At 34.0% G+C, this 71,059-nt stretch overlaps 7 protein-coding genes across 8 annotated transcripts; 4 read left to right on the forward strand and 3 right to left on the reverse strand.

The window, feature by feature from the left end:
- Positions 1-5,331: 5,331 nt before the first annotated feature.
- LOC115964131 lies at positions 5,332-8,032 on the forward strand. Its single transcript, XM_031083467.1, has 2 exons — positions 5,332-5,943; positions 7,721-8,032. The coding sequence occupies exons 1-2, from the start codon at positions 5,476-5,478 to the stop codon at positions 7,835-7,837; spliced, it is 585 nt and encodes a 194-aa protein (XP_030939327.1). The 5' UTR covers positions 5,332-5,475; the 3' UTR covers positions 7,838-8,032.
- A 12,661-nt stretch (positions 8,033-20,693) lies between these two features.
- Positions 20,694-28,312, forward strand: LOC115963779 (histone deacetylase 5). 2 transcript variants are annotated; one of them, XM_031082943.1, is made up of 14 exons: positions 20,694-21,072; positions 21,185-21,386; positions 21,764-21,910; positions 22,029-22,141; positions 22,452-22,663; positions 23,811-23,875; positions 24,153-24,323; positions 24,531-24,614; positions 26,256-26,388; positions 26,473-26,594; positions 26,875-27,068; positions 27,204-27,333; positions 27,562-27,626; positions 27,708-28,312. In XM_031082943.1, the coding sequence occupies exons 1-14, from the start codon at positions 20,867-20,869 to the stop codon at positions 27,871-27,873; spliced, it is 2,010 nt and encodes a 669-aa protein (XP_030938803.1). In that variant the 5' UTR covers positions 20,694-20,866; the 3' UTR covers positions 27,874-28,312. The 2 variants fall into 2 exon arrangements, with proteins under 2 accessions (XP_030938803.1, XP_030938804.1); XM_031082944.1 differs by lacking the exons at positions 27,562-27,626; positions 27,708-28,312 and having other exon boundaries at positions 20,749-21,072; positions 26,875-27,087; positions 27,204-27,308.
- A 1,921-nt stretch (positions 28,313-30,233) lies between these two features.
- On the reverse strand, positions 30,234-32,737 carry LOC115964192 (DNAJ protein JJJ1 homolog). The gene is made up of 3 exons (XM_031083546.1): positions 30,886-32,737; positions 30,647-30,705; positions 30,234-30,516 (listed from the first exon to the last, which is right to left on the reverse strand). Exons 1-3 carry the CDS (start codon positions 32,680-32,682, stop codon positions 30,459-30,461), a joined length of 1,914 nt encoding a protein of 637 aa, XP_030939406.1. The 5' UTR covers positions 32,683-32,737; the 3' UTR covers positions 30,234-30,458.
- A 3,390-nt stretch (positions 32,738-36,127) lies between these two features.
- Positions 36,128-44,067, reverse strand: LOC115963103 (mitochondrial substrate carrier family protein E). The gene is made up of 9 exons (XM_031081994.1): positions 43,686-44,067; positions 42,570-42,685; positions 42,271-42,328; positions 41,840-41,989; positions 40,220-40,430; positions 39,156-39,201; positions 37,558-37,678; positions 37,333-37,405; positions 36,128-36,627 (listed from the first exon to the last, which is right to left on the reverse strand). The coding sequence occupies exons 1-9, from the start codon at positions 43,747-43,749 to the stop codon at positions 36,411-36,413; spliced, it is 1,056 nt and encodes a 351-aa protein (XP_030937854.1). The 5' UTR covers positions 43,750-44,067; the 3' UTR covers positions 36,128-36,410.
- Positions 44,068-51,714: 7,647 nt separating this feature from the next.
- Positions 51,715-52,607, reverse strand: LOC115965948 (stress-induced protein KIN2-like). Its single transcript, XM_031085268.1, has 3 exons — positions 52,492-52,607; positions 52,132-52,200; positions 51,715-52,005 (listed from the first exon to the last, which is right to left on the reverse strand). The coding sequence occupies exons 1-3, from the start codon at positions 52,546-52,548 to the stop codon at positions 51,931-51,933; spliced, it is 201 nt and encodes a 66-aa protein (XP_030941128.1). The 5' UTR covers positions 52,549-52,607; the 3' UTR covers positions 51,715-51,930.
- Positions 52,608-56,017: 3,410 nt separating this feature from the next.
- Positions 56,018-58,055, forward strand: LOC115964469 (extensin-2-like). The gene is made up of 3 exons (XM_031083774.1): positions 56,018-56,443; positions 56,729-57,176; positions 57,268-58,055. Exons 1-3 carry the CDS (start codon positions 56,018-56,020, stop codon positions 58,053-58,055), a joined length of 1,662 nt encoding a protein of 553 aa, XP_030939634.1.
- Positions 58,056-64,777: 6,722 nt separating this feature from the next.
- On the forward strand, positions 64,778-70,536 carry LOC115963942 (ATP synthase subunit gamma, mitochondrial-like). Its single transcript, XM_031083193.1, has 9 exons — positions 64,778-65,045; positions 66,051-66,094; positions 66,201-66,353; positions 67,586-67,699; positions 67,785-67,912; positions 68,752-68,874; positions 68,979-69,098; positions 69,818-69,939; positions 70,193-70,536. The coding sequence occupies exons 1-9, from the start codon at positions 64,948-64,950 to the stop codon at positions 70,260-70,262; spliced, it is 972 nt and encodes a 323-aa protein (XP_030939053.1). The 5' UTR covers positions 64,778-64,947; the 3' UTR covers positions 70,263-70,536.
- The last annotated feature ends 523 nt before the right edge of the window (positions 70,537-71,059 follow it).

The raw sequence follows: 71,059 nt of genomic DNA on the forward strand, positions 1-71,059 counted from the left end.
TGAAGTTCCTCCGATTTCGTTGGGTTGCACGGCTATCGAAATAGCTAGTGTTGAGGTCACCAGCCTTAAGCCACTCCACCCTCGATCTTTGGTGCCACATTGCATCCTTCTTGACCATTAACTCATACACTTCCCCTTTGAGAATCCGTAGTTGCTCATTCGTCCTGTCATTGATAAGGCTTCAGCTTGAGCTAGTAACTTCCTCTTCTTCTCTAGTAAGCTTCGGATATGGCCAAAGGAGGTTCTATTCCAAGTTTTCAATTTTGTGCAGCATGCTTCAACCTTTGTAACTAGCCTGTTGATAGGATTGCCCCAATGTTGTTCCTCCCAAGTATCCTTGATCACCCCCTCACACCTGTCATCTTTCATCCACATCACTTCAAATCGAAACGGCCTGCCTCTCTTGTAAAAGCGGACATTCTCATCATCAGAACATATCCACAATGGACAGTGATCAGATAGGGAACCCGCAATGTGATGAACCCGCATTGTGGGAAATTTTTGAAACCAAGATGCAGTAGCCACTCCCCTGTCTAATCTGATCCATGTAACAACCCCATCGAACTGATTGTTGCACCATGTAAACGGTGAACCAACAAATCCCAAATCCTTGAAACCATAGAAATCTAACGCTCCTCTAAACTCCACCACCTACCTCTCACGCCGCGGTGCCCCACCCATTTTTTCCCCTGCCTTGACTATTTCATTGAAATCACCTACACACAACCAAGGCAAATCCATTTGGAGATAGAGGTGCTTGAGTAGCACCCAAGAGTGTTCCCGGTTGGCTGTTACCGGGTCTCCGTAGAAACCGGTAATTCACCAGGCGTCATCCACTCCTGGGTCTACTACAGCATCAATATGTGATGGAGATGAGCTCTGTACTTTCAGATTGAGGCCTTCCTTCCAGTACAGTGCTAATCCTCCACCAGTGTTATTACAAGGGACAATAAAAAGATTTTTCAAGTCTAACTTACGACAAAGGTTTTTTAGAAACTTATCTTTTGCTCTGGTCTCCATCAAGAACACGAACTGTGGGGAGTGTTTCTGCACCAAATCTTTGAGCTCCAAGACTGCATGCGGCCTCCCCAAGCCACGGCAATTCCAGCTTAGTCCTTTCATGCTGTCCGTCGTGGCTGCTCATCAGCCATCGCCGTTGGGATTGAGACAAGGACATCATCAAGTGAGGCATTTTGACGTTTGAGAGGGCATGGGTCTGTGTTGTGCAACGCCTCTCTTTGCGCTTTAGATGGGTGAGCTTCTAGAACTTTACTTGAAGCTTTTGTTACTCATATATATCTAACCCACGTGCCTTGCTCTTTGGGTTTGATTCCACTTTTCTTTTCTTCCTTTGGGCTACCCATGGGTTCAGCTAAAGTAGTGGGCTTAATAAGATGGGCCGTATCATCAACCGGCTTAATGTTTTTGTTTGGGTAGAGCACGTGATGGATTGGCTCACTTAATAGGTCACGTGATTCCAAAACTGGTTGCTTGTTTCCTATTTCATGCGCCACCTCATTAAGCCCACACCTCGTGCTTTTTAGTGTTTCATCAGTAACGTTGTCTCCATACAACGTATCCTTGTCCAGCTCAAATTTCTTTAACTCCTGATCAATCTCATTTATCTTCTCCATGAAATACTCTCCTTTATTCCCGGTTTTAAACCTGATTGACTGCAGGTCCAAGCTAGCATCTGTTTCCTTATTAATTTCAGTAACACCCGTACTTATTCTTTCCTTAAATGCAGGATTTTGTAACTGAAACTCATTAACTCCGCCTCCCTGAATCTCAGTCTGTGCCGCCGTTGCCGGTGCTTTCGAGCTAGAGCTCTCTTGGTCAATTAAGAGATTTCTACCGTTTGTAATTATGTATATAATAATAATAATTGTGTGTGTGAGGTGGGGAGGGGGGTTTGCTCAAAATAAATTTGTTGGGTGAGTAATGGATATGGAATCATTGATTGGTTTTTTTTAACATAATTATTAAGTAGTTATTTAAATGAGTAATAAATGGATAAATGGACAATCATCCTTCCTGCCCATTTGTCACCTCAAGTAATATGTCAAGCACATTACTTGCAGAGTGTTCATGATGAAGTTAATTTTAGCAAGGCATTACAATGTGAATATTACACATTTACACCCTTGCTGGTTGCTGCAAATGACTAACGTAGTGTTTGGAACATCTACTGGAATGCATTGTCACAAATTTCTTGGCATGAAATGCATTATGGGAAAAATAAGTGTTTGGTTGAACATTTGAGAATTTATAAAAGTCATTTTGTCTAGAATACATTTTTCAAATTCTATTTTCTATAGCAGAATTTCAAATGCTAAATTAAAAATAATAATAATAATAAGTCTTTTTTTTTTTTATGTGAACAATTCTTATTCTTTGTTCCTTTCCTTGTTGTTTCTCTTCTCATAGTGGGTGAGAAACAAATCCAAAATCACAAAAAATTCCATACCACTGTCAAAACAAAACCAAAACCAAAACCCAAAAGAGAGAGAGAGAGAGAGAGAGAGTCAAAAGCAAATCAGTATCATCAAAATTACAAAAAATTTCCAACCCACAATGAGAATCAGTATTTGTAGTGAAAAATAACCAATAAACAAATAAGCATAAGATTTTCTAAAATGCATACACATCTTCAAAAAAATCCCTCATGGCTAAACCTAATATTCATGATTTTAATAGAGTGAGATGTGAGGCAAGTAAGACCCCATTTGTTTGTGGTGATTTTGAGAGGGATGAAAAAGAGGGATAAAATTTATATATATATATATATATATATATATTGTGTTTAGTTAAAGGAGAAAATGGGGAAGAAAACTAGTGGAACCTAGGATTTTTCTCCCTAGGCCACCAAAATGCAATCTCCCTAAAATAGGAAGAAAACTACAGAGAAAATGCAAGGGACAAAAAGTCCTACCGCTTTGGACAACATTTGCTTTTTTTTTTTTTTTGTTTGGGTTTTGTCATTTCTTTCACTTTTGTCTTCTTCTTCTATTACTTCTCAATAGGTCTCATTTGTTTTTTTTTTTCTTTCTTTTTTTCATCTGTTTTGGGTTTTTTTTTTTTTCATTTGTTTTACCTCCTCATTTGTTTTGTGTTATTGTGCTTTATAATTTTTTATAATGAGGTTATTATCCATACACAATTTTTTAATAAAAATAATAATATGTTACTCTTTTTATCTAATAAGGGAACAGAGTAAATTTATACATTCTACATTTTCTATCCTTTCATTTTTATTCTTAAGAAAATAAAAGAGTTTTCTATGCCTCTATTTTTCCACCCCCAACTAAAAACTATAAGAGAAAACTAAAACCTCTTATATCTCCCACTTTTCCATCCCTTCCTAATTTTGTCAAGTGTGAAATTAAAAGTGAAAAAAAAAAAAAAAAAAAACTTGAAAACAGTGAGGGAAAGAGTGGTGTGTGTGTGTGTGTGTGTGTAGAGGAGGGGGGGGAGGGGGGTGGGAATGGTAAATACCATAAGCCCCCACTCTTCTCTCCATTTTGGAGAGATTGAATTTTTGTGGGTCCCAAGAGAAAACTGTCAAGTGCCACCATTTTCTTCCCTCCCAACCAAATACACTAATTATCCATTTTCTCTACCCCATTTTTTATCCACCCGATTTTCACCCCAACCAACACATATCAAAGAGAGAGAGAGAGAGAGAGAGAGAGAGAGAGAGAGAGAGAGAGAGGTTTTATCATCGTGGTCTATGGATATAGAAGGGTCGGTGTTGATGGAGGTGATTGAATAGTAGGAAATAAGTGGGGGGTGAAATTTGAGAGGGAGAGAGAGAGAGACAGAGAGAGATGAAAAGTTTAAAGAAAAATTGGGAGAAAAAAAATTAAGTAAAAATTGTTAATATAGTATATTGAATTTTTTTTTGTTGGTACAAAACTATCTTGTTAAAAATAAATCAATGTCACTTTTTTTAATTGGAAATTGTCAAAATTATTTATATTAGACATTAATTCAAGGCATAAGGTAAGGGGTTTGAAATTTTCATTGGCAATATTTATTTTGTTACTATTATTCTTGTTATTAATGGTGATTGTATTTTTTATTTTTATTTTGTTATTGTATTTAAATAGATATTAATTATTGAAATCTTTATTTTTTGGAATTTTTCGTAGTGAATAAAAATTCTAATATTTCTCAATTTTTATGTGTACTGTTTATTTATTATTAAAAAAAAGAAAAAAAACCATTAACTTTCTGATATAATCATCCTAATAAAAATTAGTTAAATGTTCCAAACACAAAGCATTACCCCAGCAGTCGTTCCAAACACAAAACCAAATGCCTCAAGTCGTTTGTTTGTGATATCCAACAAATTATATATATAGATGTCATCATGTAAATTCACAAATATGGTACTGATTCAAAACTATGACAGTAGAGTGCATCATTTTGAACTTGGCGTTAAATGATACTAAACTCTCTTGGGTTTAGGAAAAAAATTAATATTATTTTATTTAAAACAAAGTTTGTCTTGTTCAACTATTCATGATTAGTGTTATTTTTTTTTTAAGTAGAAAATTTAGTTATAAAACTGATTGTAGTATAACATTATTCAATAAAATAAGCATTATTGCATATTTTAAAAATTTAACCATTGAATTGCATGTTATTTACGATCTTAATATACATGTCAAATTTTGTGTCAGTCGGATATATTTACTATATAATCTATAAGCTTATATATTACACATAATTTTAAACTACAAAAATTTGCAATTTAAATAATTTATTGATGACGTAACTATTAATTTTTAATTTTCTAGAAATTTTACAAGTATGAAAAAAAAAAAAAAAAAATGTAATCTAATGGTGAATTTGTCAAAATGCACCTCAAGTAAAAATATATTACGTAAAATTGTAACTTTAGATTACAACCAATTTTGTAACTAAACTTTATTTATTTATTTATTTATTTTTATTAGTAGGCAGGCCTTCAGTAGGTGCTTCCTTTCTATTTTTCTTCTTGCAATTTTTTTTTTTTTTTTTGGGGGAGAGATTTCTTCTTGCAATTAAATGCTTTATTTTATATTTTATTTGGTTGTAGCGTAAATAGAATGAATGTTCCTAAGATTCTCGTATGGTCACTTTTTGTTAGATTATTCACTGTTCTAAACTATTGTAGGTTTGGCACACGTGACGGGACATGACACCTACCAAAATGAGAAACTAAAGCAAATGGAGGGTAAAATCGAGAAATGCGGCTAGAAACAAGGGACAAACCAGGCACATCACATTTAAAACTGAAAATGTAACGGTAACTTTTCCAAAACATCCTGTTGTTCTTTCTTCCCCATCTTTGCTTTAAACACAAGTCCCAAACGGTCCAAATTCCACAAAGGAAACAGAAAGCAAAATACCCAAAAGAAAAAAGATCACAACAGTTTATGTAGAGTATCTTATAGAAGATTCAAAACAAGATCTCTCATAGATATAGCTATGTCCAAAGTAGAAGAAGAAGAAGATGAAGAAGAAGAGACAGAGAGGCTTGTTATTATGGGCACTACGGAAGTGGTGTACTACTTGCAACCATTGATGTCAAAAGAGCTTCTCTGCAAATTCCCTGACAAGTTATCGGCTTTCGACTTCGACTACACGCAGAGCTCAATATGGTCCCCTTTGGTCCCTCGGGCTTACAGTGCCATGGACTTGGATTCTGATTTTGATGATTTGGATTTCATGACAACACCCACAAAGAGAAAGCTCTCATTTGGTGGTGGTGCTATGGTGTTAAGCAACAAAACCAAGTTGAAGAAAGTCACTTCCAACATCAAGAAGAAGCTCAACATCAATCTTAATCTTAATGTTTTGAAGATGAAGCACATGCACAAGAACAAAACCAAGCCATCTGAGTTCTACCCAACTCCTCTAAAGCCCACTTTTACTTGTTTCCCACACACCACAAAGGTATTTCTATTCCTATTTCTTTCTAGAGAATTTCTTTTATTTTTTTTTCTTTATTTCTATATATTTTTTTTCTTGAAAAAATTTTAGGAAAATTTGGCTCTATTGTCACGGTTCAGATCAATGCTTAAAAAAGCAAAAAAGAACCTTGGTAATTACAGCAGCACCTTATTATCGCCATTGTTAAGAAAACCCCAAACCAAAACGCAAAAGAAGGATCAATTGATACAAAGAACCAAAAAGAAATAGCAGTATAAGAATAACTTGATCTTTAAATAATCTTTCTCAAAAAAAAAAATAGAATCATTTTACAAGATCCCTCCAAATAGAAAAAGAAAAAAGTAAAAAATTTCTCTTACACAGCCGTAGTGTCCACGCCGTAATAGCTCAAAAGTTTGCCTCCGCAAGTCTTTGCAGCCTCCAGTCGACGATCAGTGACCAAATCTCTCCAAACCAGAGAGCAATGGTGCTAGGATCTCTCTTTGTCTCAATGTTCTGGTTTTTTTTTTTTTTTCGAGAATTCTCAATTTGTTTGTTGAAGAGACTGAAGACTTGAACTCTACGTCTATTTGGTAAAGTAGATTCCCCACTTTTTAGCTTAGGAAATGAGGCCTGCCACTTTGCGTACCACACACCATCAAAGACCACACAAAAAAATCAGATTTTTATTAATATTTAATTTTTAGTTTTGTTGATATTTGGGTACGACGGCAGTTTTTTTTTTTTTTCTTTTTTTTTCTTTTTATGGCAATTGTTTATTGCAGGGATAGAACCTCCATTCCCGCACTGACGGTTACTTGGTGAACCAAGTCCCACTAGGGGTATAAGGCCCGGTGGTGTGTACCACGACAGTTTTGACTCACCTTTTTAATATTTTAGTAATAATTAACGTTAGATTTAAATTTGATATCGTGAACAAAGTTTTTAGTGAGAAAATTGATTGAAGTAATTAGATTACAACTTTACTTAATATATTTTTATTATTTAATATTTTTTTTTATTGAAAGTGAATTTTAATAAATTTACTATTGGATTACATATTTTTATTATATTCTTATACTTGCAAAATTTTTAGAAAATTAAAGATTAATAGCTATGTTATTAATAAATTATTTAAATTATAAGTTTTTGTAATTTAAAATTATGCATAAAATATAAGTTTATAAATCATACAGTAAATAATATCAAATTGACACAAAATTTAATATATGTATGAAGAGCATAAAAAACATGCAATTTAATAGTTAAATTTTTCAAATATGTAGTAATATTTATTTTATTGAGTAAGGTTATAACCTTAGATTACAATTAATTTTATTACTAAACTTTGTCCTTATTTCAATAGTAGTTTTGATAAATCAACTATGTTTATTTGAGGGAATAACTATTGGTTTATATTATAGCAGTGTCATGTGATGCATTTTGTATAAAATGTACAATATTGTATATATTTTGTTTATTATGTTTGCTTAGCATTTCAAATTTTTTATTTATCTTATAAAAGTTATGATATAAAAAATACATTTGAAAGATAGAATTCTATACTATTTATTTGGACTATTTTAGTTATTTTTCAATTTTATTTGGACTATAATTATAAAATTAATTATGAGGTTATCACGGTTTGACTTTAGTTCGATCTCGGTCAGACCTCAAAAACTTTGAACCTCTTTTTTACGGTTAATTAAACAGTTCGAGTTTCAAACCATCCTATCAAGTGCAATTTTCTGATTAAAAAAAAAAACATTTTTCTTATCATATTTTACACTGTTCATTACAGGCTTGGACTAAGGCTTTGAAAGCTGCCTCTAAACATTTCAAGAAAAAGAAGAAGAAAGATCCCACGGCCCATGTGAAGCTCTCCAACAATTTGAGAGATGGGAATATTTCAAGATGATTATTCAATTGGAAATTCTCTCTGTTATTCTTTTTGGTCAATTCATTCAAATCTGTATTACCCTTGCAGCAAGTACACCGTACATTACTATCATGTTATTCAAAAAGTGTAAAACTTTTATTAATTCTTGTAATGCATAATATTTCGAGGCCTTGTCATTCCAATTATGAAATCAATTGCTCAAGTTTATCTTTTTATGGTGGAGGATACGGTGGCAGTTTGGCACCAATATACGTGACAATGTCATAGATGCCTTTCACCACCGTGTAACTTGTTGAAGGAATTTAATTTAACTTGAGTTTTACTGGGTATAGAAGAAATTGAAATAGCAACGGCTAGTTGGGGGGTTGGGGTTGCGTGGGATGAAAGTCTTCCTCTGAGTCGGTGATAACAAACAGAGACTGAGAGTCTCTCTGTGTGTGAGTCGGAGAGTGATGTAGTAAATTTATTTATATATCCCACTTTGGCAAGAAAAAACTAAACGCAAAAATGCTTTCTCTTGAAGATTTTAGTACGCAAAAATACTCTCTTGAAGATTTCAGTAGTCATGGCTATGGCTATGCCTTTGGGTTTAGATGCAAGAACTCGTGTGGCTATGGGTTTAGATGCTAACCCTCGTATGGGTTCGAAGAAGACTCTCTCTTCTGCTTTTGGTTATCCTTCAAAGCAGCAAGCTGATGGTAACAAGAGGGAAGCGATCTCAACGTTGTCTTCTGAATCTGCTGCCAGTAATAGTGCCGAGAATAGTGAAAAGAAAGAGAGGATTGTGGTCAAGATTAATTTGGCTGCACGGAGGCAAAGGAAAGCGCAAGAGGAGGAGAGGGAGAAGAGGAAGTCATTGGATTTGAAACTTGAAGCATCAAAAAGAAAGCTACAGCTTGGATACCAACAAGTTCAAAAGGCCAAAAGAAAGATTCAATTGGTGGATCTGAGAGACATCCCTAAGCCTGAGCCAGAGATTAACCTTTCCAAGAAATCCAAGTGCCATTATCGTCATTGATGATCTACATGTTGATGATGATTCTTTTTGTATATTTTAGCCTTTTAGATTTAATATGATTTTTGAATTCTTTGTACTTAGTTCATGAAGTAATCAAGATGATAATTTTACAAGATGCTTTACCTTATAGTCCATGATTTATTATTATTATTATTATTATTATTATTATTATTATATCAAGATGAATAAGTAGCATATTGGTTAGCATTGAATTTGATTGTAGAGACTAGAGAGATTCTTGATGATTATTGGTAGAAATATTCATCAAAATTGCACTTGACCTTGAAGTTTTTTATTTTTTTGATGGGAATGAAATCATTGCTATAAGCAATTATCATGAAGTATAATTCTAAATTGACTAATCCTTTTAAATATATATATAATATAGCTATATTACGGAAAACCATAATTAGCCATGACACATTTCAAGGAGGTATAACTACGGCATGTCGTAGCAGCAAAAACTACAAACATTTGCAAAACTACAAGCCTTCTGTCATTTTAAAAAACAAGAGTAATCTGGCCAATAGCATTTGCAAAACTACAAGTCTTCTGTCATTTTAAAAAACAAGGACAATCTGGCCAATAAATCGTTGCACATTTTTTATCTAGTTATTCAATTAGTTATTTTATAATTTTTGTTTCAACAAATACTGTAGGGATAAAGGCCCAAAATCGTATATTGGGTCTTGGGCTCTGACCGAGAATGTTGATTGCTCCGAGGACGAATAAACAACAGCGAGAATGTCAAGTTCAGAGTCCTACAAATAACATGCAAGTAGAGAGGTCGAGAAAGGTGGTCTGAAAAGGATTGTCTCCTCAGATGAACGAAGCACAGATCAAATGCCTATTCTACCGCTCAAAGTGACTCTACAGGAAATGTACTGGAAGAATGGGAGTTAGGAAATATCTAAGGAAAAGCTGCTGTCACCGCATTAAATGCTCTGCAGCTAACTTTCTGACTGCATTTATATGGAGAAGACCTCTGAACAGTGCTACCTTGGATACTGCAACTCATAGAAGGCTTGAAGGGGTGTTTGATGGGACAAGCACTCGAGTAGCAGCTTAGATAATTGATCAAGTGTAGGATCATGATCATTCGAAGGGAACTATATAATGTAAGAGATCCTCCATGGATTGGGGATCGAAAAAGAAGAAGAAGAAAAACACTGTAGCAATCAAGAACTAACCCTGTAATCGAACTTGAAAGGAATATATAAGAACTGATCTCCTCGGATTGCACCGAGAACGATTTTCTCTAATTCAATTTAACTTGTTTCTCTGTTCTGGTTAATTGGGCCCACTTTATTCGCGATCCAACTCATTCTAACCCAGTCTTCTAACCCAGTCTCTAGAAATTCATTGTTTTGAGCTTTTTGGGCCTAGGTCCATCCATCATTTGGGCTAGGGACTCAATTCTGGTCCTTACAAATACTATAATACAACAAATTTCACAATTTTTCTCTATAAAAAAAAAGTTTCATAATTTTTTTTCACAATATGTTAAGGTTTCAAATAGTGATTATTACAACATCACTTTTACTTAGTTCATCATTGGATAATTCTAGGGACTCCAAATTTCACAATTTACTGACTTATGCACTTGTAAATAATGGAAAATTTATGCCCACTATTCATTATAATGACCCACTACATTTGTTGACCACTTGCAATCACATAAGTTTACAAGTTGTGAAATTGAGTATGAGAATGAGTGTGTATTTAGGGGGACTACCGTCATTAAAACTACTTTTATCGTTTAATAATCACAACTTGACACCTCAACCATTGTAAAAAAAATGGGAAATTTATTATATCTTTAGACATATCTTTTTGGTTTATTATTTAGCAATCATTCTTTTTTCCTTTTGGTGTAATACTTAGAAGGTGGATATACTGTATGCTATTGCATGTAAAATTGGCCAAGCATTGTGTTGAATTGTTGATATTAGAAAAACAAAATAATGGCTGTGTCATTTTTTTATTATCAAAACAATAATTACAAGGAAACTGAGATTTTAGTCTTTAATTATAAACAAAAAGCAAGGCGCCAATTTTTTTTTTTATAAGACAAGGCGCCAAGCTTTGCTTGGTAGGTAGGATATGGATTAAGGAATATACATTAAATTTAAATCAAATCTCTTCACCTATCTCCTCAAAGGGGGGGGGAGGGGGGGGGTGTGAGAATAAAATATATATATATTTGGAATAAAATTAATTTGTAATAATAAGATGATGTGAATATGTTATCTGTCAAAGTAAAGTGAAATGGGGTCTTCTTAAATTGGCTACATGGTAATGTCAATTCACCATTGTACTTTGTGCATTCTTATCTACCATCCCGAAATTGCAAATATTTGTTTTCTTAATTGCTTTGCGAGGCATGCCATTACCGTAGTTTCAATTTTGTCTACTTCTTGATGTATAAATAATAAATATCCCTCTTCTCAGGAAAAAAATAATAATAATTATCCCTCAAGAGTCTAGACTGAATATGGCAGTCTCACAATATTTAATTCAGGCGGATAAGATATTATTGAAGAAAAGTTTAAAAACAGATTTGATTTTGAAAATGTTAATTAAAATAAGTAATGAAATAGACAACAGATTAAATACAAATTTAATTGTCACAGATAATTATAAACTCATTTATCTTTTAGTCCCAGTATCCAAATAAACAAAAATAAATCAATATATATATATTCATCAACAGAATCATTTAAAGGAGTAATTCAAATATATATAAGAAATTTAAATAGATAATTTGATTAAGAGTATGGAGAACTTAAATCTATGTACAACAAGATTAAAAGATGAACAATATAGTTGAAGATTTTCAAGAGAATTTCTTTATACGTGCTTCAAGTTCTTTTGCATACAAGAATTTCTATAGAAAAAAAATATTTATTTATTTTTGTTAATAACAAAAAACATTTATTTAGTTGGCTTTCCATATTATCCTTATGTACGGCACCGAGATCCCAGGCCCATACAGGCCCTGGGCCTAGTCCCATACCGACCTTGGGCGCAGGCCCAGTAGAAAGGTCCAGTTATCCTGCGCCCTTCTTGAAGCTTCCTTAATGCACAGACAAATGTAGGACATTGAGTTCCAAGAAGTGATAGGTCAAACGTTCCCGGTCAAGTATATGAACCGTTCCCGGGAAAATATGGTATGCACAGGAAACTGAGTTGCCGAAAATAATCGGTCAAGACGAAAACAAGTTCCAAGATCATAAATGCAGCACCGCCCTCTCACCTAAACATCCACTTTAATCAAATAATATTGGACCTTCAGTAGCACTAACGGTGGCTGTAATCATAATCTCCCCACTAACCTTGGCTATAAATAGAAGAAAGTTGGGGGAATAAGGGGTTCAGAAAAATTGAGAGAAAACAGTCAAGTGAGAGAATATCAACTGAGCGTTACTTTGAGTCTCTTTGCCGAGAACGACCCATAGTAGGAAATTCTTAAACCCACTACAAATAAATTGTGAGCTCAAGTGATCTAAGGCCCAGAGGTCTCATACTTGGTTCTTACACCTTACATTTGAACTAGGATGCCTAATTTGCAAACTTCCATATATTTTGAATGCACTTTTAAAGTATGTCTAATTTGCAAACTTCCTATATTATTTTGAATGTACAATGTACAAAGTACAATGATGAATTAACATTACTATGTTTATTTATTGTGCAATTTACATAATATGTTCTCTACACTTGTCTAAAGTAAGATCACTCGAGTTCCACAAGAAATATCTAATTCAAGCCTGGCTAGCAACTCTTCTTCTCACATCAGACATTACATCATTGAATAAACATACATTCACAACTACTGAACTAACAAGCAGATAAAAACTAAAGCACCAAACTCTCTTACACAAACTGAACCACAACAGTTTCTCCAAAAAATAAAAAAATAAAAACTGAACCACAACAAACTAAGCAAACATCAAATTGTAACTCAGACCCAACTAATAAAGAGAAGAACATACTTGACTATTATATTAGAATAACACTCTATTTAAAAGGAAATTACAAAAGTACTTGGTAAATACCATACCTCAAATTTTGCAACTTGAGGATAAAAATGCCATATTCAAACGAAAAGTTTGAAGGCAGAACACAAAAAACTGTACCAATTGAGTCTATGTATACATGCTAAGTGGAAAAATGAGATGAAACAAAACTGTACCTAAAAAATCAAAAGCTTAACAAGGGCTACAGCTGTACGATATCGCCTGCCTTGAGTTCATTCTTCTTTGCCACGGTAAGCCACCCAGAGATGAAGATGTAGGAGATGCTGCTACCCAACTTCAACTTCTTCAATATAATGGTTGAATCTGGATGTGGGTGTGGGGTTGATCCTCTGCCTCTTGGGTTTGTATATGGGAGACTCTTCTTTAGATAGCACTGATGCAGAGTCATTAGGAATGGCAATGGGTGAGGCAAAAGAGCTTCCCAAATGAGGGGGTTCCTTTGGTGGAATGATTCTGAGTCGTGGGACAGTCTTAGGTGTAGCAGAAGCCTCTGGTTCTGGTTCTTCTTGTGGTAGAGAAGCTTTCTCTGGATCTGCAGTGGCAATGGATAAAGCAGAAGAGCTTCCCATATCCCCGGGTTTCTTTGGTGGAATGATCTTGACTCGTGGGACGGTCTTGGATGCCGCAGAAGCCTCTGGTTCTGGTTCTTCTTGTAGTAGAGAAGATTTCTCTGGATCTGCAGTGGCAATGGATGAAGCAGAAGAGCTTCCCATATCCCTAGGTTTCTTTGGTGGAATGATCTTGACTCGTGGGATGATCTTGCGTGCAGCAGAAGCCTCTGGTTTTGGTTCTTCTTGTAATAGAGAAACTCTCTCTGGATCTGCAGTGGCAGTGGCATGACAAAACCTCTTCCTTTTAATGTTCAAATTTGGCAATGGGGAATCGGAATGACGTTTAGAAGAACCAAGATTCGATCTTTTTTGGTGGACGCTCCAAGTGGGTCTGAAACGATATTGGAGCTTCTTCTCTTCCAAAGGAGTGTCATCGTTTTCTGTGACCAGTGGCAGTGGCAAAGGAGTTTGATCTGATGTGTTGGGGAGGCAGTGAAATAGAATGAGTTTCATCAAAACCCTTTGACTGAGCAAGTCCATTGCATCTTTTCCATTCTCAGGCATGAAATCTTTGAGCAGTGCATCCAATGACCCAACATCACAAAGTAATCTCTTAGGAGACGAATGAGAATAGGAACAAGTCTCCATCATTCTTACATCAAATAATTCTCTTCTCTGTGAGTTTCAGAGATTAAAAAAAAAACACAATAAAGAATGCAGAACAAAAAACAGAGACTAGAGAAAGAGAGTGAGAGAGGAACTCCAAATGAAATTAAATTCAATTCTTGTGGTGGGGTTAAGCACAGAGAGAGAGAGAGAGAGAGAGAGAGAGAGAGAGAGAGAGAGAAGGGTTTGTTGTTGTAGAGGAGAGTGGAAAGTAAATAAAGAAATAGAAATAGTAACGGCTAGTTGGGGGGTTGGGGTTGCTTGGGGTGAAAGTCTATTCTCATAGCCGGTGATAACAAAACAGAGAGTCTCCGTGTGTGAGTCGGAGAGTGAAGGATTTATTATAATTCAAAAACCCAAACTTAGGGTTGTGTTGGGTTTCTCCGACTCTGAGTCGGAGTGAACAAAACAGAGCATCTGGGTTTATTATCATTCTAATCCCAAACCCTTACCAACGGCTAGTTTGGTATTTGGGTTTGGGTTTTATTTTCCTTATTACCCATTTTACCCTCTCACCTTTGCGTTTATTACTCATACGAGAACCCTTTTTTTTCTTTTTTCTTTTTTCTTTTTTCCAATACAAATATTACTTTTATTTATTTTCAATTCAATTACAAGTACAACTAGTAATCTCTGTCACTGGTTGGGAACGGAAGTATTATTATACATCAGAGAGAGAGAGAGATTTGCTAAAAGTCTAAAACAGACTGTAGGATCTAGAGAGAGAGAGAGTGAGAGAGTTTGCAATGAAAATGGGATTTATTTGAGTTTGAGTTTTGAGTTAGAGAGAGAAACAGTGGATCACCAACCCTAACAGTTAGTGTTGGCAGGAATGGAGGAGATGGGGTTTCAAATTTTTGTTAGTTTTTGTTTTAAATTTATTGGGTTTCAATGGTTAATTGGATTGGGTTTTTCCTTTACTAGGTGTGCAGTCAGAGAGAGGTAAATAATGAATAAATTTTGGTCAATACAAGATGGGCTTTATTTTATTGATTGAATGAATTTTAAGGGTGGGTACAACAAACCCATGAGAGATGGAAATTGTGTTGTGGAATCTATTTGTGAGAGAGTCATGTCTGAATGGGTTTTGTCTTTTTTGTTGCTAATTGGTAATAGCAATGGCAATGGTGGTTTCATATGCCTATTTGGTACTGTATGTGGAGGACCCATTCAATCCAAGTCCAAGAGGACCACTGTGTGATTGTGACTATGAGGCTCCCCAGTATTTGATTTTTTTTTTTTTTAATTTATAATATTACTGATTGTGTTTTCTGTTATGATGTTGCATTTTTAGCTCTTCATGTTAAGTTTAGATATCTGGTTTCTTCTTTGGCTTTGAGGGATTGTTTATACCCAATCAGTTTGGTTGGCTTGCTTACAGATCTCACAGATGTCAAAATTCTATCCTAATTGGGGGGTTTCTGTGGGTTCTATTTGCTAGAGGTTTTGATTTATGCGAATGAGGAATTTGTGGGGGAAATCACTATAGAAGGATTCCAGAGGTATACTGCTGTAGGAAAGCAAGTGGAGCATTTGCTGAGGCTGCTCAGAGGGTCTAAGGTATAAAAGTTTTGTGACTCGTGACAATTTGTAATTGTTCCTTTAATAGTGAATTTTCTATGGCTTTGTTTGTGTCCTCGAAGTGGCTTTGTTTTCTACTTCATTATTCTTTAATGATTTAACTGATTTGGTTTATGCATAACTGTGGTAAAATATAATTTTTTTGTTGTGGGTTGGTTTAACCGATGTGTTTGACCTTTATATCTGATAATTCTGCAGTGTTAATCACGTAAGGGTCTAAATTTAGTTTTTCAAGTGGAAACGGTTATATTGTAATTCTGAATTAGCATAATCAAATGGTATAGCTTTCTCTAATTTTTATTAGCCATTCATAATATTAAATAAAAATATTCTTCCATGCTTCCCTCTCTTCAAAGCTCTTAATATTGTATCAATATTTTTGTTTAATGAATACATGAATTAATCACATTTTACATTTTAACAAGTTTTTCATATAGGTTTGAAATGTGAAAGAAGAATGGACTGTGAATAAAATTTGCAGGCCTCTGTTCTTTGTGAATTGCAAAATAAAATTGGGGATATTTAGATTTTTTGAAGGATCAAAAACTTCGAGCCAAACAATTGTTATTAACTGATATTCCAATCAGTTTGATCATATATCGATGTTCATTGATACGAACAGCTGTTGAAAGATCATTAGTCTGTCAATCCTGATCTCTTAGGTAGGGTTTTGTCATCTCCAATAAAATCTTCATTTTGAATCTACATATTTGGCAATCCACCTCATATCTCTAAACTTGAATCTACATATTTTCACAAAATCATGCCAACAGTGAGTGTTTTTTTGTTCATTAATGACACTTTATTTTTTTGCATGTTGCTTATACAAAATAGATATATATATATCTTTGTGATTGAATTTTATTTCTGTTTGTTGATTTTATTTGTTATCATCAGCATGATATCTAACATGATTTAATTTACAATAGTACAGTAGCTATTTCTGTGCTTATTATTGTGTTGAAAATCTTATAATTCTGTGATTGTATTCTAATTATTTGACCTAGTCAATATTAGAATGCATTGATGCAAAATGTAAAACCATTAGCTCATCTACATGTGCATGCATACTTCCTACAACAAAGCTGAGCTAGTCAAAAATACTTCAGGTTTTAATCGAGTGTGGTAGAAGTAGACAGGTGCGTAGTTGTTTTCAGTTTGTCATTTCATTTCTCTATTGACAATTTTTAGTGCTAATCATTTGCAGATACTTGGATTCTTCTTTGGGGGGATTGCATTCATTCAGTATGTCTTGTCTGCTTAAGGTGCTACTGTTGTTGCTCTTATATTGTTGGAACCAATTGTCGTCATCACTACAGCATTTGAATTTCAATTCTGTTGTTGTTCATCATCATCATCATCATCACACGCATATATGTGCACACAGACACAAACTCACCCCAAAATATGTAACGTCTTATTTTCTTATAGTAAGATTTAAACCTGAGACCCACCATAAACACAACTAACGCTGCCATCTCAGCCACCTAGTCATTAAACCCTGCATTTTTGTTCTTTCTCAAGTGAACCATGAAGATTTTAGCTTTTAACATTTCCTATTTATCATGTGCTTCCAATTTGACCAAAATTTCAAAGTTCAGTAGTTAACTTTGCTGCTACATCTCTTGAATTGTGACGTCGGCCTTTTCCTTTATTATACTGCTATCATTTGGGCTTCTTATGTCTTATTAGTTATAGGGAAAAGTTAACGGATGCCCTAAGGGCATTGATTTAGAGAATATTTTTAGAAATGTTTTATGAAAAAAAAAAAAAAAAAAACGCTGATTTTTTTTTTTTTGAAAATTTTTATATTTCTCATAAAAATTGTGTTAAAACTTTTCTACAATGATTCATTAATAAATGCCCAAAGCACTTGTTAACCGGACACTTAGTTAAATGTATTTAATTACAATATCATAAAAGATACACACAGTTATCTAGTGAACAATTAATATATAAACAAATGTGTCATTTTCTTTAATGTGCATTCCAATTGATAATTAAATATTAGCTAAATTACAAATTATTCCATTTAACACTGTCCAAAATTTAATTCGGTCATTTAACATTTTTTTTTAAGTCATTTTAGCCCTATAAGTTTTATTCATGTTCAGTGAAGTCCTTTTGTCACCATCTGCCCAAATTGCATCGTTGGATGCCCCAAATATGATGTAGTTTTGAATCTTTTGATATTGTAACTTTTTTAATTAATTAAACAAAATCTAGAAAATTAATATTAAAAAAAAAAAAACCTTTTTTGTAAAAGAAAAAAGGAAGGATTTTTCATATTGAGGAGTTTGATTTCCTTTCCCCCACCCCCCCCCCCCCCCCCAAAAAAATTGAGCTTTGTCAATATTAAAACAGGAATCAAATTCCAGAGGAAAAAATCTTTTAAAATATAAGTAAGAGTCTTACTAAAAAGAATGATGTATTTCAGACAGAAATCTTTGTTAATTGAATTTTTTTTATTGACCATAAATCTAAGCTTTGTCGACTCAAAACAAGAAAATCAAATTCTATAGAAAAAGATCTTTGGCAAAGTTATAGCTTTGCAGCTTCTCAAATCTCAACAACAATGAGGATTGAAGTCCATGCTTAAAGTTTCCAGAGTGAGCCTATGTTTCATCTTATTCACATTATTTATTGCAACTTCCATCAATTATAACAGCAGTTTCGCTCTCGCTAGAAGTATAAAGTAATCAAGGACTCTCTTAAGTTTCATCCAGTCGAACACAGGTTAACTCGAGGATTCTTACTAGGTCGTTGATTGGTCGAGTCAACCTGGTATGACATGAATTTAAAATTTAAAATTAAAAAAAACCTTCAACATACTTTATAACTCCTTTTTTTTTTTTTTTCAATACTAATAAAAGAAAAAGGAAAACACTAAAAAACAAAAAAGTCGAATAATATATAAATTCTTGAATTTACCTTTTGAATCCTTAAATTTGTAACAATGTATTAATTTTAATACTCTATAGTCTCTACTAGTCCAATAATTCCACAAAAGAAGGAAAAAAAAATTGTATACATGAAAAATGATATAGAGTTAAATACCTAAACTTTGTACATTTGAACTAGCATTTTTCTAAAAACATATTTATTTAATTATTGATACTTTAAAAAGTTGCACCTTAACAAATAAACTAACAAAATAAAGTTTATTGTAAAAAAATAAAAAAGAAGAATAAGGTTAATGGAATCAGATAAATATATAGATTTTAAGAATAAAACTAGACTAAAATAACCTTTAAAATTTAGGGATATTTTCATTTTGGCCCTATCTTCCATTTCCACTAGTAACCTGGTTGTTAAGAACCTTTTATATTTAACTATTTCATTAAAAACCAACTTTGTAATGATGTGGAATGCAAGAATTTCATTATTGTAGGGAGAAAAACATATTATGGACAGTTAGATAACTAATGAAAATGGAGAACATTAGGGCCAATATGAAAATAGAATCAAATGTGAAAAGACAAAATGAAAATAAACTCAAACTTTAAGGGCAAAAAATGAACTTTAGTCAATAAAAATAGGCAAAAACACATTTTTAGTCACTCTATTTTGGTCATATATTCAATTTGGTGCTCAAGTTTTTACAACTTTCATTATAGTCCTTATATTTTTAATCTGCTCTAATTTTGGTCATTGACATCGTATCACTTATGAAAAACACTATTTGTAAACTAGTAGTTCGGTCCATTAACTCTGTAGGTGTTTTTTGTTAGTGGGATGATGACAATGACCAAAATGATAACAAGTTTAAAAATATATTGACCAAAATGAAAGTTGTGAAAACTTGCAAAACAAATTGAAAATATAACAAAAAAGTAAGGACCAAAAAAATGTTTTTGCCTAAAACATAACATGTTAAGTAAGGAAAAATAACAATACAAATAAAATCTAGAATGAACTTACAAAAAGCTACTTAATATTTTTTATACAAATAAAATCTAGAATTTTACTACAAAAAAAACTACTTAATAAGAGTAGTAAATCTGACTTGAAAATATTTATATTTAAGAATTGGATATTAACTTGACAAGTAATGTTTAGTATTTTTATCTACAATATAGTAAACCTAATTTAACTTTATTATATAAACATACATTATGAAATTGAAAGTCAATAAAAGGTTTAAATTTTAAATTTTAAATTTTATAATGTACTCCATGAACGGCTGGTTTGATTTTTTTTTTTTTTTTAATTTTAGAATAAAGACTTGGATTTCAATGTTGTAAAGTGACCAAATTGGCCAGAACAATATGAGATATATTTGATGACACATCTTCCATCCAAATAGTTAAAGAAGAGGAGAGGATAGAACATCTAGCTAAGGAATGAGCTATTGCATTTCCTTGAACATGGGAAAAATTAATATATTGAACCATGAAACTAATTGTTTAGCATAAAAAATCAATTGACCCTATGAGGCCAACGATGGATCATCGCTGCTGAGAGCTTTGATGATAACAAAAAAATCACCCTCCAAAATAATTCGATTGAACCCTAACTCAATAGGAAGCTCAATAGCTCGTCGTGCAACTAGAGCTTCAACTTGAGCTAACACTAGTCCTTTGGAATTACAAACAACAGCCCCTAGGTAAAGGTCAAAAGATGGTCGAACCAAAAATAGGTAGATACTCCTATCTATTAAGCAAACTTAAAAAAAAATAAAAAATAAAAAATAAAGAATAAAGGATGGGTATGAATTTGTGTCTAATTTTAATATGTCCAGCAAACACAACAAATTTTTAAATGTTTTAGTTCTTAACTTTTATTATGCGTGTTAATTTGATCCTTAATATTTTAAATATGTTAATTTTTCATTAATCTTTTGGTGTAATATCAAAATAGTTAATAGATAAAAAATACTAATATGACCGCAGCTAAAATAAAATATTATTTTTATGTCACATAAAATAAAGGTAAAGGTTAAGAATATATAATTTACCCTTATTATGATTGAAATTCTTCTGTTTTATTTACAAAGTTGTGGGAAAAAGTAAAGAAAGCCATAGGCCCAATAAGGCCGAAACCCATAACATTACCTTTACCTTCCCTCCAAAAAGAGTCCAAAAAAAAAAAGAGACAGAGAAATCGAAACCATTTCCCCTAAAAAATCTTTTTCTCTTCGTTTAATTCTCTCTCTCTCAGAGAGTGAGAAATTGAATTTTTAGGGCACAACATGGAGATCATGAACTCCGAAACCGAAAAACCGAGCAGTGATGATAGTAGTAGTACTAGCAACGGTCAAAGTCAAAGAAGGGTAGGAATTCTCTACGACGAGCGTATGTGTAAGCACTCTACACCCGACGGCGATCACCACCCCGAAAACCCTAATCGGATTCGCGCTATCTGGAACAAGCTTCAAATTGCTCGCATTCCCCAAAGGTTTTTTTTTTTATTTCTTTTTTTCAATTTTTTTCAATTTTGAAATTGAGCTTGAGCTTTGAGCTTTGAGATTGTGGTTGAGATTTGCTCTGTTTTTCTTATCTATTTTCAGGTGTGTGGTTTTGAACGCGAAAGAAGCAGAGGACAGGTTCATTTTGAATGTTCACTCCAAAAAACACGTTGATCTGATCAAGAATATAAGCTCAAAACAGTTTGATTCACGAAGAAACAAGATCGCTGCGAAATTCAATTCAATTTATTTCAATGAAGGTTCATCTGAATCCGCTTACCTCGCTGCCGGCTCTGTTGTTGATGTAATATCTCAGTCCAATTCTATTTCTACTGCAAATATTAGCAACTCAATTTTAGTGTCAGAAGTTCGGTGGAAAATGTTTTCCATTTTCTGGTGTTTGGTACGCTGGAAAATGTAAGTCAGCTGAAAATAAGCTCAGTATAGCAGAAAATGTTTTTTTTTTTTTGGAAAGTCAAATACTTCACAAACAAATTCCACACCAGAAATGTTTCGAGCTCATTTTTCAAGGTCCCAATCACACACAGGAAAATGTTTTCTGGAAAATGAGTAATTTTCTAGAAATTAACATTTTCGGTTGAAATCAACAGAGCTTGGGAATAATATTTTTGTTTCAATTATTATTTATAAATGAAGGCTGTTAATGATTTTGTTAAATAGGTCGCGGAGAGAGTTGCGAAAGGAGAGTTGAATTCTGCTTTTGCTATCGTTAGGCCTCCGGGACATCATGCTGAACACAATGAAGCAATGGGATTTTGTCTGCACAACAATGTGGCTATCGCGACGAGTTTTCTTTTGAATGAAAGAGTGAGGACCAAGTTTGAAGCATATCAGCAATTGATTGATTCTGCTGTGTTTTGATGTATGTGTATAGAGAAATGTGGTTTTTTTTTCCCTGTTTAAGTATCTTTTTTATACGTGACAGCCGGAGTTGGGAATCAAGAAGATTTTGATCGTTGATTGGGATGTACATCATGGTAATGGTACTCAAAAGATGTTCTGGAAGGATTCCCGTGTTCTATTCTTCTCCGTTCACAGGTTCATAGGAAATTTTCGAGTTAATAAGTCTTAGTTGATCATTTGAAATTTTCAACATGGTAGTATATTTAAAAGTTTGAACATTGGATTCCTTGAATATATATATATATATATATATATATCGGTCAAATTTGTATGGTATTCATTAAATTGTTTTCTTGGAAAAATTAATTTTGATATGAAGTGGATTATTGTTCTTGTGAGTGACTTGTCAAGTACTATAACAAGTTCTAGCCCATATAAGTTAGTTGATATTCTGTTACTACTGTTTGTTCCTAGTCATGGTGACTATTTAGAGTTGTCCTTACAGGCACGAGTTTGGCACTTTCTATCCTGCTAACGATGATGGTTTCTATACTATGATTGGAGAAGGACCTGGTGCAGGATATAATATAAATGTCCCTTGGGAGAACGGTCGTTGTGGAGATGCAGACTATCTTGCAGTTTGGGACCATATATTAATTCCTGTTGCCAAGGAATTTGATCCCGACATAATTATAATATCTGCAGGATTTGATGCAGGTTTGGTAGTTTTAACTGTGATTCCTCTCATTACTCCTACTCATCATTGATTACCTAATAAACAGGCATTTAGAAGCAATTTATCTTCTATAAAGAAAATATTAGATATAACTATATAAAGAAATCAGTTCTGTTCCATGAAGCCTTTCAATGGCCATCTAATCAGAGTTAGTTTCAAACTAAATGAAAAACTTTCATACCTTTTTTTTTTTTTTTTGGGGGGGGGGGGGGGGTTCAAAGTCAAATCAAAGTGATGTAGATTTAACAAAAAAATTGTACATCATGATGGTTAATGTTAGTCCATGTAAAAAAACAATGCAATTTTGAGATAACTCTATGTAATCAGAAAGTATATTGACCGCTTCATGTCAGTAGGAAAAATTATCAAGGTAGTAATTACCTCACTAGGATCTCATCAATTTTTGTACTGTGAGAAAGGGATGTAGAACTGACAATTGTGTCCATAATTATTATTCTCATAACTGAGAACGCAAGTTGCCATTGCTTAAGTTATAATATGTACCTCAAGTCAGTAAGAGGCAAGAAGATGCCTCGCGTAGAACTTCTTATTGTTCACAATTCTAGCCTTAAAATATAGATTAGGGACCCAAGCAAGCATTGGCAGTTGGCATGAATGTGATTTTAGTACCTTAAATATTAGTAAAACATTTTGACTTTTCAATTTCTGATACCGCTGGATTTCATTCATCCTGATTCTCCTTTGAAAGTGTTTTGTTCAATTCATAACTTTATAGTCTGTGCAATTAAAACCAGATGTGGTTGAAAGAATGTAAGGGTGAGACCAAACAGCTAGGAGCCAGTGTTGGCCCAAGTTTGGGCTCCAATTGCGCTTTCTTGCTTATGAACACGGAGAAAAAAAAGGGTCCTGATGAGTTCTATTCAGACAAATTAGGACAATAGGATTCTTTCTTTCTGGCAGATAGATATCATTTTTGTAATTTTCACACAATTGATAAGATGCGTATTGTTCCCTATGCATCTACTATGGTGAGATATCTGTTTTTTTTTTTTTTTTTTTTTTGGCATTAGAAATTTTCTTTGTATGGAAACTCTCTGAGTGTTTGTAGTATTTGTTTTTAATAATAATATTCTGAAAAAAATTCTTTCAAATTATTACTTGGAACAGCTGTTGGTGATCCTTTAGGGGGTTGTCGTGTCACACCATATGGGTACTCAGTTATGTTGAAAAAGGTTAGCATTCAATTTGTTCATATTCTACATTAATGTTATTTTCATCATAATCTCCTTCAGTGAATGAAGATTAATTGTGCCATTTTGTTATATACAGATGTTATCTTAAATTGTATGATTTACCGTACACCCCAATTATGTCAGTAATGTTGGTCACTTTAGTTTTAGCACATACCATAAGTAATTCTTTTGCAGGTGAAGCTTAGAAGAATACCTTTGTGCTTCTATGTATTTTTTGTGTTTCCTATATAATATATTTTTTATTTTCTTTTTTCAGCTGATGAATTTTGCCCAAGGTAAGATTGTGTTGGCATTAGAAGGAGGATACAATCTTGACTCTATAGCGAATTCAGCACTTGCATGCATGCAAGTTTTATTAGAAAACATGCCTATCAATGGATCTTCAGAGGCCTACCCTTTTGAGTCCACATGGCGCATAATACAAGCGGTAAAATAACATTGGTTACTCCATTTGTTTCCTTAGTTTTTAGGGGAGGGAAGTGGGTGAGAATTGAGGACTAATTTGTTTCTAACTTCTCTGCTAGGTTATCCAAACCTCTCCTTATATCAATCTTTGCTGCATTCTGTTCTTTACTAGTCAACTGTATCTGAGATTTTTTTTATTTAACTAAGGCATATATAATCTTTTATACAGGTTCGGCAGGAACTAAAAGTCTTTTGGCCAACACTTGCAGATGAATTACCAACCACGTTAATTAGTCAAACAGCTCCAGTTCCAGTAATGTTTCTTCTCTTTTTAGTTGTTGACGTAATTTCATCTTTATCTCATCAAACTTGTGATAGTGAATATAACTTGTATGCAGAGGATTTTGTTTTTAAAACAATATTTACTTGGTAATTGTTGAATTCTTGAGGTGGAATATGACTGGAAAGTTCGATGATCATTAAATATTCACTATTGCACAGCTGAAGCATTAAATTATTTGATTAATTAATGTAGAGAAGATATGCATCTATCTCCTATTGTGCTTAATTCATTTATTGCCCAATTCATGTTCAAATAGAAGGGAAACATAAGGAAAGCATCATTTTTATAAGCTCTTTGAAATTAGATTTCTGGGAAAACTTTATTTTAAACCCTATTCTATGGCTTATGGGGTGTAACAAATCAAACCCTATAGTTTTAAAATTAACAAGTTAAACCCTAGAGTTCTAAAATGTAACAAATTAAACATTAGAGTTTAAAAAAACAAAAAATTAAACCTTGAATCTGTATTAAACCCCCAAAAAATTCATTTAAATGGGTTGAGGTTTAATTATTTACTGTTTGAAAACCCCAAGGTTTAATTTGTTACTTTTGAAAGTGTACAGTTTAATTTATTACTTTTTAAAATTTCTAGGTTTAATTTGTTAATTTGGAACTACATGGTTTAATTTGTTACACCCATAAACCATAGGGATTAAAATGTAAGTGTCCCTTAGATTATTGTTTGGTTTGAACAAAAAGAACTGTGTACAAGTATGTTTGATGTATTTTTAGTCATTCAAAATGCTTTATTTTTGGAGAAAGAATTACCATTAGAATATCATACAAAACTACAGTCATTACCTGAATAAGTCTAACCATAAACACAAGAGATCATATATGATATATGTACAATTACAAATATGTGTTTATGTATGCAGGCATGTACCTTGTATTTTGAATAACATAATTCCTTTAAATCTTATAAAAATCATAGATATATTGTTTTTTCCAAAATAATGGTCAGTTAGCACACTTGTTGGTCCAAAGTGGGGCCTCACAGTTGTTTGAAGGATTGATGAGTTAATGAAAATTGATTTTAAATTTTTTACGGTGTTAGAGTTATGGTTAAATGATTAATAAATTCACCATTTCCTAAGCACTTAAGCTTTTAGGATATTGGCAATTTAACATAATATCAAAGCAAGTGGTCCTATGTTCAAACCTTGTCTCCGCCATTTCAAAAATATATTGGGACCCATTTATTAAGGGAGGTCTGAGTTTGCATGTGAGTGAGAGTGTTGAAATTATAATTAAATGATCAAATTCACAATTTCTTAACAACTTAAACTTTTGGGACTATTGGCCTATATGGATGCCTAGTTGGAGGAAACAAAGAGTACTTTTCATTCATTCACTATTCTTCTTCATCTCTGCTTATAAAAAATATTTTATAAAAAAATATCATTCTTCTTCTTTTTCATCTCTCTCTTTTTTGGTCCTTTTTCATGAGTTTCCCTAAAGGAAGGGGAAGGTGAGAGATCCAGTGTTTTGCCTCTTTTTTTTTTTTTTTGAGGAGTAGGGGGTAGGAATTTTGTGATATCTCTTTTATCTTTACTTCTCTTTTGCATATAATTACAAACCTTACTAAGATAGGTGTTTTTTTATTTTTAGAATCTTGTATTCTTGAGCTCTGATTCTGAAGTGGAGGATGACAATGGAGCTCAAGCATCAGAAGATCTTGAGGAGGTTCTTCAGGGCATTATACAACCCCTGTCAAATCTGAAAGTTGATGAAGATCATCAGGGTAAAGAGGAAACTGAATTTCTTGTCAGTTACTGGTTTTCTACATCTATTTAATGTCATATGATGGCCTCGAAACTGAATGCAGATAAAAACAATAATGCTTATAGCCCTTGGAGATCGGAGCTGTCAAAGATTGACGTTTGGTATGCTTCTTTTGGATCAAATATGTGGAAACCAAGATTCCTGTGCTATGTTGAAGGTGGCCAGGTAGGATACAATGATTCAAAAAAAAAAAAAGCTTGCAATATCAATTTTAAAGATATTTAGAAGCAGATTCTAAGCATTCTGCGGGCATAGAATATTTCAATCAGCATTTGAAATTTGGACTACACAAGTTCATCCTGTGCTTAGTATCTCTATTGCCTGGTCATGAATTATGAAGTTTTGTAATTCTACTTTTTTCTTTTTCTTTTTCTGTAGTGTTTTATTTTATCGCACCTTATTCTTTCCTTTTTGCTTATTTTTATAAAACCTTTGTAACATTCAGGTCGAAGGTATGCAAAGGCCATGTACTGGTTCGTTCGATAAAACTCCACCAAAGGAGGTTTTGTGGAGGACTTACCCTCATCGTTTATTCTTTGGCCGTGAATCTACAAGTTCATGGGGTCCTGGAGGGGTTGCTTTCCTTAATCCAGAAAGAAAAATCCAGGATAAAGCTTACCTGTGCCTATATAGAATCACGTGTGATATTTGTGATGTGGTTCTTCTTATTTCTTTTGTATCTCCTTTCTATCTTTTGTTGAACATATTTCCCATTAGAACACGGAACTTCTAAATTGGATTTCAATTTGTCTTATTCTCCAACTTCTGTCACAGGCTAGAGCAGTTCAATGATATTTTGCACCAGGAGAACATTTCAAGTTACAGCATGACTTCCCCTTTGTTTGATTTGGATTATTTAATCTCTGTAGCAAGCAATGAGTCCAACTCTCTAGAGCTTCAAATGGTATGTGATGTCTTTTATGCCTGTTCTGTTTTTAGACTGGAATAAGCATATTTGTCTACTAATAGCCACATCAAATGACATTACTACTACCTCACATAAACAAATAGTAGAGAGTGAGGTAAAGATTCGATCCCATATACGTTTAATTTGTTGCATTTCTGTGGGTGTTATAAATTCTATTTGATTCACCTTACTGTGAAAGTTGAAAACTGCTTTAATTTTGTGCAGGGAGGTTGGTATAGTAATGTTGTTTACTTGGGAAAGGAGGAGGACATTCCTATACTAACTATGACGTGAGTATCAAATTATTCTAAAAGCAAAATTTGTAAAAAAGTGTATAAAATTTTAATTAGTTTATTTGATCCTTAATGTAGGTGCATGAACTCGGATATGGAGAGCTTCAAATCCGGAAAGCTTCCCATTGTGGCTCCAGGCAAAGCATATATGAACACCTTAGTAAGGGGCCTGGTAGAAGGAGGCCAGCTTTCAGTGGAGGAAGCCATGGCATACATACAAGAAGCTACTAAAAAACCATTGTGATTGCAACTTTGTCCCCTTTTGTTGTCAATCCTCATTATTGCTTTGCTGTTGGGAGGAAAAAAGCAAACCTTGGTCACCTGACAAAGAGAAGCTCGTGGGAGGAGAAAGGGCATGCCTCTCTCTCTCTGTGTTTAAAAAGTAATTTGTGCAGCTGTGTCATTTGTGCAACTTTGGCTCTCATGGGAAGACCTGCCCCTGGTCTTATATAACTTAAAAGGAGTTCCAAATATTTCCTCTAGCTCTATTTATTTATAAAAAATTGGTTACCTATTGTTTATCACAGGCTGCGCTTGAGTGATGCATATCATTTTGTGGTATCATCACTATCATGCACAGCTTAAATTAGCTGCCATCAGATTGGGTATATTTCCTCTAGTTCTATTTGTGTATAAAAAATTGGTTAACTGTTGTTTATCACAGGCTGAGCTTGAGTGATGCATATTATTGTGTAGTATCGTGCACAGCTTAAATTAACTGCCATCATATTGGATATAGATTTGAGTGTAGTGTCGGAAGCCTGAGTGTATTGTATTTAACGATAGCCTAATATCTTGGAGGCTTCTCTACTTGTTTAAAGCAAGAATACACCAGACTTTACAAGCCATGTTGAGATTGTGTTCGGTAACCCTAGTAAAAATGCATTTGGTAATTTACGGTAAGTTACCTAATGAGCCCAATATGACTTTCAAACAAACGAATCCACCCCTTTTTTGATCCAACCCTTTTTTTTATCTGGACATGCCAGTTGAATGATAAGACTAATAACATCAGAAAGGAATTCCTTTATACTCAACTCTGGGATTCTGGCTATAAAACATTGTTGGTTTGTTTGGATTGAAGAAAGCAGGAGAGTAAAGTAAGATCAGCTGAAAATAATTTTCAGCCAATTCTACTTTACTCTCCCCTCAAAAAAAAAAAAAAAAAAAAAAAAAAAAAAAAAAAATCAAACAGGCCCTACATGAGGAAAAACTTTATCCTGCTTCCATTGTATGAGAGGGAGAGGTAACATACAACGGAGACAGGATATAACTTCTCCTACATGAGGAGATTGGCTAACTTTATATGAGTAAAGTTCAAACAAAAATTAACTTTATGCAAATAACCACTTATTTGTCTTTTAACTTTTAGGGGAAATTACACTTTACCACCCTAAACTATACTCCGGATTACACTTTGCACCCTAAACTATTCGAATGCACATTTTGCACCCTAAACTATTACATTTGTTACACTTTGCACCCCGATGTTAATTTTATTGTTATGTTGGATGGAAATCTTGAGCACATGACTTGCACATGTGTATTGCTTAAGTGGCACAAAGACAAAAGACCAAAACCCCCTCTTTCCAATTAATTAAAAACAAAAAGTTATTTCTTTATTTTTTACCCAACTCTCTCTTTCCCTCTCTTGTGCGTGCGTAGCAACTCCTCTTCCCAAATCAAATCATCAATGGCACCACTACTGCTCCACTAGGACCACCACTGCAACGAATGGCCAACTTGACCTCTTGAATATAAATGGTTAAATGGTCTTTACAAGAGCCACTGAACATGTCCCTGAGGGAAAGTGAAAAACAACCTTTTCCTTAATATTTAATATGTGGCTTTGCCAATTCCACGAGGCTGCCAATTTTATGGCACTGGATCTTGAATTAATATTAACTTGTAAGCCATATATCAGCTTTTTGATAGCCACTTACTGCAAAAAGGAGTGCAGACTTACCTTGAACTTAATTATAATATTCAATGGAAAGACATAATTTCAAATGCTCACTTGATGGTGGAGTGATGGTGGTGCCATTGATAATTTTGTTTTGGGGATTTAGGGTTTCACAAATTTTGATTGGAGAGAGAGAGAGCTAGGTAAAAAATAAAGAAATAAATTTTTGTTTTTAATTAATTGAAAAGAGGGGTTTTTGGTCTTTTGACTTTGTGCCACTTAAGTAATACATATGTGCAAGTCATGTGCTCAAGATTTCCATCCAACATAACAGTAAAATTAACGTCGGGGTGCAAAATGTAACAAATATAACAGTTTAGGGTGCAGAATGTGCATTCGAATAGTTTAGGGTGCAAAGTGTAATCTAGGATATAGTTTAGGGTGGTAAAGTGTAATTTTCCCTAACTTTTAAGAGAATAAGCTAGTAGCATATAGCTTAGCCAAAAACAATATCGCTCAAACATTCCAATCGATGCATTTTTACAATAAATATCAATCACATTTCAGGAAAACGAATTTCATCTATGAAAATCTATTTATATTTTCCTGTTACTGATTTTCTCCACATACAGCAAAAGCCAAAGCCAACTTGCCATTGGAATTCTCAGGTTTCATTTTTCTTACTTTGGTGCAAGAAAACCTTGAATTAAAAAACACTATCAATCAAAACAGAAGCCTGCTCTACAGTAGGAGGACAAAAAATGGGTATGCTACATGCAGAATTGCAGATACCCATGACTATTTAGTGTAGTTTAGCATTGTTACAACAGAATAAATGAATGAATACAATAAACAATTCATGCGAACCAACATGCGGAATGCTGCTCTCACTCGCATGATAATTTATGCTATCATCAATTGTTTCGTCATCTGTGTTTTAATGTAGCATGGCCGGATTCACCCAAATGCTTGTGTAGTTTAGTCCTGTCATTATAAAAAATCATACAAATCCAAATAATGAATATCTATAGAAGCAAAATGACAAGAGACACAGGTTGCAAATCTAACTAGTGAAAAATAAAGGTAAACCATAGAAATAAAAGACATGAATTACCTTGATTCAAATTCCTCTCCACATGTATCACATGTGTTGCTAGAATTCTTCGATGTTGCCTGATTTGGAAGACATCACAAATTAGAACAAAGAGCATTAATCATAATAACAACATTCCATTATACATGAAAATGATAATAACAACACAAACACAGTTCAACAATGCCCGTTGAAGATGGTGCAAACATACTAAATACTCAATAATGGGGTAAAGAAGAGAATTGGTGAAGCATTGTTACCTTGGCTTTCTTTCCTTTGGAAGAGTTCTTTGATTTGGCATTTGTATCTTTCTTCCCAGCCCCTTTTTTATCAACGTGTTGATTTGAAGACTTTTTATCTCTAGCTAACTGATCACCCCCTTTAACATTACCATTACCATTACCATTACTCTCATTTTCCACAACAGAATGAGAAGAGGACTCTTCCTCCTCCAATTTTGAATGATCATGTCCATTACGCTCACCCTCCTCACTCTGTCTATTAATCTCATCGGTCACATCCCTAGTAGCCTCTCCACCATTCTTTTTACTCCTACGATTCTTTCTCTTGCTCTTTGTATTATTGTATTCCATAAAATCAACACCATCACTCTCATCCTCAACACGAACCTCACTCCACGCGGCTGCCTTTTCTTCACGCCTTGAACCCACATTGTTCCTACTCTTAGGTAACTCGACCCCATCACTCTCATCCTCAACACGAACCTCACTCCACGCTGCCGCCTTTACTTCACTCCTTGAACCCACATTTTTCCTACTCTTACGCCCTGCCACCATTGCTTCAAGCACACCCATTTCATCATCATCATCATCATCATCTACACCATCACCATCACTCTCCTCACCTCCTCCAACCTCATTTGTATCCTCAACATCATGAAATCCAACTCCATTCTCCACATCCTCCTCGTCCTTATCCCCAATCTCTAATTCATCTCTAATTTGCTCACCAACCTCATCGACGACTCTCTCCTCTTCTTCCCCAATATCTTGATCTCCTTCTTCTTCATCACCAAGAGAATCACGAAACTCTGCGACTTTCTCCTTATGCTTTTTTGACTGCTCGTGATTCTTCCATTGCTTATCACTCTTAAACTTCTTCCCACACACCACACAATAAAACTCCTTCCTCTTCCTCTCCTCTTCTTCCTCCTCCTCCTCCTCCTCCTCCTCCTCTTCCATTCCCTTTCCATCTCCCTCCAAATCTTCCTCATCAACCCTAGTCCACTCCGGCTCCACGTAAGCCCTAGCCTTCTCAATCCTCTCCTTCTCCAATCTCTTCTTCCTCTCTCTCTCCTCCTCCTTCTTCCTCTCCATCTCCAAATTCCTCTTCACCGCCATATCAATCACTCTCTTATCCCTCTTCTTCACAAACTCCGCCAATCCACGCACCGTTTCGTTATACTCTCTCCTCGCCTTCTTCCTCACCTTCTTGTTCTCCTCCTCCATAACTCTCCTCGATTTCCGATTCACTCCGGCCATCGCATCGTACTGATCCGCCCAGCAAAAATCCATCACCGTACAAAACCCTAACCAGTAGTTATAGAACGCAGTCACCTGCACGTACGGACTCTCCAAATTCCCCATCAACGGCGCCTCCTTGTTCAACGCTAACCCTAATTTCCTCGAGAAATTGATCTCGTTCGCGTAAATCTTGTCGAAGAGATCCGAATACACCTTGTAGAACCCGCGACCCGAGTCGGAGTACCCGGAAAAGACGGTGTTGGAGAAGAAGGAGAAGAGGTTTGGAATCGCCGAGTTTGGAGCGACCGAGTTGGAGTTGAGATCGGAGAAGAGGATCTGAGACCGGTGCGAGTCGTACCAGGCTCGCTCTTTCGGGTCGGAGAGGACCTCGTAAGCTTGGGCTAGCTCTTGGAACTGAGCGGTGGCTTCGGCATGGGATAAGCCGGACTGGACGAGCTTGTCAGGGTGGCGTTGCAAGGCGAGCTTCTTGTACGCCGATCGGATTTCGTCAGCGGTGCAGTCGCGGCTCAGCCCTAGGACTTCGTAGTGGCACCGCTTCGCCGCCGATTCCATGGTCTTGGTTTTTTTGGGGTCTCCAGGTTAGTTCAAATACACGTTGGAACATTTTTGAGGCGGTTTTTATATATTATAGGGTTGAAGGGAGTGGCGTGCAATGCACCTGAATTAGTCAAACTACAATTAGTTAAAAATAAATGAAAATTAATATTTACTGTATAATACGAAACAAAGATAAAATAACTGCGAAAAATAAAGAAAAAGAAAAAAAAAAATGAAAAACATAGTAAAAAAGTTCAGGTAAAAGATGCCTCGAAGTTTGAGCTCGAAGAGAACGAAGGATTTGTAGAAATAAAAGAGCAGACACGGTTTATGTTTGCAGAATATCAAGTTAGATGTAAAATTTGATATTCTCACGATCAAATTATATGTATATTTTTAAATAAAACTTGATATTATATTTAAATTTTTTATAAAAATTAAGTGGTAAAATATACATAAAACTCGATATTACTAATGTCAAGTTTCAACTATAACTCAATTTTGTTCATCAAGTTTAAGAAACATAGACATTTTACTAAATAGTTTCAAAATATGAGCATTTTACTATGTAATTTACAAATTAAGGACAGATGCCAATTTCCCCCATTTTGGTGTGATGTCCTATATATGGAGAGAGAGAGAGAGAGAGAGAGAGAGAGTAGGATGTGGGTTTGGTTAGACTCTTTATGTTGCTGACTAAGTACTAGTTGGCTTAAAATTTTTTAATTTGCTTAATAATAGTCGATTCAAAACTCTCTTTATAACATAATAAATACTAAATTAACACTAAAAAAAATGTGTAAAATTGTGAGACTATCAAAGTTTATGTGGCAAAATATTAGAGGGTCAACTAATAGTCAAACGTCTTCAATTTTGTTTAAAACTCTTCATATTATAGAGTAATAATTGGTTTAAAACTCTTCATGTTACTGAGTGATAGTTGATTTAAAACTCTTTAGTTTACTCCGTTGTAGTCGCTCTTATTTTGACATAATAAATATATTAATAATAATAAAATGATGTATAAAATTGTAAGACTACCAAAGCTTTATGTGACAAAACATTAGAAGATCAACAAATGGTCAATCGTCTTCGGGTATTATATAAGGTAATTACACTCCCTTCTATTAAGGTTTAGACGAATGACATTTTACCCTAAACCTAAAGAAAAAAACTCATCAAAAAAAAAAAAAAACATTCTCCTCTCTTAAGGATTGAAAAAACTAATACTCCCCTTTGTTTATATTAGTAATGATATATTATAAACTTTTATAAGAATCTCTTTATAAAAGTTTAGCCATAGTTAGTAAAAAAATAACTGATAAATTTAGAATAAAAATGCAAAATTTATCAAGCACCAAAACACTTGCAACGACAAAACTCTCCATAACCCGTTGAAAAAAAGAGAAAAAAGAAGAATCAAAATTCACCCTTAACATTTAAAATACATTTGAATTAAAATTTTAAAATATTGAATTTTAATTATCAAATAATTTTTTTTTTGAAAACTATTTGTGGGGAGGGTAGGATTCCAACGCAGAACAGAGCACATGGGCCCAGTTTGAGGATGGAAAAAGGCTCATTTGCACACCAATCCGGGTTGGACACTTGGATGAGAATCCGAGGAGGGAAGATGTAGAGGCCCATCATCTGAGGAGCCCGAAGAACGAGCACTCCTCGAGAATTCTTCAGCTAGCCACTTGCACCAAATGACAGGATACCAAGGAAGACAGTAAAGACGTGCAAGTAAAGAAGAGAGGAAATATCTAAGTAAAGTAGCCATCACCTCCGTATTTAATGCACTGTACTAACTCAATTGGCCGCATTAATGAAGGAATGACCCCTGAACAGTAATCTCACAGCTCACAGCACACTCTACCACCTCTAGCAGAGCCCTGATGGGACAAGCATCCAAACTAATGCCTTAAGTTGTACAAGTGGAGCGTCAGATGCAATGGGAGGGACTATATAAAGGAAAGAAATACCTCCAAGAAAGGGGACTAGAAATTAAGAAAAAGTACATAAAAATTGTGAAGCACCACCTTGTATTAAGGATAGAAACTTTTTATGAACATTGCCTCCTCAACCAGACCTGAGGTCGTGTTATTTTTCAAATTTAGTACTTCTTATTCGCAATTCACCTAGCCCTATTTCCTCTAATCTATTAGTTGGACCATAACCATAAGGGAGCATTAAAATTGACCTTGTAGGCACATACTCTAACAAATTAATTGCTTTGGGCCTGTAAATCCTAACTCCACTATTCTAAATGGGCTTAGTCTTTTTGGGTTTGTACACTACTCTTATGCAAAGGGACAAGTTAGTACATAACATTTTTAATATTAATTTAATAAAACTTGGTTAATCAGATGTTAGGGGGAATGTGTTTTATCCCTTTAAGTTTGGGGTGAAGTGTTATTTCCTCAAATCTCAAGGAAGAGGAATGTAATTACTCCTATATTATAACAAATTGGAAAAGGTTTCTCTCCAAATTAATTTGAAAATAAACCCTTTAAACTCCTTTTATATCTTTTGATTAGATGTGAAATTTGAAAATCTAACTGTTGGATTGTATGTTCTTATTATATTCTCCATAATTGTAAAATTTCAAAAAGATCAAAGATCAATAACTATGTCATCAATGAAATATTTAAATTTCAAGTTTTTGTGATAAAAAATTATGCATAAAAAAAATAAGTTTATTGATCTAATGGTAAATAACACCCAATGTGAATAAAATTTGACATGTGTGTTAAGAACATAAAATCATGCAATTCAACGGTTAGATTTTCAAAATTCACATTCAAATAATGAGTTTGAAGGTTTCTATTCAAACTAATTTAGAGCGAAATCTTGTCCGGATAGATTATAAAAATCTATAATACTACTACTCTAATTACAATTCTATTAACAGAAGTTTCAAGAAATTTATAGCTTTAGATTTTTATTAATTAATTGTTAATATAGTTTTGCTTGAGGCAAAATTCTATAATATTAGCCCAACTAAAATATTTTTACCAAGAAATTTTAAATAAATTTATATTATTATTATTATTATTATTGTGATTGTTTATCATAATTTTATATTTCAATATACAGTATAATAAAGCTAAGTGATTAAATGTGTTAATATCCAAAAAGGTGCTAATTGAATTATAAGATCCGTTAGAAGGACAAAAGATTCTTGGATATATTCTAGAGACAGTTAAGAGAAGAAAAATGATTAATTTGAGCTAAAAAAAAAAAGGAACACAAATTTTGGAAGTCTGGCCAAAACAAGAATATAGAGAATTCTGATGGAGGACTTCAAAGTACCTATCAGGTGTTAGAGACGGCAATCATGAATAATCCCGGACTGTACAAGCAGAATAGCCATAATAACATTGAACCCAGGAAGACTGCAAGAGGCAACCAATGTGATTTGTAACCTGAACACACTCTAAAATACCCTTTGGTTCAATAAACAGCAACCAATGTCCAGTCCATCATTGGCAATGATCCTGTAAAATACACCAGCTGCGACTTGCAACTCATATATGTTAAGCATGCTCAATGAGACAAGAAGATTGCAAATTTCAGTTACTTCATTTTACATTGGCTGGTGAGGAAAATTTGGCAATAAATTGCTGCCATGGTTACCACCAGCTCAACCAAAGAAATTCAATTGACATGTCTACTAAACATTTAAACTTGATATGATGCAACACTGCATTTCTGAAACAAATGTGATTCAGTACAAGTTTCTAAGCTACTTTCTGTAAAGAAGATTCTTTTTTGTCAACCAACAAGCTTGCAACTTGCGTGTGATCATTAAAGTGGTCTCTAAGGAATTCCACAGCCATGAACGTTAGAGCAGAAGCTGGAATATACCATGTAATCCTTGGGATACTACCCCTGAACAAGCCCTTTGTGCCTTCAGTCTTCCATATATTATGAATTGCATCAAACCAGCCATTGTACCTAATAGTTAACAACATCAGAAAACTGAGTCACTGACATTTCTAACTTTCACTCACTCAGAAAGAAAAACCATTGACTACTGTCAGGCACAAACGTAAGATCCCAAATAAATAAAAAATAAAACCAGTATGGATGTCCTTCCAAAACAAGCTAAAAGGGGAAAACTCTCCCCTTTGTGTGCATGTGTGTTTGGTTTGCAACACATGAAAATTTATAACATACAAGTTCCCTCTCCCTCTTCCAATTAAACATGTTGAAGTACTTGGTCTATATTCTAAAGCACAGTTAAAGTCTGTGCCAGTAGAGTCATACAGTTAAAGTCCCTTCTTTTTTTATTCTTTTCCCAAGAGACTGATTCCCAAACTGGAACCCACGATCTATTGCTATTGGTGGAAGGCACTTGCCCTCCCTCTAGGCCAATGCTAATTCTACTTTGTGAAAAGGTAAGAAAGGGTACAAACAGCTGCTGCACTAAAAAGATATTCTTTGTATAGAGGAGAATATGTGCATTTGCATGGGTGAGAATGTGGATGCACCACAATTAACTTCAAAAAATAATAAACCTTGCTCACGTATGTGTAAAGTGGAGTAACAAGACAAGAAAGAATGGTTATTGTCTGATACTTGTGTCATGAATTAGCCCCAAACAGACAACTGTACCTCATGAAAAATATGAACAAAACAATAATTTTAAAACTCTGATACCTAGTAGTCGATCCCTGTACTTGCAATCTTGTTTTGATGACATCCAAGGGAGTGGTTAGATATGCACTAAAACCTGTACAATTTGAAAGAACCATAAATTTCTGTTCAGGCACGACAGGTGGCAGATTTTTTTTTGGGTTGATAAGTAAGACAGGTTGCTGAGTTCAATCAAAGAAGATCTAATAACCTGCACTATTTAGATTGAAGCACAAGGAAGGAACATACCACCAGCTAAACCTCCCAATAAAAGTCCTTCCAGAGAACTATTAACATGCCAATTTGAATTGGGTATCCATTTTTGCCTCCCATACTCTGTGACATCTTTCAAGGCTTCATAAGACATAACCTGCCAAGGGCAGACATCAATCATAACATTAAAGCCTAACACACACACAAGGGCAAGAAAATACGGGCAAAAAAAGACAACTTTGGTAACTATGAATGTCCATGTATTAGTGGAAACAAAGTTGCCAAGGAGATAAGAACAAACTAGAGAAGATTATATGATTTAGAGACAACAAATTAGTTACCCAGTGAAACGCCAATGCTAAAAACATGAGTCTTTTAACCATAAAAATAACTAGAAGGAAGATAAATTGGTACACAGTGAAACACCAATGCTAAGAAGACTAGAATAATCAGAGCTATCGGTTAAGATGGGACCACAAATTTGCACTGTTAATTCCTGTTTCAGTGTTTTCACTATAAGCCTATAGCCATCACCAACTAAACTTTTCAAGCAGGATTTTTTTTGTTGGATGAATCAGAAAGAATATTATTAACACACAAAGCAAAGGTCAATATGCCCTAACAACTGATTTATTATTTTGTACACTTCCCTCTCACATGGGGGTGGACCCCACAAGCGTGGGACCCACCCCCACGTGAGAGGGCCTAATAACCAGCAGAACCAGAGCAAAACTCAGGTCGGTAGAAAACCAAGTAAACAACATGAAATGTCCAATAGAAATCTATCAAACTCTGTCAAAACTACTGCACAACAAAAAGGAGCAAGCCCCTTCACAGTAGGACATCAACTACAATACATCAAATCTATCCCCCATTTTTACCCAAATCAAATGAAAGCCCTCCCAATAATTGAGATACACAGGACAGTCCTCAAGCCTTTCAAGCGGGGTTAACCAGGGTAGCATACAATATACAGAGATTCTTGTTGTTATTTGTAATTTATTTTAATCTCTTTTAAGCTTCCATTCAAATAATTCAATTACTTATCGCATTGGACTATTTAGACTTATCTCTTAAGCAATCATAACATCTCCATATTACTTCTCTTCCATTATCACAAAACTAATTCTGTTCAACCTGTGAACCAACAAATTGCCCACATAGTTTGGTTCTCCAGAAAAATTCTACCTCAAGAATCTTAAAAGAACTCCCTAGAGGTAATAATTAGCAAGAACATGAATATTTTAAGGACATGAATTGCTAGAAGACCTGAAATTTTATTTTAACCACTAAGTTCCCAAACAGAAAGGTTTAAGTCAAAGAGTCGTCCAGAGCAGCTAATACTGCCTTCATTCTTATCCCTTGAAGATGAGTAGGTATGGACCATCATTATTCAGAAAGAAATAGAAATTCCATCATAGAAATCATAAATTCTACTTTTCCTCTCTGAATCCTTAAGTCCAATATTTAAAAAATCTCCCAAAGCTAAAATTACTGTTCGATGAGTAAGTTTAATTAATATAGCAACGAGATTAAATAGACTAAAATATTTTACAACCACTTATTGTATATGCAATGTAAGAAGAAATGAAAAAAAATGCAAGAAACTGTGAAACCGTAAACGATCTGCATACCATTAGACCAGCAAAAGGCACATCCCTTGCAAGTGTAGACCAGTAACTGTCAAAGCAACCAAAAAAGAAAATGACATTATAGACAGAAAATTTGAGTGGGAAAGAAACACCTTAGTTTCTTATAATGTATTTTGATGTTTTTTAAAGAAAAAAATAGAGATTTAGATTGCACCATTGGGTAATTTCTTGTACGTAGTTTCCATTGTAATTCTTTCTTTGACTTTGTTACTCTTCCAAATTTTCAGTTGTACTTCGTTAGGGGGATTTTGTGTTCTCCCCTTTGTACATATTTTTTTAATTTCTAATGAAATGTTTAAAAAAAAGGTTTATACCAGAAATATTGTTAGCATGATAAGCTTAACCAATAATAGGATCGATCTTTCTTTATGGAGAGTAGGAGGGTTAGAATGACTGGATATGTATCTAATTATCAAACCTCATTAATTCAACCAAAAAAAAAAAAGTTTCAAACTTCTTGAAATCTTTTAACAAGATAATTGATGGATGAGAAAGCATTATACCAGGAAATAAATAAGAATTTCATAAATGTAAATGGATAATCAATGAGTGTAATTTCGCTTGATGCCACATTTTTTAACAAACTAAAAGCTCATGATTCCATCTTCTTACTTATGGAGTACATGGATATATCATATACTGTAGGTGTTTGCACTGGTTGATAACTTTAGGTTCCAGATCTGATAGTAAATGCATGGTTTATGATGAAATTGGATTGCATTCATTCCAGCATCAACTAGCTCATTCAGATGATGTCAACCAGTTGGCATATAGAGATCTTGGCTTGATCATGATTCACAAAAACCTAATTATTTGTGGGGTTAGACTCATCCAATCCAACACGGTTGCAACTTATAGCCATCAGTCCTAGAGACCTAAAATTAAAAATAAAAATAAAAAATCTAAAGATACATAAAATATTAGCTCAATTAACTTATAATAAAATATATATATATATATATACACACATACATACATACATACATATATATATATATATAACAAATAAAATCACAAAATCCAAAGAAATAGAGTCTGACATATACCCTGCATATAATCCTTTTAGCCCCTGTTCCTTCCATATTGAACAGGCAGCCTGGAAAATCCCTGTATAGTAACCATACATTGGCATACTAGGCTTCAAAGAGATGTTATCTTTCATGATTACAGAACTCCAAGATCTCGGTGTGCCTTGAACCTGCATGCGTTGCTTCATTACTTCACAAGGAACATAAACAAAAGAGCCAAGTGTATCTCCTGAAATGCAGAGAAGAACAAGACAGAAATCTGAGTCCTCTGAGGTACACGATGGCTGCTGACTGCACAAATGTTCAAATTGCTTATCTTTTACACAAAATGGGATTTTTTTTTTTTTTGATGGTGTGGAACCTCACCAAGGGAAATATAATGCATGCATACAAAGAATGTTTTGGCAATTGAAAGATTGGAGTTTATGCAAAAAAGATAAAATGCATTTTTTTTAAACCTCTAACAAAATGCTAGTGCAAAAAGAATCATAGCCCTAGTAAACAGGGAAAAAGACAAGAAAGAATTTGAAGACAAGAAACAGGATAAAAAGGACTTTTCTTAGATTCAGCAAAGAGGGAATTTGAATACAAGAAACAGGTTAAAAAGGATTTTACATATATAATTATATAAAGCACAAAATGGACACGACCCTAGTAAACGGGAAGTATTCAAAGGCTGAGCCAAAAAAGAGGAAAATTTTATCATCTAAAATTCAACATCTCACTGAATTCTAAAAAAATCTGACAAAGAGGAGATGTTGGCAGCATGCTCCCACTCATGCAAATCCATAATAGGTGAAAATTTTATCTTCACTACAGAGGTGCATTCCTTTCACTTCAAACACTCCACATTAAACAGAACAAAATGGTCTTCCAAATTCGGATCTATTATTCTTTCCAAAGTGCCTTTCTAACAAGCTAATAAGGCAATCACCAAACTTGGCATAACCCACATTGCTCCAAACAAACTTAGGCCATAAGCTAATAACTCTCTAGCAACCTCACAATGTAGGAACAGGTGATTTACCAACTCCCTGAAAACTCTACACATGCAACACCAATCTGCAATTATGTCTCAAATTATAGGTTGTTAGAATCTTGTCTTTTGCAGCTGTCCAAATGAATAAAAAAAAAATGCCACTCATGGAGTATGAAAAAAGCAATTTAATTTTACTCAAAACAAGCATCAAGTCAAACAATTTCTATGCTGTAAAGACTCAAAGAGTGAGAAAGCTACTCCAATGTTAACTAATATATGCTTTACATTATTATATCATTGAAACTAAAAGGGCTAAATCTAAGCTCAAGATTGCAGAGAAAATTAACATGAGATCTAAGAACTTTAGGGCAAGCAGATTTCTGAATGGCATTCCTAAGCCTATTGATTTAAAAGGTTTTGTGATGCATTCTCAAGATATGATGAAATTGGCAGCTCAAAAAAGCATCCTCACATTGATTCAAAAGGTCCTGTGCTGCAAAGACACTTCTATAACTCAGAGCATAGAATAAATACCATCTAACAATAATATGTTGATCATTCTTTTCAGCAAATGAATGCTCATTGAATGTTGCAAGAAACTCAAATTGCAGCATCATGAATCAAAGTGAGATACAGATTTGGAATTCTAGACAGCTTACCAAGAGCTCCAGCAATGAAATGTGCCCAGTGGCCGCCAAGGCCAGGATGAGATTCTTCAATCCACTTTTTGGTTGACTCTATGACGCCAAAATATGTTGCTCCAGTCGCAAGAGACCCAGTAACCCCAGGAGTTATACCTCTATAAAAGCCTACAAGAATGGTTAGTATCGACAAAACTACATTACAGTAAATGCGTTAGTGTCAAACAAGGAAAAAAAAGGGTCCCCACAGTTTAAAGCTCAAGCATTGGATTGTATGCATAATAATGCCTTACATTTACATGATAATTTATCCATAAGTAGTCGTTAAAATTTTATCTCATGCATGCAGATATCACAGGAAGGTCATGACTCATGAATAATGCAACAAACATACAACCTGATGTCATACACAAAAACTGCAAGTTACTTGAAGATTAAATAAAATTTACCTCTTAATCCATCAGCAACCCAAACAGTTTTTACCATTTGTATTATGCTCTTTTGATTCTGAAATTTTAAAAACAAAGTGTCAAGAAGCAAAACATTCCCATGCAAACAAAAAAACTCTAGCAAGACAAAAATAACATGAGAAGTTGTATTATTAAGTGACTCTCTTAGAATTTTCAAATAAAATATATTAGCTATTATTTCACGCTCTTATAACATAACCAAAACGATAACATTATCAAGTTTCCAATGTGATGTCATGAAAAGGGCATGACAACAATGTAATGGATTGCTATTATACTTGGCTTGCACTTAGAATAGCTTGACTTTGAATCCGCGTCTTTATGGTGTCTATTGGATGCATCATTCCTTCACCAAAAGCACCAGCAATAGCTCCCCATACAAACTCCCTCCATACTGCATCACAAGATAAAATCAATCAGACAACTTCATAGTTTGGTTCTATTGTTTAAAACATCTAAAACACAATATTAAACAAATTTCTGTATGCCCATTGCCTTAACTTTAAGAAGCAACACTACAGCCTTTTTTTTAGTTCAAACAAGAAAAGATTCAATCTAGAAGCAGCATCTTGAACAAAATTTATAGTCAAGTGACTCAAGTCAAACATACCAAAGTTCCTCTTCATGCAACAAAATGGCTAACAAGGTGCGCGCTATTTTGCTTGGTAATTTAACTCTCACATCCCATGTGATTAGAACCCTCAATATCGCACCCTCTCCATGATCTCACACCCACCATCATGTTTCTAAGGTGATTGGAAGTACAATTTGAGCTAGAGCCAGTGGCAAGGCGGCATAAATATCTAGCTACTTGACTATCAATTTGTCAGACATCTGCACACTACTTCTTCACATCACATTTACCATCGCAAGTGTAATTTTTCGGATAGGCTAAGAGCCAACATATACCTATACAAAATATACTCAGATATCATTCAATCTCCTTCCAGGTGCTGTTCATGATAGTTACTGTTATTTTTTCTTTAATTATTAAAAATAAAATTAAAAAAAAAAAAAAAAAAACCCCTTAGCCATCAAATTTACCCTTCATTTGACTTGAATACTTAAAAATGTAAATATTAAACTTTGATTTATGTTCTTTATCACCATTTTCTTACTAAGGAGATAGTACAAAGATTAAACAAACACTCACACACACACACACATATTTATAAGAAAAATAAAGTGTATACCATTGCTTCACATAATATTCAAAATCCTAAATATTAAAAACCAAAATAAAAGCAAGAATCATAATCTTCTTAATCCTTCACTTTCCGGCATTTTCTTATCAACCAAACAGTACCTTCGTAACAAACACATATTTTCTCTCCAACAATCGAACCGATCATTTCAATCGATTTAAACCAAATAAATAAAAATGAAAAGCTTACCAAAGAAGTGAGTGTGAGGTTTGTTGGTCGAAGGAACATGTGTAGTTGAGCTCTGAACCGCCATAGTAGTTTCAACTTACAGAGAAAGAAACAAAGCCTTATTGCTATCTCTATTTCTCTCAAACTTTTAGAAATAGAAAAATCAAAACAGAATGAACCTTTTTTTTTTTTTGGTATTTAAAGTGGGCGCGCGCTTTTTTTCACTAGGATTCTTCAGTATATACAAATGAAAGCCGCTTGCAAGCTCTAAGGGTGAGTGAGTCTGTTTCATAATATAATTTGCGAGAAGCCACGCCCACTACCGAACAAGGAAAACGTCGTCGTTTTTTTAATCTCTGAATGATGCCCTTAGGTTTCGTAGTGATTCATAGGGTAATAGATATGGTTAAATTTGGACTAATCAAACTAGCAAATTTCATCCCTAAACAGTTAAATCATTTACTCATTTTTCTCCTCTTTGTCACAATAATTAGGGACTGAGTTAGTTTATTCTGAAAAGTTTTAGATATTAAATTTTTTTAGGGGCCAGTGAATACATTTTTGTGTAATTTTTAGATTTATTATAAAAAATGTAAAAGAAAATCAATGGAAAATTTCATAAGCTAGGGGGTCGTGGCACCTCTGGCACCCCCTAGCTCCGCCTATGGCATTAACTACATTTTATCTATATATATATATATATATATGACACTGTTAACAGGTGTTGGCCAACATCTGTTAATAAACCAGTTGTGGTTCATTTATGATGTATCACAAATCCCACTGTATAGGAAATTGACAAAATTTTACTTTTTAGTTATGATTTATCACAAAATGATTTGACTTTTTCTATCTAAACTAACACACATTTAATACATATTCAGTTTTTTTTAAAAACATGAATAGTTTATTTTAAATTTTATCACATTAATATAGCACCCATATATATATATATATATATAGGGGGAATCTAGGTAACTAATTTAATTTTTCCAACTATCTAGTTAGTAGTTAAGGTTTGAAAACTATATTTTTTATTAGCATCTCGAATCTAAAAGACTTGATTTAAGGCCTATAAATCGAGTTTTGGGACTCGATTTTTATGGATTGATCACGTCTGATGTGGTTTTTTCCACGTGGCGCCTATCTGGAAATCGAGTCTTTAAGACTCGATTTCTAACCCAAATTTTTTTTTTTAAAATTTTAAGTCTCATGGACAAGCCGAAATGCCCAAAAACAAATTTAAGAAATCTCAAACACATCAATCCCAATCCCAAAGACTCAGATCAGAGGGAGATAAAGAGCTCAGAGGCAGAGAAAGACTCAGATCAAAGGGAGAGAAAGAGCTGGCTTGCGCGGCCTGGGCTCGCGCAGCTTGGGTCGCGCGCAGCCTGGGTCTGCCTGGGTCACGCACGGTGGTCTGAAGCCGATCTGAAGCCACCCACTCCGATCTTGATCTCTCTTTCTGATTCTGGTTTTTTTTTCTCTGCTTTTTTCTCTAATGTTCTGGTGTTCCTCTCTGGTTTGTTTTATTTATAAGGGTTAGAAATCGAGTCTCATGTAGTTGCCACGTGGAAAAATATGTCACATCGGAAGTAATTAGAGCATAGAAATCGAGTCTTTGATGGTCGATTTATAAGCCAAAATCGAGTCTAAAATACTTGAGATGCTAGTAAATAATATAATTTTGTAACTAGAACTACTAACTAAATGGTTGGGAAATTATGGCTAATTACCCATTTCGTCCTATATATAGGCAAAACTCATAGAAAGTCTAATTAGAATTTCAAATTAAAGTCTAATTTGTATAATGTTTCTAAATTTATGTGGAGACCACACCATAAATTCCTTAGAGAAAATATAATTAGATTCTACAATTGAAGTCTAATTTTATACCTATTCAAAAAAAAAAGTCTAATTTTATACCATGTGTCTAAATTTTTTTCTTAATCTATATATATAATAATAGGTGAAGCAGAGAGAAAATCCAATTAGATTTCAATTGGATTCTCAATTTTGCGCCACTTGTCCTAACCAAAACTCAAAAAAAAAAAATTAATTAGATTATAAATTTGACTTCAATTTTGTGTCATGTATCTTATCTAAATTTTTTAATTTTTGTGCCAAAATAAATGATGCATTAACATTTAACACGGAAGCCAATAAAACCACAATAATAATGCTCATTGGCCTAAGCAAAAACATCTTACCTGCACACTTTCATGGAGATTATAAATTGGACTCCAATTTTGTGTCATGTATCTTATCTAAATTTTCTAATTTTTGTACCCAAATAAATGATGCATTAACATTTAACACGGAAGCCAAGAAAATCACAATAATAATACTCATTGGCCTAAGCAAAAACATCTCACCTGCACACTTTTATGGGTGATCTCAATAGAGTCTGGAGCTCTTCTAATTCCACAACCAGAACCAAGGAGTCCAACGAGAAAGACTATAAAAGTAAAACATCATCTCCTCCTAATTCCATATCTTCATCCCATGTCTCCTCCTCTCTCAACCTCTACCAACTAGATCCACACACTGCCCTCTCCTCCTTACGGATTTTTTAGAGCAAGGCCGGGTTCAAACACAATGTTCAATCCCACTCTTCCTTACTTCACACTCTCATACATTAGCGCTTCATTGGCGCCTCCAAGAAGATTCCAAGCTCAATGATTAGTTCTTATTTTTTAATAGTTTTTAGTGTGTTTGGATTAAGATTTTGTTAATTTGTTAAAAGTGACAAAAATATAATCAAATATATTATATTAAGTTGAAGTTCAATTTTAGAATTCAAATTGAATCAAATTAATTTCTAATTGTAGTTTAATTTTGTACTATGTGTCCAATTTGATTTTTAAATGTTGATGTTAAGTTACTTCCATTCATAATGCTCAATGTGGAAATTGAATCTACTAAGATAAACATCTTATCATCACAATTGTTAATATTTCCGTGCGTAAGCACGGACTACATGCTAGTTTTAGTACTAAATGCTAATTAGAGTCTAATTTTATGTCATGTGTCTTATCTAAAGTTTTAAATTTTTGCTCCAATCGACTTATTCAATCCGAAAGACGAAGAGGATACTCATCCCCAAAAACAAAGAATTTAATACTATTAACCATCAAAAAATAAAAAACTATTGTATATCTAATTATATTACATAAACTAATAAAAGTAGAAGCTATTCTCAAAAAATAAAATAAAAGTAGAAGCTCTACTAGTGGCGATAAAGAGAGAGAAAAATAGATAATTTTGAGAGTGGCCAATACTATCCATTACTCTCTCTTCCCACACTTTCTCATATGGTAGAATTCAAACCATGGGATTGTGTAGGTGAATTTTTCCAAGAAAGCAACCAAGAAGTAGATCACTGATGAGGTCTTTTAAATCAATCTTATTGTTTCTTTCTTTATTGAAGGATTTCTTCTCTCTTATCTCCCCTTAAAATATATTACAATATTGATTATTCACAAAGTCAAGTAGTGATTTCTTTGATCATGTACTGTCATTTTTCATACTTAATTTTACTTTTCTTTATGAATAAATAATTTTCGCCTTTAATCTTGATGCAGGCACATTCAATATCTACCAATTCAGTAACTCTTGGGGTGGCGAGGAAACAAATGAGTGGGTTGATATGTTGCATAAGGATATGTACACAGAGAATGAATCTAAGATCCATGTGAATCACCAATATTTGATGTTCCCCTCAAAAAAAAAAAAAAAAAAAAACAATATTTGATGTTGTAAAAGATTGTAATTAGTCTATTGGTATACATTTAATTGTTCCTATTGTAGGTACAAATATACTCATTTTCCTACCTTCAAAATAAGTTAACAACAATTGTTATTAGAAAACAATTGGAACACGTAATGGCATTGAACCATCAAATAATTTTGCATAAAAATATTTACCGAGTCTATAATTGTGGGGCCCAATAATTTATGGGCCAGACCCATTTGCTCGTGGAGAGTCCGAAGGCCCAAGCCGAGGAAAGCTATGGCCCAAGCCCGATAACATAGAGCACAAGACAGTTTTGGAATACAGTCGAGGACAGTTCAGTCCTCGGCAGATCCAAAATCCCACCGGAATAAAGGGGTAAAACTGGTATATGACTAAACTTGAAAAGAGACCTAAAATATCTTGGGAAAGTTACCCTTATGACCCTTCCCAGATAAGACTCTGCACCTAGCAGAGCCGTATTCTTCAGCTTTATCAATCATCCCCAACAATTCTGGGATTAGACTGATGGGACAAATATCAGTCTAGTAAAGGTTGACCCTACACGTGGACGAAGGACAGCTAACGCAGACGAGTATAAAAGAAAAAAGTAAGTAAATCTAAAGGAGGGCTCCATCCCACTTCCAAAAGAAAAAGAAGAAACTCCATGGGCGGAGATACTTGAAGAACACTTGCACTTCAGATGAAAAACCCACCGTTGGGTAACCGGGGTAAGGCCTTAATGATCCTCGGATCAAGTCCGAGGAGTCCAACCCCATAGGATGTGACACGGTAGGGCTTAAATGTCCAAACCCAACTCCTTTTTTCTACATGAACTCCTCTAAAATCAAGACCGGAACATCGCCCCATGACCAAAGGCAAGCTTTTCAAGCCCACTCTCTACAAATCATATTGTGAGGGATCTTTCATGTGCGAGCCCAACATCCTTATTGGGCCTCAAAAGAACCGTGTCCCTACAATAATATAGTGTAACATTATGCAATTCAGTTGGGTGTAATTCTCTACATGTATTTTGATGGTCTAAATAATTTTAGCTTATTGGTATGTTTTAAGAAAATTATCTAATTAAATAAATGCATGCACCTTAAATTGGGATGGATGGAAATTTTTTTTAACAAAAATGAAGAGTTTCTAAGTACGGGTGTGAATATGCATAAAATCCAAATTGGGATGAAAGCATTTTTTTTTAACAAAAATAAAGAGTCTCTAGGTACGCACATAATTTGCCAATGAGACTTATCATATCATATATATATATATATATCTATTTATTATATATTAAAAGCTAAAACTTATAGAAAATTCAATTAGATTTCAATTGAATTCTCAATTTTGTGTCACGTGTCCCATCTAATTTTTAATTTTGGCTCCAAATGAATTGTTAAGTGTAAAAACTGAAGAGTCTAAATTCAATTAGATTCTAAATTTGATTTCGAATGAAGTCCATTTTTTGCGCCAAGTGTCTATCTAATTTTGTAATTTTTGTGGTAATTATTATTGGGTGTAAAAACCAATAAGTCTAAATCCAATTAAATTCTAAATTATATGTGTATATATATATATATATATATATATATGAGAGAAACCATTACATATTTTAGAAATGTATGGTTTGAAAAATATGTAATCTAATACCATGAATAATTTGAACATCTTCTCAAAAAAATGTATAATTTAAACTACGTAATTATGATTGTTTTTAATTGTACCTGTGCATATGTATGATGTTACACACTAGTCTATATATCTATATATAAAATAATAGGTGAAGTAGAGAGAGGGTGAAATTGAATTCCAAATTAAAACTCTAATTTTGTGCCATGTGTCTAGAATCTGAAATTAAAGTTGAATTTTGTATCATGTGGCTAAATGTATGTGGGCTCATTCTCATTAAAACCACTTCTATGTATCGGGTCAAGTGAGTTACTGTGCTAATTAAGTTTTTTCTTGATTTTGTAGTCAAACGTGAAAACCAAAGAGAGATAAGAACTTGGTTTGGGTACATTGCATAATTTCCAAAAAGATAGCAAAACCAGAGTTTACATCTTTGTTATAAATTGCTTACAAAGTTTGCATCTTTACATTTGCACTGAGTTTCGGATTAAAGTACTTTCTTCTTGGTTCTGACACTGAGTTTTGTTTACTATTCACTTACAAAGTTTGCATCTTTACATTTGTTATAAATTGCTAATATGTGATTAGATGCACATTATGCCTAAAATTCACTATCCTTATATTTGGCTTTTTGTTCAGATTTGGCACCTATAACAATGAAGAAAGCACTGTTGTGGACCGATGGATGATACTTTTTGCAGGCTGCAAAGGAACTTAGTGATCAATGGAATCTCACGCGAATTGGAGAAGACCCGGCTGTAGATGTCTGGATGGTAGATGTGAGTCACTATGTTTTTAAAATGTTTAGTGAAGGTAAATGTTATGAATAATGTAAATTTTCCGGAGAGAGATTTATTATTCTATATTTACGCAAGTTTGGTCGCCTTCTTGGAGTGGATCACTCCACCCTGTCTTTCTACTGGAATTTTTTATTCAGATTGTTACAATTTAATTCGAAATTTTATTTGAATTTTCCTATTGTTGTTACTATCATATATTATCATTCCAATTGTTCAATTAGAATCTGAAATTAGAGTCCAATTTTACTATACACGTGTATAATCTAATTATTTTTAATTTTGCTGTCATGTACAAAAGCCAATGAAATGAAATTAATAACACATTAAACACTCATGCTTTGGGAATCGATAGTACCAATCTGAATCCATTGGACTTGCTTTGTGATAATACAACTATGAAGGATGATTAAAAACACGCACAGACCCCTCTCTCTATAAAAAGAGATTGGAGAGAATTTCTTTTATCAGCCATGGAACTTCAGAGGTTTTTTCTTCATAAAAATGCCCATCATGTTACAAAATGACCCATCGTAAAACTACAAAATGAGTACAACTCTGAGGGTTTTTTTTTTTTTTTTTTTTTTTAAATTTTAAATTTTTTAAGCTGCGAAAATTTCAATCACCAATAGAAATTGAAGATTCAAAAGCGTGAATGGATCTTTTGGATAAACATTGTCACCAAGGTTCATCTTTCTGTGTAAAATATATATATTGCTAAGTTTTATTAATGAAATTTTCTGATTAATAATATGAATTTAGACTTAACTGAGCATTTTAAACATGAATAAACTCATGATTAATAATATATCCATTCCCGTGTGGTAACACGGGGCTACATAAAATTCATGATGCATGATGAATTTCAATATGTTTTCCTCTTCTTTGGGTTTGTGGGAATCTATGTTAACTGAAAATTATGTACAAATTAGGAGGTTTTTTGAAGAATGCTTGGGTTTGTGTGGTTGCAGTCCTAGAATTATTAAGTTATTTAAAAAATGCATAGGGTTCCTATTAAACTCGTCCTGTTATTATGTTGATATATAATGTGGCGAACCATCTCAGTAAAGTTGGATGCTGAAGGCCAGAAATTCTAGAAGCATTATAACTCACTTTCGTAGAGATATAATGCTTTGGTCTCTTCTTCAATTTGTGAAGAAAATCTATGGATGATTTCTCATACATATTGGGTATGTCCTTAATTCAAAGGGCATTTAGATACTTTAAATTCTAAAGATCAAGTGTTAGCTTCATAATAGCCACAATTATTGAAACGTAAGTTGTCTTTACAAAATTTTATTAAGAAAAAGCTAAAATATGTGTGGAGTGTGAAATATATTTTTTAATATTTTAAAAAAAATGACAAAACTTAGGTACAGTACCTTAGATACTGTTCCTTAGGTTTCCCTCTTAAAATTCAGTCATGTGTCTATTTAACTAAAAAATAAACGTTTATCCCATGAGAAAAAATCAACATGGTAAAATCTTAAAATGGAAACCTAAGAAACAGCACTTAAGTACTGTACCTAAGTCTTGCTCCTAAAAGAATGGTGGGAAACTCCAAAAATGTTGTTAAGCAATCAGACTCACGAGTCTTTGATTGCATGCCAAGTTTAACGGAAGAATTGTAATGTTGAACCAAAATTATAAAAAATATTGAGGCATTGAAATTATTTTACTTTCTTCTTTTTTATATATATAGCCAAAATTAATTGTAATTTAGAATCTGCCTAACAATAGTTGGACACGAAATGCCTGTGGCTACATAAAACCAGTAGACTTTTTGCTCATCTGTATTGAATGATCTGCTTTAATTGGATTGCATTGTTTAACAAGTCTATTTTCGATTGCAATAGAGAAGTATTTTGAATTGTAAACATAGATATAATGAAACCTTGTGCATGATCTAATACGAATGCATGGATAAAAACTCAATAAAGGAGTTCCCTTGTTAATTCAATTGACAAATTCGACCAACTCAACGAAAGCAAGATCAAAAGAGAGTACAAAGTAGAAGAAAACAAAATTCATGAATTAAAATTTAATAAGTACAAAATTTATTTGGGAGGGCTTGCTCGAACGATGAGGTCCAATATGATTTTCATTTGTTTGCTCCAACTTTATCCTTAACTGCATCACAAGCCCCTTGTGCCTTATCCTTCATCTGCTGGCCAGCCTGCAATATATAGAACTCCATATGTAAGCAATTAACAATGATGTAGGGCAGTATTACTTGAGATCGAAGTATTTTGTTATGTTTGTATGTAATTTTCTAACTTAGTAAAAACTTAATTTGTTGAACCTCTTGGCATGATTCCTTGGCAGATTGAGCAGCATTGCTCGCCTTGTCCGCCATGTTGCCCGCCTTTTCCTAAACCAAATAAGAACAACACATTATAATCAACATTTAAAATGTCAACGTGCATAGCGTTCATGCATGAAACATCCATCCATGCCTATGTAAATCCTTCAAGATGCAGTTTGCCTAAGAAGAACCGTATCATAGGCATATCTTGGACATATTGGCACTTAAGGCATATCTTGGAGTATCCCAGAGATATCCGGTACCGGATACAAATATATGAGCTAAATTGGAGTATCTGTGCTTACTAGATGTATGCTACTATGCTAATAGATGTAAATAGGATGGATAGAAACTCACCTGAGCTTGGCCCTTGGCCTCGCCAGCTTGGTAACTTGCATTCTGGGATTTGTCCATCTTCTGTTTCTGCTTGGAACACAAATACTCACAATGTAATTCAGGCTCTGAAATTCAACTTGGGTGATTCTACAAACAAATGTGAGGCAAAATTTATAGGATTTTCAAACCAATCCACTAATTGACACGTTTCTGTTTTCTCAAATATGCTCACAACATGTGTCATCAAATGATTGAAGTTTGGCATTTTAATTTGGCCCTAGGACCAGGTGCTTCTTTGGATGATACGCATACTAATCATTCAATTCAAAGTTGGTTACTATTTTAGAGGGATATATATGAACTTGGCCTTGACACTACTTGCAATGAATTTGCTACTCTAGAGTCTAGACTGTCCTAGTGATATAGTTCACTTGAGAAATACATATAAACTTCGCATCTTTTGAGTCATATGATGTGATGAAAATAAATAATAATAAAAAGAGCCCCTAAAAATTCAGAAGCACACACGCTATGCATATTCTTGCTCTATCAAGTAGTAAGCAAAAACACTCATTATCAATCACACATTTGTGCAAATATTTCATGTCCAAATTTTATGTACAGATCTTAGTTCGCTCCATAGGTACGTAAAGGACCCCCTCATCAACTGGCATCACATGAAAGATTAATAGTAATCTTAAATGTTACCTCCACTTTCCGTGTCAGATTGTCCTTATAAACTGGGTCAGAATAAAGTCTTCCAGACTACATTGACCCAGTCTTAGGCCAGATGGGCTCAGGCCCAATCCATGGGCTTGATTGAAGGAAGAAAAGAATTATTTGCTTTTATTATTATTACTAGATTTATGATTGTAAGTTGTAATGGAATGTCTAATTATTACTTGATTTATGGTAATTATATAATTTTAGATATATGAGATTTTTTTTTTTTTTTTTTGAGAAAGAGATATATAGGAATTGATAATAGGTTATTTGGGTTAGGCATAACCTATTAATCAAACAGGTTATTCAGGTTAGTTATGACCTATTAATTAAACAGGTTAATAAATAGGTCATTTGTGTTGACCATAACATGACCTACTAATTAAACGGGTTAAACGTGTCATGTTGGGTTACCTATTTAATAAATAGGTCGTGTTAGGGTTGAGGAATCCTGACCCATTTACTAAACGGGTCAGGTTCATGTTGACCCATATAACATAATACTCACAGCTCAACCCGACACGAACCTGACACGTGAACATGAATTGTCACCCCTAATCTTATTTACTTCTCCGTTGCAAGATATGTTTGATATGTTTAACCTGAGGCTTGTCTAATTGGCTTAACTAATAATTAGACCATAAAATCAGGTTAAACATTGTTTGTTTAGAGGTTTAAAATCTAACATTGTGATTATAGACTATAGATTGATCCAATTATTTCTTATACAGTAAATATTCCTTGTGGGCTGGGGTTGGTTATCCCAAGAATGGTTTTTTCTTTGAAGAGTTCTTCAAATGTTTTCCACTTCATTATCAAATTAATCTCTCCCTTACTTATTATAAGAAAAAATATATATCAACATTTCTTGAGATTTTTTTTATGGGAACATTTATAGAGAATTTTAAATAATTTTGTATGAGATTTGACATTGGTAGGATAATATAAATGAAAAGTGTAGGGGGGGGGGGGGGTGGGGGAGGGGAAACGATCGTTTATTTTCAAAGTAGATCCGAAAGAGCAATAACTTGCGGCATCTTTGCGAGGCATATAGACTAATATGGAGTACAGATTCAATGGGGAATAAAAGATAAACAATTTTCTTTTTGCAAAATACTAAACAAACTTTCGAGATTCAATGGGAACCAGACAGGGCAACTATTGAAGAAAATAATATACATCTTAAACAAATTAAGAACATTTTTTTCTTGTTTCTTGTTGGTCTCTCACAAAGTCAAATTTGTTAGAAAGTCGTAGGACAAGTTGAAGAATAATGAAGTCAGAAGTCCGGATCACAACTGTCTAGGTATGCACTGCACCACTAGCTAGGTCAATGGTGATTCGTAGGTTCTTTCAGATTCTACAAGAATTTCAGAGAAATTCCATGATACCTTGGATACGTAAATCCTAACTTATCATAATCTTTTTAACTTTTATTTTTGCTGAATCATTTTTTTTTTCTTCACTTGATAATTGAATGAAGTTATTAAAAGTTATGGAGCACTTTACAAAATGTCTCCTAGCCCATTCTTAGGCCTCTAAATTTCAAGCTGTTTATCTGATAATGAGAAGCTCTTTGGAAAATAAGAAAAAAAAAAATTATTTACTCTAAAATGTTTCACTAATTGCACTTTGCTATATATATTTTTTCTTATAAAATAATAAATGTATTAAAAAAAATTAGATTGCAATTGATGGATCATAAAGTGAAACGTTAAAACTTAAAAGTGAGACAAAAAAAACTTTTATTCAACAAACAACAAATAGGATAAACCAAGCTATCTAGTTTAACAAATTTGGAATTTCACCATCTACACTAAAAAAACTGTGCTTATGACAATAACAAAACTCCAGCCTAGTAACTAAAATTAATTCTTGCGATCCGTATAAACATCAGCTGCTTTTCACCTTCCCAATTTTAATTTATGTAAAAAATTAATCAAGAAAAAATCCTTCATTTTTTTAAAAAAAAAAACTTGGCATAATCAATAATGCATGTAAGTTAAAGCAAAATCATTGCACCGACATTTCAGCCAAACAAAAATATTATTTGTAGAAATTGCCACCTAACACACCCATCTAAAGAAGTTAAAGTTATGCTTTGATTGTGCATGAAGACTGCTTTCAAGTTTTACTTAAAAACTTATCATAAATTTTGCTAAATCACATTTGTGGAACCGACACAGGATAATGTAGGAATTTTTTTTTGTTTTTGAAATTATTGATATGTTGCGTACCCATCTGGATAGAAAGTTAAGCAATGTGCATGAAAGGTTTAACTCTTAGCTGAGGAATTGAAAGTCTGTCTATATTCTATAGCAACTATTCCATCAAGGAAAAAAAAAAAAAAAGGTCTCTGTCTATACCAAGGTTGCATATTGACTTTAGTTCCTTTCATGAGTCTCTTTCATCCAATCCTCTTCTGTCTTCCTACAGGTTTGAAGGACGTGCTTTAAATTAAATTGATAAGAGGAATCTAAAAATAGAGATTACCCAACCATAGCACGTTACTCATGTCCACTTTGACCTCATTCGTGGGAATGAGATTCAGGTACTTAGTGGGAACCATCTATTGGCAGCACGTAATAAAAAACACATTGCTAAAAAACAAAACCATGTTGACATAAATAATTAATTAGAAAACACAAAATCATTGAAATATTTGGGAAAATATTGTTTTGAATCATTAACACAGCCTGTTAAAGGATTAAATAAAATTATCATTTTCAAACAATGATTAATGGAGTTCACTATATAAAGGGTTAGCACCCATGCAAGTCTCAATAGGAGTTATCCTTTCACAATTAGAGTTGAATTGCAAGGAATGGGTACCTCGAAACACTTGAGGCATTGGCCTCCATTGATTTACGTTATAGCATTTTGCCTCATTGCAACTAGGGTAATTGCTGATAAGCCTTACATCTATGCTTCGCCGCCACCACCAGAAGAAGACTTATCACCATTACCACCAAAGCATGAAGACCGCCCACCACATAAGCACCATGACGAGTCATCACCTCCGCCATTGAAATCTCTGACCCCACCCCCAGCCTCGTACTACTACAAGTCTCCCCCACCACCTTCTCCATCACCTCCTCCTCCATACATTTACAAGTCCCCACCTCCTCCCTCAGCATCTCCCCCACCACCCTACATTTACAAATCACCACCCCCACCATCACCCTCCCCTCCTCCTCCCTACGTCTACAAATCACCACCACCACCATCACCTTCACCCCCTCCTCCTTATATTTACAAATCCCCTCCACCATCTCCATCACCCCCACCTCCTTATGTCTATAAATCGCCACCTCCACCATCTCCATCTCCACCACCTCCATATGTCTTCAAGTCCCCTCCTCCACTATCACCATCACCTCCTCCTCCATACATCTATAAATCTCCACCACCACCCTCACCATCACCACCTCTTCCTTACATTTATAAATCACCACCACCACCATCTCCCTTATTTCCTCCACCATATGTCTACAAGTCCCCACCTCCACCACCACCATCACCTCCTCCTCCATACATCTATAAATCTCCACCACCACCCTCATCATCACCACCTCCTCCTTACATTTATAAATCACCACCCCCACCATCTCCCTCACCTCCTCCTCCTTATGTCTACAAGTCCCCTCCTCCTCCATCACCATCACCACCTCCTCCCTACATCTATAAATCTCCACCACCACCCTCACCTTCACCACCTCCTCCTTACATTTATAAATCACCACCCCCACCATCACCATCACCTCCTCCTCCATATGTTTATAAGTCACCACCACCACCATCTCCATCACCTCCTCCTCCTTACATCTATAAGTCACCACCTCCTCCATCTCCTTCACCCTCACCTCCTTACGTCTACAAATCACCACCGCCACCATCACCTTCACCTCCTCCTCCTTACGTTTACAAATCCCCTCCTCCACCATCTCCATCACCTCCTCCTCCTTATGTCTATAAATCCCCACATCCACCGTCTCCTTCCTCCTTATGTCTATAAATCCCCTCCCCCACCATCTCCATCTCCTCCTCCTCCTCCTTATATCTATAAGTCACCACCTCCTCCGTCTCCTTCACCTCCACCTCCTTATGTCTACAAATCACCACCACCACCATCACCTTCACCTCCTCCTCCTTATATTTACAAATCCCCTCCTCCACCATCCCTATCACCTCCTCCTCCTTATGTCTATAAATCTCCACCTCCACCATCTCCATCTCCACCTCCTCCTTATGTCTACAAGTCCCCTCCTCCTCCATCGCCATCACCTCCTCCTCCCTACATTTATAAATCTCCACCACCACCCTCACCATCACCACCTCCTCCTTATATTTATAAATCACCACCACCACCATCTCCATCGCCTCCTCCTCCATATGTTTACAAGTCACCACCACCACCATCTCCATCGCCTCCTCCTCCATATGTTTACAAATCACCACCACCACCCTCTCCATCTCCTCCTCCTCCTTACATTTACAAGTCACCACCTCCCCCATCTCCATCCCCACCTCCTCCCTATGTTTACAAGTCACCTCCTCCTCCATCTCCTTCACCTCCTTCTCCTTATGTCTATAAGTCACCACCTCCTCCATCTCCTTCACCCCCACCTCCTTATGTCTACAAATCACCACCCCCACCTTCACCTTCACCTCCCCCTCCCTACATTTATAAATCTCCACCACCTCCGTCTCCATCACCTCCTCCTCCCTATGTCTACAAGTCGCCACCTCCTCCATCTCCTTCACCACCACCTCCTTACGTCTACAAGTCTCCACCTCCACCATCTCCTTCACCACCCACTCCATACTATTACAGCTCTCCTCCACCCCCATATCATCTCTAGTCACTTCCTCCATACCTCCATGAGTCAGCACATTCACCAGCTTAGTCTCCACCACTGCCTCACTGGGTTATTACTATAAATGATTCTCACCTCCAAAAGGCTATTTATTTTAAATGCACCTATTAAATTATCAGTTTGAATTGTTCCAAGAATAATCACTTTCTTTTGGATTGTATGCATGGTAATTTCTTTTTTTAGAATTGTAGCTTTTATGAAGTGTCCTTGTGTACAATAAAGACAAGAAATAGATATCCTATGTGATCTATATGTAAGAAGCACTGATTATATTATGTTATGTAACCAATGTAAGTCAGGAATTCATGTTCTTAAATATGTTCTATGTATTGTGGCTATTTTACGTGACTACAAGTTATTGTTACTATACTACAAAGGATATCTAAACATTCTTGTTCTTTTTTTTTGGGGGGTGCTGAGTTAAACATCTTGCGCTTGCTGTTGCAATGTAAGTGTTAATATATCTGAATTTCCCGAATGAAGATTCTATTGAACAACTTCTGTCGATCAAAATTCAATGCAAAACACCCTGCTAATGTGATTTATATCCAGCCATTCCAAGCGTGTGCATTTTTTGAGTTGAATCCACCACAACAGACTCACACGCTGCCAAACCAAACTATAGAAGCTAACTATATCTATTTCTTGAAATTTCTATTTTTTGGAATATGATTTCTTCATATTTGATATATGGGTTTAAGAAAAGAAAAATATAGGATGGAGGCATGCATTTCAATATGTGTTTACCTTGGTCATTTCACATCATACCCTCTGAGCTTATGTTTGAGAATTAAGTCATGCTCAAATATTTACAATTTTTTGAGTAGTTTGAGTTTGAACATTATTTGTGACTTGGTTCGGTCTAAAGTTGAGTTTGTTTATTTGATGCGTACTGCAAACCAAGCTTGGCCATTGAATACTTGGCTCGGCTCAATTTGATTACAGCCTTGATTTCAAGCATGGACCTTGAGTCAGGAACGACTATGCATTTGGGGCGTATGGTGAATATTACATGATGCATTTTATATATTAAAATATTACTTAAATATTTGTTTATTTAAAATATATTCATCTTGCTTTTTTATGTGCAAAGTTACTTATTAAATTTTTGTATTCAATTTCATGATGAATTTCTTGTTCATTTGTGAGATTCACTTAAATTTTATGTTACATCATTTTTATTACTAATAACAAATTTATCTAGAGAATCTTTTTGAGACTTAAGGTTCGTTTAGATACAACTTATTTTTGCTGAAACTGAAAACTGAAACAAAAAACACTATAGTAAAATAATTTTTAAATGTGTGAATAGTGCCGTGGGACCCGTGAACAGTGCCTTTTGTCCCCTGCACAGTGCTCACATGTGATGTTACTGTTCACGCGCTGAAAAAAAAAAATCGGCAGAAAACGCAAACGTGGGTTTGGAAACGCGGATCCAAACCCACACTTAATTAATTGTTCTACTCTTTTCCTTTTTTAAGTTTTTCAAATTCATATGCATATTTTCGAGTAGACATTCCTAATTAAAAAATAGTTACAAGGAAAAAAAACACTATCTATAAAATTATAATAACTAGAATAAAAAATATAAAAATAAGAAAAAACTTCAAGCATAGAGCAATAGAACTTGATTTATAAAATATACTATTGTAGCTCTACTTAGCCATGAAAGTATCTTGTAGTCTCAATTTGGATAAATAAAAGCAATAATAATGTATTCATTAGATCATTCAATAAATTGGATTAAACAATACAATACAACTAAAAGGAACAAGACAATTAAAAAAAAAAATACTAAAGAATTATAATTAAAATCATATTTTTCATAAGTTAATTTTGATTATAAATTTATTATTAGTAATTAATTATATATATTTGATATTTTATTTTTTCACAAAAATTAATTTATTATTTAAAAAATTGGGTAAAATATTATTTTGGTCCCTAAACTTTACTAAAAGTTTGTTTTTCATCCTTAAACTTTAAGAAGTTAATTTTTCATCCCTAAACTATTAAAAAGTTCATATTTCATCCCTAAACTATTGAACATGTTTTATTTATGTCCTTAGACTTTACTAGAAGTTTATTTTTCATTCCTAAACTATTGAAAATGTTTTTTTTTTTTTTTTATCCTTATTTTTGTCTCTATACTATTCAAAAAACTCTTTACAAAGTTTAGAGATGAAAAAAGAATTTTTTAAAGTTTAGGGACGAAAGAAAAACTTTTAATAAAGTTTAGAGACCTAAATAGTATTTTATCATAAAAATTAAAAGGACAAAGGATTTTGTTTGAACCCCATTCCCAAAATAATAATAAAAAAAATAAAAGCAGAATTTAATATGGTGAAACGTGTGGACTATGGAGAAGGGTCTGGACCACATAAAAAAGGTATACTACCCATCTTCTGTGGAATCTATATATATAATTATAGGTAAAACTGAAAGAAAATTCAATTAAATTTCAAATTGAAATTAAATTAGAATCTAATTTTATGTCATGTGTCCCACCTAATATAAGTTTTTAAATTTTTGTGCCAAGTGAGTTAATTCAATGTAAAAATTGAATTTCAATTAGAGTTTAATTTTGTACCATATGTCCCATCTAATCTAATTTTTTTTTAATTTTTGTGTCAAATGAGTTAATTTAGTATAAAAAAAAGGAGTCTAATATAAGTAAACCATAAAAAATATAATTTTTGAATGATTTTATATTTATGAGTCTTTTTTTTGTATAACTAAAAACAATTCATATATATATATATATATATATTATATATTAATAGCCAAAGTTAAGAGAAAATTTAATTAAATTCTAAATTGGGGTCTAATTTTGCGCCACGTGTCTTATCTAATTTTTAAATTTATTTATCAAGTGAATTATTAGATGCAAAAATTAAAGATTCTAAATTCAATTAAATTCTAAATTGAATTTTAATTGAAGTTCAATTTTGTGCATGTGTTCTGTCTAATTTTTTTTTTTTTTTTTGGTGGCAATTAAATTATAGAAAGCAAAAACAGAAGAGTTTAGATTTAATTAGATTCTAAATTATATATATGTAATTGTGATTGTTTTTAAATATATCTGTACATATTTACGGCGTTATACACTAGTAGAAGACTAAAGCCTAAGTAGACTCGACACATCAAATCAGTACTAAAGAAACAAACAAAGACAGTCTAAACTCTAAAGCAAACAGATCTGGAAATTCCCAGACGTCCCAAACCTAAAGGAAGCAACGAATTGGAGAGTTCAACGCACTGAACGCAAGGCTACTAAATCAGATTTAGTGAAAAAATAAAATAAAAAGAAAGATTAAAAAAAAAAGGGATAATAACACTTTACCCACCTGTGGTTTGCCTCTAATTCTATGTGCCTACCTGTGGTTTCAATTTTGACACTTTACCCACCTGTGATTTCCTCCGTTAGTAATCCGTAACCCACCTCTCCCTCAGCCGTTACTCTAACACAAAATATGTAAAAAACAAAACCCAAAACGGATCAAAACACTCTCATTCCCAAAACTCACTCACTAACATGAAGAACATACACCTAGAAAACTAATACAAATTAAATCAAGCAATACCATCAAAGTACAAACACAGATCTATCAAAATACAACTAAAAACACAAGAGAAATAGGATCAACAATTTCCAGCACTTAATTTCTAAAGTTTTGATTTTCAACATCCAAGATCTCACTCACACAAAACCACTGTATATACATTAGCAGCACCCAAGGGGAGGATCGACAAAGCTTGACCAAGGGAATAGAGATATGAGAGAGGAAGGTTTCAAAGCCAAACAACAAACCCACCAAAAAAAATCACAACATCGTGAACAGTAGAATAAAAATTACTTGATTTGCTGGGTATAATAGAAGTAAAGTGAAAATTTCAAAGCCAAACAACAACCTAGAACCCACGGAATCACCAGATCGGTCAACGATTTCCTACATCGAGCCTAGGTCTAATTGTGCAGGGCCTCCACACCACTGTGGTAGATCGAAGAGTGAGTTTGAGAGTTAGGTTCGGAAAGATCAGGTAGAGAAGTGGAGAGATGGTGGTGGCTGGGGTTTGCCGTGAAGGAGCTTGGATAGAATTGTACATGGGTTGGATTGGGCAAGTCGAGGGTAAAATTTTCAACCATTCCGGATTTAGTGGATTGGAAAATTTTCAAATCACAGGAGACCTACCAACCTCGAAAAAGGCTGGATTGATTGAGAATTTGAGTTGTTTTGACTTAGCTAATTGAGCGAGTTAGCTTTTTGTTATGTGTTATATAATAAACTTTATAGATTTTTTTTTTATCAATTTCTGATAAAAGTTAGAATTTGTAATTCCTATGAATATTATAAACATTGAAAAAAAAAATCATCTCATTTATCAAGGTACACATGTTTTAAGCAATGAATACTTTTTAACTTTTTCCTCAAAAAAAGAAGAAGTTATGAGTATCATATCCATGTCATTATGTATGCTTACAAATATGTCTATAAAGTTTCTTTCATTTTTCAAAATAACATATGTAAATCATGAGGTTAACCCCAAAAAAAAAACTTATATTTGATATGAGATAAATACTAAAAAGATACACACATAATGTGTACGTGTGTGTAGGCGGATTAGGTCGAAGGCTTGATAGTTTTGAAAAAACTCAACTCACCACCCAACTTGATTAGCCATTTTAACGATTGAACTCATCCAACCTGCTTGAAAATTAATGTGTTACACTTATTGATCGTAAGAAAGTAATTCATTATATATTTATTTATTAATTATTAAAGTGACACTAATCATATTTATTGTTATGTTAGCTTGTAAAATCATTGGTAAAAGGTTCAACAAATGCCACCTTTAGCTAAGTTTTTCCATAACCAACCAAAAATCACCTTACATCAAGCTCAACAAAACTAGTACTATTTTTTTTTTTAGCAATTATCGTGGTATTGTTCATCAAATATGTATATATATATGTGTGTGTATATGCTCTCTCTCTCTCTCTCTCTCTCTCTCTCTCTCTCTCTCTCTCTCTCTCTCTCTCTCTCTCTCTCTCTCTCTCTCTCTCTCTCTCTCCATAGATTGGATACTCATAGTCATAGACTCCATTTAAGCTTTCAGAGCATATTGGGCTACATTTCGAAGCAAATCATATCATATTGGCACAAATCGAAACTCCAAGCGACTTGAGTTGGCTGGTGAGCGACAAAGTGGTGGTGAATGAAGCTTCGGTTTGGTGTAATAATAGTTGGAGTTGCTTGAGTTGGTAGGTGATTGATGAAGTCGCAGTGAACGAAGCTAGATTTGATTCAATCGAAGCTTGAATGGTTAGGTCCGTTTGGTTAGAGGTTTCTAGTATCGTTGTTTAAAATGATGTGAAAATTGTGGTTTAAAAGTGTTGTGAAAACACGTGTTTAAAATATTCATAAAACAAAAAATGTGTTTGGTATTACGTTTCAAATAACATGTTTCGATATATGAAAAAACATAATTGTGTGTTTTTTTTAAAAAGCTGACAAACACAGTACAAATTAATATATATTTTTTATTTGAGGAGAGAGAGAAGTTAGTTTATGTGTTGTTTAATCAAGTGGGGTCCATGATTTTCAACATATTTACAAAAGTATCATTGAATAACGTTGTTTGAAAACTGAAAAGTAGTAAGAGAAATTTTCTAAATTCAGTGTTTAAACACCCTAAAATGAATAATGTAACTCAAACACTCTAGTAAAAACACCCTTGCCAAACATGTATTTTTTTTTAGCCCACAGTTTTCAGTGTTTAAATACTGAAAACTATTGTTCAGATACCTTAATCAAACAGGCCAATTTCTAGAGGCCAATTTCTAGCAGTTGTGACCATGACCTCTTGATGCATTGTAGTGGTTGGAGAGAGAGAGGAAACAAGGGGAAAAACTAAAAATGAGACGATGGCTAGAGAGAGAACAAATAAAATAAATAAAGAAAAAACAATAAAATAAATATTTAAACGAGAGGCATAGTAATGAGCTTGACGTAGATGTATTGAAAAATGGGTTTGTTAAATTGGAAATAGTGGAGTTATTTTAGAAAAAGTAGCCAAAAGTATTTAGAGCTTGATGTGAATGTTATCAAGCTTTTTTTTTTTTTTTTTAGCATTTCCTTGTCTAAATAATATTTCTCATTGTTTACATGGAAAAATAAATTATCACTTTTGTACCTAGAAAAAATAATTATCATTTTTGCTAGCAAAGGCAATATAGGCAAACAGTAAAAGAGTAATATTATAATAATTTTTACAATAGTTGAATCCGTAGGTTTTTATTGATTTTCATTTATGTATAATACTAATATCACTGTATGGGATAAAAAATCCAATTGGATAAAGTTTAGATACAAACTTGGATTATAACCAATAATAGAAAAATGACATGTGTTCACTTACTAAAATATGCTTAAGAAATTGTATACAATAATTTTAAGCGAGTTATTCGTATAATTAATTTTTTTTTTAAACAATAAAAAAATAGCATGTGTCTAGACAAATGACTAAATTTATAACCAAACTATATCATTTCCCATTTTTTCTGAAAAATAGAGGGAGTTGAAAGATTTTAAAAAAAATTTCCTCGTTTTATTATCTATCATTAACAGTCGGTTCTTCTTTTCAGTTGTGAAATATTATGTGACACTGATAATAAATGGTAACATTGTAATGGCTGACGAGTGACGAGCCCTAAAGTAATTTGATTCCCAAGCTATCGCCCAATCCATAAACTAATAGTAAATACCCACCTGACCTTGACCTGTGGCTTTGCAGCTCAGTACCAGAGAAAACAGAGTTCCGATCTACAACATTCTCTCCTACTTCTTCTACTTCTAGGGTTTATTCACAGAGCAAAATGGCCATGGCTGCGCTCAGACGAGAGGGGAGGCGTTTCGCCCCTCTGATCTCTCCTCAACCCATCACCGCCGCCGTCCGATCCTCTCTCATCCAACAGTACTACGATCTCTACCACTCCCTTTTGTCTTAATCTTCTGTTTGGTTGCTAAGAAATGATATAGAAAAATGAAACTAGCCAGAACTTTTCCGATTTGAAATTGTGGGTTTATTTTTTTAATTTTTATTTTTATTTTTTGTTGTCTAAAATTTGATTTGAAACCCAACTTATTAATCTCTAGCTGATAAGTGATAATGCTTGTATATGCTTAATGGTATCTGTAGTTCTCACTAGCTTGTATATGCTTTCTGATTAATTTTAGTTATTTTTGTTTTGATGTAATGGTGCTGAGAAATCAAGGATTTGGTTTAGTTAAATCATGTAGTTGTGAAATGCACACTTGAAATTATAATTTGCAATGAAAAACACATATACTTCAGGGTATGTTTGGTACAGAGGGTTAATAAAAGAAATCCCGATGGCCGACGAGTTCTTGCTCAACTGCCACCTCCTCCCTTATAAGTGCTAGGTGGAGATTGAGGTCTTGTGTTCAAGACCCATCATGGGTTTTTTTTTTTTTGCCCATAGGTTTTTCTGGCTAGAGGCGAGTCCAAAGGGTTCTTCTTTATAAAGGAAATGTTATAAAAAAGAAATTGATAAAAAGAAACGAAAAAATAAATCACGAAGATCTAAAATAAATAATCTGTATTGTTTTGTTTTTGTGTCATAAGAACTAAAGCCACTTATCATAAAAAAGAAAAGAAAAAGAACTAAAGCCTCTACTCAAATACATTAGATTGTATGTAGTAGTATTTTAGCTTTTTTCTTGGAGCCCTCCCAAGCAATGGATTATGCATTTGAAATATAGCTAGCAAAAGTAAAGATTGTTATTTGGAGAAGTTTGAAAATTTCCTAAACTTTAGGAAACTATAGAATTTTCGATGAATAATTTTAGTTTCACATTTTTTCTATTTATTAGCCAATGGCTTGAAATATGGATTTATGAAACTCTTGCATTTCTTTTTGCCTTTGAAAGTACTAAATTAATTGGCCTGGGTGGGCAGGGAGCAGGCCCCTCTGGGAGTGCGATCAATTTCAACTCAAATTGGTAAGAATTACTTTCACCATATAATTTACATTTCCATTCTGGTGCCTTATGGTCACCATTGTCCAGATATGAGATTTTTGATAATGTTGGTGCTCTTTATATACAGTCAGGAACCGGATGAAGAGTGTGAAGAGTATCCAGAAAATTACAAAAGCAATGAAGATGGTTGCAGCCTCAAAACTTAGAGCTATTCAAACAAGAGCTGAAAAGTCTCGTGGCCTGTGGCAGCCATTTACTGTTCTTCTTGGTGACACTCCCAGTATGTTTCTTAAAATACTTTTTTTTTTTTTTTTTCATGTTTTCTTCTCAAGTACTAGATATTTTATTTTTCATCAAATGTTACTTTAAGTTCATAATAGATAGCAAACTTTTGTTCGTTTATGCTACTACAAACAACAACTTGATACTGTTTGACACAGTATCTAATTCACAACCTGGGCTGTTCCTTTTACAGGTCAACTACTAAAATACTGTTGTTTGGTACAAATTGGTCATCATTCCCCTTTTTAGAAATGGAAATCAACCTACTGAAAGTAGGTCACTGATGCCTATAATGGCACACCGGCTTCCCATGTTCTGATCCTTTGAAATGGTGTTGCTATTTATCAGTGTTTCTCAATGAGTATTCTTGAGGATTCTTAAATCAAATAATCTCCATCCAAATTCCAAGCCATTTGCACAATTATCTTCTGAAATGCTTTACTTTTTTATGTCACAGTTTATTGAAATGAAAAGATGTGAAATGAATTTATCTTTTGAGAAAAATGGAATGATGCTATTTATTTATTTATTCAAATTTATCAAGCGAAGTTGGTCACTGCGCACACACACACACAATCTCCTAAATCTACATTAGCTGGAATATTTTTGCCTGATTTTCTCCCAAATCTTTTTGAAAATACACCTCTTTGTTTGTTAGCCTGTTGGCAACAGTGGTTAATGGTTTTGGTTCGGGTACTGGTGTCTCCATTTCTTCTAGGAAAAGATAGTGATGATAGTGCCAATGCATTTTGGCTGTAGTAACACTTCCTTTCCTTGTAAGCACAAGGTAAAGGGTAAAGTTGTGTGTTCAAAACCTAGGTGCGAAACTTACACACACAGATTGCATAATGCATCTCATACTTAGTAAATTGCAGCCAATTTTAATCTATCTATCTTTTTTAACGTTCTAATATGCTGTCAAAATATTGTTTTTGCTGAAAAGGCTTAGAGAAAAAGACCTTTTGCTAGAATTTTGCCAATTCAGGTTAACAAGAAACAGCTAAAAGTAATCTGCCAAAGATTTTCAATTAAAGCTGTATCTGGTAGATTTACAGCCAGTCACCCTTACCAGGTGTCTTAGCTCCACCCCTGAAATTGAAGACATTGCAATTCTTCGTGATCTTGTGGCTTCTCTTCCTAATATTTATTTTTATCCCTTTTGATCATTACATATCTTCCAGTCTTAGTTTTTTGTTGCCCTAATTTTCTTTCCTTGTGTTGCAATCCTAGGTGTTGACGTCAAGAAGAGTGTTATTGTTACAGTTTCTTCAGACAAAGGTCTTTGTGGAGGAATAAACTCTACATCAGTTAAGACTAGCAAGGCACTTTTCAAGTTGACTTCTGGTATTTCTTGCAAGCCCTTCAGTATCTTTATTATCATCAAAGATTGGTTGTTATCCACAAATAAAATATTTCTCTACTGTCACAGGTCCTGACAAAGAAGCGAAATATGTTGTCGTGGGTGAAAAGGCAAAGGCTCAATTCGTACGTGACTCCAGGAAGCACATTGATATGTCCATAACTGAGTTGCAGAAGAATCCTCTAAATTATACACAGGTTAGTCTTTTTCATTTCTTGCCTCCAAATATTGTAGGAGAAGCAACTTTTTTCTTGTTTGTTTGAATATATGTGCATGTGAAATTCAGAAAGATTTTCTATTTTTAACAAATATATTGAAAGCTTGAAGTTATCTATTAATGAAATGAAGTGGTGAATGCTAGAAGTGTGGTTAAAGATCCGTTCATCTGGTCAACAAGGTTTTTCTGGCTTTAAGTCTTGTAACGTGAGGCCTTCTGAATGCTAGTTTAATTTAAATTATAGCATTATCAGATTTTGAGGTCTTCATTAAGCCGTTGACTTGAGCTTATGCTTATCCTCTTTGGTTCATGCCAATTTTGTTAGCTGATCCGTTAAATGGCCAGCCATGACATGTGAATTCAGAAAGGCTTATGTTGTTGTAAATAATATATTGAGCTCCAAGTTATGTATCAAAGAAAATGAAATAATGAATGTTCGAAGTGCGATTAAGATCTGTTCATCTGGCTCTTATAATGTGAGGCCTTCTGAATGCCGGTTTAATTTAAATTAAAGCATTATTGGATTTCAATATCTTTGTTGAGCCTTTGGCTTAAGCTTATCTTCTTTCTTTAATACTGATTTTGTTTGCAAATCCTTTACATGGCCAAATCAATAATTTGTAATTGCAATAAGACCTTCCTCAATTTTGATGAATTTTTTTTTTGCTTATTTGAAATAAATCCTATGGTATTTACAAATATGGAAGTCCTTATGTGTATATATATATATATATATATATTTTAAAAAGTGGAAGGCTTTATATCATCAAATATGCAGTCACTTTTGCCCATGTTCCATTCAAATTGTTCTCCTTTCAGGTCTCTGTTCTGGCAGATGACATTTTAAAGAATGTGGAGTATGATGCTTTGAGGGTTGTCTTCAACAAGTTCCAGTCAGTTGTCTCATTTATTCCAACAACAGCAACTGTATTATCTCCTGAGGTGATGAAAATGCTTCATTCTAATAAATTTGCATTAATTTTTTTTTTAGCTTTCCTTGTTTTGCTTTTGGATTTAAAATGTTATGTGATGCTATGCTTTTGTAGATTGTGGAAAGAGAGGCTGAATCTGGGGGAAAGCTTGGTGACCTAGACTCTTATGAGATTGAAGGTGGGGAGACAAAATCGGAAGTACTCCAAAATCTGACAGAGTTCCAATTTTCTTGTGTAAGTTTTCTTTGAGGCTAAAAATATTTTAATTTTTGAGCAGTGCTTTTAGTTGGGACTGGGCTTACTGTTTTCTGTAACAATCAAATTTTCTTGTTACTCTTGTATGAACTACAAATCTAAACAGTTGATGTGTAAAGGCTTAGTGTATAGCAAATTTGAGCATGCCTAGGAGTTGATACTGTTGACCAAGTTTCTAGAATTATCTAATATGTTAATAATTTGCTGAGTAGTACTGTAGTAGTTCCAATCCAATATTTCTTGCTGGACCTGGCAGCAACTGGAATTGAGACCCATCACCTTTTTTATTTTTATGGTTGGAGTTGTTAGTAAGTTACACATGTGCCTAGTGGGTCTTGAATTTGCAACCTCATCCTCCACCCATTCTTAGACAGGAGACTTACCATTTGAGCCAAAGTTTGTTGGCTTGAGATCCATCACTTTTTGAAATAACCATAGTGTGACTTTGGTTTTAAACTCTTGACGGACAAGAAGTTTAACATCCACATTTTGTGTTCCAATAATTGTCTAAATGCTGCAGATGTTGCTGTAATATTTAGTTTCACTTTTTTGTTTTATTGGATGTTTTAACATTTGCTAGGCAGCAGTGCTATGGAATGATGAGGTCTGAGTCTCAATAACTAAGATGCTTATTGCTTCTCATTCCTGTAATGATTTTAAGTGATTTGTTGAAATTTTATTTTCCATATTCCCATCAGGTCCTGTTCAATGCGGTGTTGGAGAATGCTTGCAGTGAGCAAGGAGCAAGGATGTCTGCCATGGATAGCTCAAGCAGAAATGCTGGCGAGATGCTTGATCGTCTCACACTTTCTTACAACAGGTCTCTCTCTCTCTCTCTCTCTCTCTCTCTCTCTCTCTCTCTTACACACACATGCAATAAAATTTCCTTCACTTGGGATAAAGTGATTAAACATTAGTTTGAGATTAGTGACTTGATCATTCATGATAGAACTCACCAATTGAATTATTATCTTTCAGTTTTAGCAACTTGCACAATATGATACTCATCTACTTTTATTCATTGTGTTTCCATCAATACTGATCTTGATTGTTTATCTGATTTTTTGTGATAGAACTCGTCAAGCATCTATTACCACTGAATTGATTGAGATCATTTCTGGAGCATCAGCACTTGAGGGCTAATTACAGAAACCTACTTCTAGTTTTTCGATGGTGACGAAATAATGTCTAAGTGGGGGCTTTCCTTGAACTAATGAACTTCGTGTTGCCACCTGGGGGGAGATTTTTTTTGTTTCTTTTTTGGCTAAGCTACTCTAATAATTACCCAGTGTCAATCTTTATACTGGGAATTAAAAAAAGAAAGAAATCATATTTGTGATGGTTTTATTGATTTTTGTATGAGTTTGTTGTGCCTTCAAATATCTCTTTAATAACTTTGGCCTGGCGACTTGTCTTTCATCTTGTTTGTTTTCTCCTCTTACAGTGTTTTTTCTTGTGCCTTGGGGTTAGGTTCAAGGACCTGTAAGGTAAATACCTGTCCTAGAGTAAGGTCTATGGTATGGAATGGGTTTGATTCTTTTATTGGTTACTGTGTGTTAGATTTTTGGCTGAATATGTATGATGTATCACTGAACAGAAATAATGGTACAACAAAAGCTAATCTAGGGGGTCCAATCCAAACCATCTTCATCCTATAAGATGATCCCAAAATGGATGGATGAGATGCTGTAGCCCCCAGACAGCAGCACAAGAGGCCCAGGCAGCAATTAAATGGGCAATAACATTACAATCTGTGTATAAAATGAAGGTCCCAAAAAGAGAATTTAAGGGCTTGTTTGATGGTCTTTCTTTTGTTTTTGGCCTGTTTGATAGCCGTTGGTAAAATCAATTTCATTTAAAAAAAAAGAAAAAAAAAATCTAATGTAAAACTTCATAACAAATTTCTTTAAGGATGAAAAGATAATCCATGTATAAATTTA

Source organism: Quercus lobata, chromosome 10, assembly GCF_001633185.2.
Source record: "Quercus lobata isolate SW786 chromosome 10, ValleyOak3.0 Primary Assembly, whole genome shotgun sequence".
Lineage (NCBI taxonomy): Eukaryota > Viridiplantae > Streptophyta > Magnoliopsida > Fagales > Fagaceae > Quercus > Quercus lobata.

Bases quoted from the DNA above. Each gene is read 5' to 3' on its own strand.
- LOC115964131 (XM_031083467.1), top strand. From the start codon at position 5,476: ATGTCCAAAGTAGAAGAAGAAGAAGATGAAGAAGAAGAGACAGAGAGG. The intron at 5,944-7,720 runs GTATTTCTATTC...TGTTCATTACAG, and splicing joins GTTTCCCACACACCACAAAG to GCTTGGACTAAGGCTTTGAA.
- LOC115963779 (XM_031082943.1), top strand. From the start codon at position 20,867: ATGGAGATCATGAACTCCGAAACCGAAAAACCGAGCAGTGATGATAGT. The intron at 21,387-21,763 runs GTAATATCTCAG...TTTGTTAAATAG, and splicing joins CTGCCGGCTCTGTTGTTGAT to GTCGCGGAGAGAGTTGCGAA. The intron at 27,627-27,707 runs GTGAGTATCAAA...TCCTTAATGTAG, and splicing joins ATTCCTATACTAACTATGAC to GTGCATGAACTCGGATATGG.
- LOC115964192 (XM_031083546.1), bottom strand. From the start codon at position 32,682: ATGGAATCGGCGGCGAAGCGGTGCCACTACGAAGTCCTAGGGCTGAGC. The intron at 30,706-30,885 runs GTAACAATGCTT...CTTCCAAATCAG, and splicing joins CCAAAGGAAAGAAAGCCAAG to GCAACATCGAAGAATTCTAG. The intron at 30,517-30,646 runs GTAATTCATGTC...TTATAATGACAG, and splicing joins GGAGAGGAATTTGAATCAAG to GACTAAACTACACAAGCATT.
- LOC115963103 (XM_031081994.1), bottom strand. From the start codon at position 43,749: ATGGCGGTTCAGAGCTCAACTACACATGTTCCTTCGACCAACAAACCT. The intron at 42,329-42,569 runs GTATAATAGCAA...TTAAAATTTCAG, and splicing joins CTATTCTAAGTGCAAGCCAA to AATCAAAAGAGCATAATACA. The intron at 36,628-37,332 runs GTATCAGAGTTT...GTTAACTATTAG, and splicing joins GTACAGGGATCGACTACTAG to GTACAATGGCTGGTTTGATG.
- LOC115965948 (XM_031085268.1), bottom strand. From the start codon at position 52,548: ATGGACAAATCCCAGAATGCAAGTTACCAAGCTGGCGAGGCCAAGGGC. The intron at 52,201-52,491 runs GTGAGTTTCTAT...TATTTGGTTTAG, and splicing joins AGGCCAAGGGCCAAGCTCAG to GAAAAGGCGGGCAACATGGC. The intron at 52,006-52,131 runs GTTCAACAAATT...TATATATTGCAG, and splicing joins CCAAGGAATCATGCCAAGAG to GCTGGCCAGCAGATGAAGGA.
- LOC115964469 (XM_031083774.1), top strand. From the start codon at position 56,018: ATGGGTACCTCGAAACACTTGAGGCATTGGCCTCCATTGATTTACGTT. The intron at 56,444-56,728 runs ATTTACAAATCC...CCTCCTCCATAC, and splicing joins CTTCACCCCCTCCTCCTTAT to ATCTATAAATCTCCACCACC. The intron at 57,177-57,267 runs ATCCACCGTCTC...ATAAGTCACCAC, and splicing joins TTATGTCTATAAATCCCCAC to CTCCTCCGTCTCCTTCACCT.
- LOC115963942 (XM_031083193.1), top strand. From the start codon at position 64,948: ATGGCCATGGCTGCGCTCAGACGAGAGGGGAGGCGTTTCGCCCCTCTG. The intron at 65,046-66,050 runs GTACTACGATCT...CTGGGTGGGCAG, and splicing joins CGATCCTCTCTCATCCAACA to GGAGCAGGCCCCTCTGGGAG. The intron at 66,095-66,200 runs GTAAGAATTACT...CTTTATATACAG, and splicing joins ATCAATTTCAACTCAAATTG to TCAGGAACCGGATGAAGAGT.